The sequence below is a fragment of the Anolis sagrei genome, chromosome 3 (assembly GCF_037176765.1).
Source record: "Anolis sagrei isolate rAnoSag1 chromosome 3, rAnoSag1.mat, whole genome shotgun sequence".
Taxonomy (NCBI): domain Eukaryota; kingdom Metazoa; phylum Chordata; class Lepidosauria; order Squamata; family Dactyloidae; genus Anolis; species Anolis sagrei.
In genome coordinates, this window is record NC_090023.1 from 127,993,425 (window position 1) to 128,065,513 (window position 72,089).

The 72,089-nt window shown below is 42.2% G+C and overlaps 3 protein-coding genes and 2 long non-coding RNA genes across 5 annotated transcripts; 3 read left to right on the top strand and 2 right to left on the bottom strand.

The window, feature by feature from the left end:
* The first annotated feature begins 9,413 nt into the window (after positions 1-9,413).
* LOC137096644 (uncharacterized) lies at positions 9,414-10,457 on the top strand. The gene is made up of 3 exons (XR_010909575.1): positions 9,414-9,551; positions 9,676-9,744; positions 9,857-10,457. It is a non-coding gene; the product is annotated as an uncharacterized lncRNA (long non-coding RNA).
* Positions 10,458-13,096: 2,639 nt separating this feature from the next.
* On the top strand, positions 13,097-14,218 carry LOC137096645 (uncharacterized). The gene is made up of 4 exons (XR_010909576.1): positions 13,097-13,229; positions 13,335-13,430; positions 13,658-13,711; positions 13,803-14,218. It is a non-coding gene; the product is annotated as an uncharacterized lncRNA (long non-coding RNA).
* A 6,379-nt stretch (positions 14,219-20,597) lies between these two features.
* On the bottom strand, positions 20,598-21,908 carry LOC137096576 (uncharacterized protein F54H12.2-like). Its single transcript, XM_067466244.1, has one exon. It carries the CDS (start codon positions 21,906-21,908, stop codon positions 20,598-20,600), a length of 1,311 nt encoding a protein of 436 aa, XP_067322345.1.
* Positions 21,909-24,314: 2,406 nt separating this feature from the next.
* Positions 24,315-25,249, bottom strand: LOC132773703 (uncharacterized). Its single transcript, XM_060773162.2, has 2 exons — positions 24,545-25,249; positions 24,315-24,421 (listed from the first exon to the last, which is right to left on the bottom strand). The coding sequence occupies exons 1-2, from the start codon at positions 25,229-25,231 to the stop codon at positions 24,335-24,337; spliced, it is 774 nt and encodes a 257-aa protein (XP_060629145.2). The 5' UTR covers positions 25,232-25,249; the 3' UTR covers positions 24,315-24,334.
* A 10,617-nt stretch (positions 25,250-35,866) lies between these two features.
* KCTD12 (potassium channel tetramerization domain containing 12) lies at positions 35,867-43,126 on the top strand. The gene has a single exon (XM_067466891.1). It carries the CDS (start codon positions 36,245-36,247, stop codon positions 37,238-37,240), a length of 996 nt encoding a protein of 331 aa, XP_067322992.1. The 5' UTR covers positions 35,867-36,244; the 3' UTR covers positions 37,241-43,126.
* Positions 43,127-72,089: the final 28,963 nt, after the last annotated feature.

A 72,089-nucleotide genomic window follows, 5' to 3' on the forward strand; every position in this document is an offset into this window, starting at 1 on the left:
ACCACATTGGCCCTCCTCCAATCTGCTGGAACTTCTCCTGTTCTCCAAGAACTCTCAAAGATGGTTGCCAATGGTTCCGAAATGACTTCCGCTAGTTCCTTCAGTACTCTTGGGTGTAGTTGATCTGGCCCTGGGGACTTGAACTCATTAAGAGCGGATAGGTATTCCTGGACGACTTCTTTCCCAATTTGGGGTTGGATGTCCTCCAGTCCCTCATCCACTCCATCTTGCTGAGGTTGAAGACTCTCTATTTGTGAGAAGACCGAGGCAAAGAAGGCATTAAGTAGTTCTGCCTTTTCCCTGTCCCCTGTCAGCATTGCCCCATCTTCTCCTCGAAGAGGTCCTATCGCCTCCTTGTTTTTCCTTTTTCTACTGACATAAGAATAGAAGCCCTTTTTATTGTTTTTAATGTCCCTGGCAAGTCTGAGCTCGTTTTTTGCTTTAGCTTTGCGGACCTTTTCCCTACAGGTTTTGGCTATTTGTTTGAATTCTTCTTTGGTGATTTCTCACTTTTTCCACTTCTTGTGCATGTCTCTTTTGTGTCTTAGCACAGTTAGAAGTTCTTTGGACATCCATTCTGGCTTCTTTGCACTTGTCCTATTTTTTCTCTTTGTTGGCACGGTTTGCAATTGCGCCTTGAGTATTTCACTCTTGAGAAATTCCCATCCATCCGTAGCTCCCTTGTCTTTTAGTATCTGTGTCCACGGAATGCTGCTCAGCGTTTCCTTCATTTTTTGGAAATCAGCTCTCCTAAAGTCCAAAATGCGGGTTTGACTTGTCTTAGTTTTGGCCTTCCTTTGTACCTCAAATTGCAGGAGCACATGGTCACTTGCCCCTAAGAATCCTACCACTTCGACCGCATCGATCAGGTCCTCTCCAATATTCTCAGGTCTGGAAAACCTACTCCCCCAAAATTAAAAGAACTTACCCAGCCACCCTTAAAGTACTCGTGGAGTCCTCCTGGTGAGTAAAAATGATGTGCCAGGAAACTTGGTGGGAGTGAGGAGGAAAATCACTCCTCCCCCCCCCCTCCACCCAGTCTCCTGGCACATCATTTCTATGAGCCAAGAGGACTCCAGAAGTACTTTAAGGGCAGTTGAGTAAGTTCTTTTAATTTTTACAGGCTTGTTTTGGGGGGTTGGGTGCCCTCCTGGAAGTTACCGGGAGGGCACCTAGACACCTCTCTGGGAAGCAATGGCTTTTGAGAGGAGTTGTGGGGACTTAAATGCACACCTAAGCATGATTTTTAAATCTGCTTAGATGCATGTTTAAGTGATATCTGGAAGCAGCCCTAGAGTTCTCATTATGTGTGTATATGCAAATACGGTATTTCAAAATCTAAAAGAATAGAAATCCCAAACATTTCTGGTTCCCAAGCATTTTGGAAAATGGATATTCAACCTGTCTGTGTCTGTATATCAGTTTGCTGGGAAATATGAGCACAAGGGAGCTACTGCATTCATGCCCTGATGGGGAGCTCCTCGTGAATGGTCAACCCTATTGAAACAGACAGGTCTTTGGTCTATTTTAGCAGAGATCTTTCCATGTTCCTATTATAAAGTAAAAAGCAATAAAGATAAAACAGTACCTCGTATATTGAATTTCCAACATAATGTATTCAGGCCAGCAATAAATTTCAGCAGTTACTTCAGGAAAACCTTTAAAAATATTTCATAGTAGCAGAAACTGAGGCTAAGGGATTAGGTTTCTATCTGAACGACTGTAGAGAGTTGAATTTTCTTCACAGAATAATAGAGCTGGGTATATATTTGCAAAATCCAGCAATGGTTGCAGATGGCCTGAAATGACAATACACAGAAAATTGATCTTAGCCACAGATAAGAGAACCAAATTGACATTTTTTGAGCAACACTGAGGCACATGGGTATATAAATGTAATAAAGGTACACTTCAGTAGATACAATATTGCCCACATATCTGCAAGGGATATGTTCCCAGACTTTGCATGGATAATGGCAAACCCAACTGAAATGAAGGACTTCTGAGCCAAGAATATGACAAAGACACATTGGTGGACCTAGAAAGAGCTTAATGAGAGTATGTTTTATGGAACATGGATAAATGAAATCATGATCACTGATCCGATGGATATGGGGTAAGAGAGGTAACATTTCAGTTGCTCATTTTTCTTGTTAATAAAATATAGGGAATATGCATCATGTTCTAGAATGAGAACAGAGTTGTACCTGCATACTAATGATCAGGGTCAGTCCTAAACAATCTGAAGCAAAGGACAAGATAGGATTCTATGAACCTGGTAATTGAATCTTAATGGAAATAGAACAGTGTCCTCCATTTCTCCAACCCTGGGGGGTGGAAGGGAAATTGAAGAGGTGTGGAATTGACTGTACAGTGCACAGAATATTGTCATCCAACAGGAGACTCAGAAGTTGTTGTTGTTGTTGTTGTTGTTGTTGTTGTTGTTGTTGTTCTTCTTCTTCTTCTTCTTCTTCTTCTTCTTCTTCTTCTTCTTCTTCTTCTTCTTCCAAAGGCTGGGTGCCCATCTGTTGGGGCTGCTTTGATTGTGCTTTTCCTGCATGGAAGAAGGGGGTTAGACTGGATGGCCCCTGGGGTTTTCCACTGAAATACTGTTAAGTTTATGGTGAAAATGTTTGTGTGAAACATGAAAATTAGTCTGATCTGAGAAGCACGGTGAGTCATCTCTATAAAAATGTTCTGAATCTCAAACTATTATTTTTACTCATGCTTAAAAATTATGAGATTAAATAAAAATGAAAAGCATCACATTTGGAACTGTGCATTTCTTCTGTCATATATTAATATGCTACTGGTATGCTGAACTTTACAACCAATGTCAAGATGAGAGCTTGGAAATATAACGATGCAATTCATCACTTTTTTTTATTAAGGAGGAGCAAAGATGTTACTTTTAAGCATCAGAAATATTAACTTTGCATTACTAGAATAACAACTCAAATTTACTAATTAATTCAAAATGTGATTAAGGGAGTTATTTTGGGTGTGTGTGTGGCATTTTTGACCATTCATCAACATGCTATTAATGACTATCATAACATATTACTTAATACATAACATAACATGTTACCTTCTGTCAGTGTCAAACCAAATTCTGGTTGGACATATCTGAACCAAACAAAGTTTCAAAATTCAAATTTACTTTGGTCTTCCACATTTGCACACTGATCGTAGTCTGCTGGGTTTCATATAAATCTTAATTTGGGGGGGGGGGTCCAATTTCTCAGTAACAGAACCCTCAGAGATGTAGATTGGTGGGGCATCAGCACTCCTTGGTAGAGAAGGCTAAAGTTCCTGTGAAACTACAACTCCCACAGGTTCCACAGCACTGAGCCGTGGCAAATAAAGTGGTGTGTTTATTTATAAAGTGCTGTAAATCCTATACACAATCCCAACAGCCGTATTTGAGTTGCAATCGCTTCCATTCTCCCCACGTTAACTCTAGCAAATTATAGACCTAAACCCCCAAACACATTTCCTCTAGTTCTTTAGAAAGCACACCAGAACACCCTACTTAAAAAACATTTCATGTCCTTTGTCATGCACCAGAGTGAAGTATGGATTGCTTTGCTAGAACACTGATGTGATTTAAAAAAATATTTCCAACCATGGAAACTAAAGTTGACCTGAGAGCTCCCTTTTTAAATTGCAAGTCCTTTTTCATCTTTATATATTTCCTCCTTCCATTTTTGTATCCATTACAGTTGCTTCTGTCTGTTGCTAGCATTTTCTTTTTGTCACTGAGCACCTTCCCTGATTGTGGCAATCAGCCTCAATAACAGCTCAATCCTCCAATGTCTGTATGGAAGCAAATCCCACTGAGGGCGCTCCCAGACAGCATCAAAATTCGGATTACATAAGTGGGTTTCAAAATCACAGGATCTGACAGCAAGCCCAGGCACAGACCTGTCAGTTCCTGGAAATGGTCTCCCACCATCCTGACACCTTCCTTTGTACAAGTCCACAAGATGGACAGGGGACATCCAGTGAAGTTTAAAAAAAAAATCTCTGAGAGACGTATATGCGCTCATGTGAATATCTTAATGTACACACAAACAGATTTCTTATCTCCCCTCGCCCAACTAAAAATTCAATCTCTGTAATATCATTAAGATCAGAACTAAGGAATGGTTGCAGAGAGTTGTGCTTCTGTTTATATTTTTCACAGCCCAGATCAACTGTTTTGGGCTTTTGAAATGTGCACATGTGCTGGAACAGTCCACACTAGGGTATAGGAAGGAAGTCAAGGTTTAAAGCACACCTTTTAAGCATGTGATTTTCAGCTGTTAACCCAATTCAGTCCACACTTTCGCGAAATGTCATTTAGCCACCCCCCCCCTTTTATCCTGACTTCTTCTGGGTTTTAGTACATGTGTAAAAGGGCCCTGATTTCAATGAGGCTCACTTCACATTAGATGAGTATAGGAACATGACCTTGGTTCCTCCTTTTTTATGTACAATGGGCTCTCTGTATTCAGTGAAATTTGTTTTCTGAATGTCAAAAGCATTTGTTTTTCCCTGAAGCATCATTTGAACACACCAGGGGACAACACTGAAGTGTGTGTACTATAGGTATCGTCTAGGTGTGCCCTTAGTGGCTGCTCCCAAACTCTTGGAAGCACCTCTTGTTGCACCTCGGAGTAGATTCGCCTTGCTGAAGATACCAAACTGCACACAGGCAGAAGTCTTTATAGTTTATTAAAAATAAAGGGTAAAAAGTTCTTAAAGTCAAAGGTTAATGTTCCAACAGATCAAGATCATATAGCACTTTAAGCTTAATCCAAAAAGGCACCAGCAAAGCAAAAGCCCAAGAGAATATGACAAAGTCCTGAAACCATGAACACAATAACGGTATGATAAAACCACACAAGCAAAGGCAAGTTTCTTAGTTGAATGCAAAGTTGCTTTGACAAAAGTTTGGTCTCACACACATAGCTTAATACCCTTTGCAAAACATGAAGACGTTTCTTTGGCCCTTGGCCTCCCTCTTGTTAGCTATCCTTTCACTCCTTCAGACTCGGAATTCCAAATGGTCTAAGGTTTCCATTTCGTCAGGGCCAGTCTGTTTGTTAGTGTCAGCCTGTTTCCCTGCTTGCTCATTATCAGGCTGAGAACTATCCTCCTTGTCTGAGTCAATCTGCACCTACACCTGGCTGTTTTCAGTATCAACGCTCTCATTCCTTGCTGTGGAATGAGAGTGCTGCACTTCTTCATTGTCTATAACAGGGACATCTTGAACCAAGCTGTGAACCTGAGTTCCATCATCCTCATCAGAGACAGTCTGTGATTCCAGCTGAGTCACAACACCTCTTTAGAAAAGCATGATACACTTTCAGATTGAAGCAAAAACATTTTAATAAGCTTGGGTTTTGCCCATTAATAGCAGAGGATGGGTGTGTCATGGGGAGGTGGCAGACTGGCAACAGGTTGCACACAGCATCATTCTGATGGGGGCATTATCAAAGATGGCAATCCTCCTTCTGTGCCAGTTTGCCATCTCCACACGACAAAGTCCTCAATGAATAGAGCATTAGACTACTTCAAGAGGCCTCGAATCAAGTTCCATTTCTGACCTTTGAAGGAAATGCTGATGAATAGAATCAAATCTGACAATAACAGGGAGTAAGTTTCATTGAACCTAATTTACATGTGAAGCAACATGCCAAGAGTGCAAAGTAAGGGCTCTACATGAACATGCCACAGGAGGCAGGCAGAAGAAAAGTGATTCGTTATCATCAGACACCAACTTGCAGCATGACTTCTTCTCAAACAAGTGGCCTCCAGATGGTTTGAGTCCCATAACCCCCAAGTAGCATGATCACTGAATGGGAATTATAGAAATGATAGGCTAACACAGCTGGAGGACACCCAAGCTAGCTCAACAGCGCTCTTGGCTCTTTAAAAACATTTTCCCCATGACAAAATTTCACATTAACTTACAAATATAATAGGATATGCCAATCTTCCTCCCCCTACCTCCCACATCCAAAGTGTATTTATGGACCTAAATATATACCACTGTCAATTACAATGGGTATAGCCTATCTCTGAAGTACTGATTGATGGGTTGTGTTCTATCCATTTCCCCCCAAAATGTACATTTCTAAAATGTTTGATCAAGAGATGATTTGAGTCTACATTTTACACAAAAAGCAAAAAGGATGAAAGGCCTCCAGGTTTCTTCACTTATATCTTCTTTAATTTCTGCGCTTGGCGATCTGACTGTATGATCATTTTTTCTCATAATACTAATGCCCATAATGCCCATTAGATACATTTCTATCGAAGAATATTGTCTGGGGGACTCAGCCAGGGAAGTGGAAGAAGTGGTCCCAAGGTCCCTCATCCTTCATCTCATGCCTGGGCTTGGCTTAGGAGTGGGTGGTGACCCCAGTGACCTTTATGATTAATCAAATGATAAATGAGACCCACTAATTCAGTGTTACTTGCTTTCATATATACACACATATCCAAGCAAGTAACACTGAATTTTTTTTTAAATGGCAGTGCTAGCCACCCACCAATTTGTCATGCATTCCTCTCTCCATGCCATGCTGATCTAGAGGGACATTGTTAGCAAAATAATATGTTTTCCCCCTGAAAACTACAGAGCAAGAAGTGAGTTTTTGAAAACTGTATTACAGCCTAAAAGAAGTGCTTTCACTATCAAAATAGTTATACAAAGTTCCTACAACTCTGAAATAGAGGTGGGTATAGATTCTTTTACTGTTTCAGATGACCCCTAGTATATGCTTATCATTTGCAAATAAGTCTTTTACCCCCTCTAATTTTCCATATCTATATCCTAAAAATAGACAGGGTTTAAATATATGCATATTAAATGTGGCATCAGGAATTTTAATATGCATATATTTAAACCATAAATGAAAAATCTCCTCAGTAATTAGGTTAGTTATTTTTTAATTAGATGAAAATATATCTATCTCATGTAGAACTGATTTTCTCTGTGGATGCTTCTACACAGCCCTTAAACCCCCGTCCAGAAGACCTGGATCTAATGAGGAATTTAATTAGTTCAGAACAAACTAAGGAAACCTTGGTTTGGATGCCTCCAGTAAAAACTGAAACAGGTCCTACATTTTGGGCCTGTCTGGATGGGCCCTGTGTGTGTTTGAATTAAAGAAGTGTCAGATTTTACTCATTTAGCTATTCCAATCAATTGTCTGTCTTGTTGAGTACTCAATGATTGGTGAATTTAGTCCATATATTTATTTTTATTTCTGCAAAGGCAATATTAGGGTTGCACTTCGTAAATCCATGTGTTAATTCGTTCGAGGAAGTTGACTCTTCCTCTGGCCTCTATTCTCACCATCACTTTGGTCAAGAACACCATCTTCATTCTTTAAGTTTAAATCAGTTGGTATCTAGCTACTAATTTTTCAGGCTTTGATATTTTTCTGTAATGATTCCTAATTCCTATTCAGGTTTTTTGTCTTTTTATAATTAATTTTTAAGCAAAGAAGGTCAAATGACTCAATCACGCTGCCACCTCCAAGACAGGAAACCATGTCTTCCCAACAACTCCCATATCAGGAGACATTTGTCACTTTTGCTTTCTTCCATATCTGGATATTTCAAAGTTCATATTTTTAGATTAATACATTTATTTTACATGAACACAGGCTTTCATCTTATGTAGAGTTTGAGCCTGAGCAATGGCCACATCAGAAAATATTGGTGCTACATTAAGTGTTTTTTTTAAAAAAAAAACTAATGAAGCACAGAATTAAGATTAAGAAATTCTTTTAAAGTAAGAAAATGAGGAGAGGAAAAAAACCCAAAACATTTGTTCTCATTTACTGGAATGAAACCCTTAAAATTTCTTCCATGATGGGCCTGCAGAGGAATGGGAGGGGGGAGGGGGGAAAGAGTTTACAACTTGATAAAGATCCTGTAATTTGTATGTTCACCAAAGTCAACCACAGGTAGCAATACTGAAAAGTGTGTGTGCCTATCTGTGTCAATTTCCTTCATCATCGTGGGAAGAAGGACATTCAAAGAGACTCGGGGAAAGCCTGTCTTAATTGCACAGATGAATTAAATGGATTAGAGTACTATGATGTTTTGTACCAGGGGATCTCTTTGAAGCCTAGTCAGAAATCTCGATTGATACAGAATGTTTTTGGCACTGGCTGGCAGAAACATATCTTCCCAGCATTGCAATGGTCCTGGAGGCTCTTCAAAGAGCTGATCTTAACCTTTGAAAACCTTAGGGGGTGTGGGAGGGGGATACCTGAACTGCCTTCCATATGTACCCACTCAGGATCTGCATCAAAGCACAGACAGGTTAAACCAGCTATGAAGAGTCCATTTTTCATTTGCCTTTGCTTGGAAAGGTGCGCTCCCCAATGCAGGTGCAATACACATCAATTGATATGGTTTTGGTTTGATTGTTGGCTGATGGAATCAAACTGGGTAGAATTGTTGGAGACCCCAGTTTTGCCATTTGCTACGAGGGATAGTGGGCACCATTAGCAACAGGGCTGGAATACTTTTCTGTTGTATACCATCTGCCACCTCATTTACCATCAGAGAGGCTTATGACAGAGGCATAATGTGCACCAGTATCTGGGGGTGCTTCTAGACCGCACTAAATCATGGGTTTTAAACAGGGGCAAAAAATCCTGGGACTTCAGAAGAGGTCCACATACAAATCTGTTGGTCCTGGGATTTCTGCCTCCATTTTCCAGACTTGATGCTTTGTTGTGAGATTTAGAGGTTCCCAAGATGGCCACCATGAAATTTCTGCCAGAAACTTTGTTGTTTTTTTTTTTAAATCCCTCAAGATGCGGATATGTGGAGAATCACCACAGAAAATCAATGCAAAAGTTCTGTTCTTTGTCCTGGCCAGAAAAATGTGCCAGTAGTAAAAGGTGGCACCTCTCGTCAAACTCAAATTTGACAGGTACCACGCCCACTTTTGGGGAAGGCCCCTCCCACACCCCGCCCACTCAATGCCCGGAAGTCCCGCCTGCCCTAAACAGGAAATGGATGCCTGAGAGTCCCTCCCACGGGCTGAAACCCCACCCCAGTGTCCACCCCCACCCCGCCCAACCCATTTGTGTGGAACATAGCATGGATAGACCTATCCCCAACGAATGGGATGTGGAAATGAACAGCCTGAGCCCCTAGCGGCCCCTTTCTAAGATGCCATCACGTGATGTGTGGTAACCAATAGGGAATGGTTTAGGCCCTCAAGATGCCCATGTGATAGTGGGGCCCAATAGGCGGTGTTTTTAGGGTTTAAATAACTGTACTAGAGTTTTAGGGAGGCGCTCTGACTATTTTGCAGAACAACACATAATATGGATTCGCCCGCTGGCCCGTCAACTATGGACTTGCCTGATTCAACAGTGCATGATGATCTATGTAGGAAAAGGTACATCAGCTCATCTGAGGATGATGAGGAAGAAGGGGAAGAAGCTAAAAGATCTCGGGAGGAAGAACGTGTAGTTCATGAATCTGTGAACAGTCTGTTGGATATGCTTTCAACACCAGCATACGTTGAGCAGGTAATACTTATACGCTATTATTATGATCCATCTTAGGTTGAAAAGGGATGGTGGGGATGTTTCAAAAGGATGAAGTTGTATAACCTGTAAATTACTAACACTCTGATCTTTTAAAACATTTTAGGGGGCTGCTGAAAATCCGCCTATCTCTGCTCTCTGGAAGCTCTGCTGTGTTGCACCAGGCCAGCTACAAGTAAGTTTGAAAAGGGAACGTGGGTGTTTGTGTGTGTGTGTGTGTGTGTGTGTGTGTGTGTTGGGATAATGATCATTGTATGTGTTTTAACATGATTATTTTGTTTTTATAGGAGACCCCTGAAATGGCAGCTATTCAGCGCCCTGGACACGAGGTCGTGTCAAGCATCCTTGGGTTGGAAAGGGATATTCAACCAACAGATGAAATCCAGAAACCAGACATGTACGCATTTGCAAAAGGAGTCATTTATTCTATTTTAGAATATTGTTTGGATTCTGAATTATTTGAATTTTGTGAAGGCTGTGTGACGTCACAGCCAAATCAACTTGCTCATGACTGTGTGTCATGGAATATAACATTCTTTAATAAGAAGCTAAGAGATATATGTGACAATGTTTGCTTTAAAAGTCTGCTCCATATGTATATATTATATAGTTATTCCCAAAAATGTCTTTCTCTGACTAATGAAACAGTGGATTATATCCTGAATTTGGTAATATCGTTAAGGAGTAATGATTCTCCACATGATTTTTTATATTCAGAATTGAAAAGATGTAATGAGAACTTGCTTAAAAAGATGAAACGCATTTTGCAAAAAAGAAAATACACGGATTTTGTGAAATCACCTGGGGGTATTATCGTCAGTTTTAAAAAGCAAAGAATCTAATTCATCTGTAAAAATTGTAATTTAAAAAGGATGTGGAATAAAATGATTTAAAACAGTATGCCATTTATGCCTTTTATCCTCATTTAACATTTATGAAATAATTTGAAAGAAAATCACATTGAAAATCAGGCCTTCTATCTGCTAAAATACATCAGAATGCTACATTCCTTTACTAAGGGGGGGGTGCATGGCAAATACACTGTGCAGGAGCTAACTATCACCCCATCTGCTAAAACAGAGCTCCAGTGGCCTGGTTTCTAAGGCCTGTTTTCTTCAAAGGCCTGCTATCTATCACCCTATCTGCTAAAACAGAGCTCCAGTGGCCTGGTTTCTAAGGCCTGTTTTCTTCAAAGGCCTACTATCTATCACCCCATCTGCTCATGCTCAGCTAAAAACAGTCTCCTCCACAAACAGAATACCATTTAACATTTATGAAATAATTTGAAAGAAAATCACATTGAAAATCAGGCCTTCTATCTGCTAAAATACAACAGAATGCTACATTCCTTTACTAAGGGGGTGCATGGCAAATACACTGTGCAGGAGCTAACTATCACCCCATCTGCTAAAACAGAGCTCCAGTGGGGCTGGTTTCTAAGGTCTGTTTCCTTCAAAGGCCTGCTATCTATCATCCCATCTGCTAAAACAGAGCTCCAGTGGCCTGGTTTCTTCAATGGGCTGTTTTCTTCAAAGGGGCTGCTATCTGCTATACTAGGCCTTCAAAGGATGTCTCAAACTTTTACCATTAATCCACATGCTAGATGTTATCTTGTAAATCACATGTTATCTAATAAAACACATGTAACATCTATCTGTAATATTGCCAATAGCACAGACAGTATGTGTTAAGGGCCCCAACCAATGAACTTTCTCAGATTCAAAAATGGGGTGAGTTAACCCACCCCTCACTGGCTAAAATGTATAAAAAGCTTCTTAAAATTCAATTCTCTCCTTCCATTTTCTGGCACACCTCTACACGTTTGATTGGTGAGTGCTACCAGCCCATCCTTCTCTCTACCTATCTCTCTCTCTCTCTCACACACACACACTCTCTTTCGGGGGGGGGGGGGGGTCTAGAAAAGCCATGAAAATAATAATATGTGTATTTGATCAGTGGATTTAACATTATTAGTATTATATTATTAGCGTTGAACAATATTAACATTATATTTACGTTCTTGTACTAAGGCATGTTGTTACAATATTCAACCATTGCATTATATTAACACTGTTTCACAATATTATGTGTATATACAACATATTGATTAGTTGACATATTATGTTAAATTCTATATTATATTATCACCACATATACTATACTACCAGATATATATATATACATACATATATATATATATATATATATATATATTAGTATTATATTATTAGCGTTGAACAATATTAACATTATATTTACGTTCTTGTACTAAGGCATGTTGTTACAATATTCAACCATTGCATTATATTAACACTGTTTCACAATATTATGTGTATATACAACATATTGATTAGTTGACATATTATGTTAAATTCTATATTATATTATCACCACATATACTATACTACCAGATATATATATATACATATATATATATATATATATATATATATATATATTAGTATTATATTATTAGCGTTGAACAATATTAACATATTTTACGTTCTTGTACTAAGACATGTTGTCACAATATTCAAGCAAAGCATTATATTAACACTGTTGTTCAATATTATATGTATATACAATATATTAGATGGAATCTCCTTTCTTGTAGTTTGAAGCCCTTGCTCCATTGCGTCCTAGTCTCCAGGGAAGCAGAAAACAAGCTTGCTCGCTCCTCCCTATGACTATCTCTCACATATTCATACATGGCGATCATATAGTCTTCTCTTCTTCTTCTGCTTAAACATGCTGTAACTCTCACACACTCTCTTTCTGGGTCTAGAAAAGCCATGAAAATAATACCATGTGTATTTGATCAGTGGATTAGCAATTCACTGTGAAAGTAACTAGCTGCTAACGTGTTGTTATCTCTTAACAATGAGAAAAAGCCTTGAATATGCATTGTGCGGGGAGAGTAATTGAGTATTCTAACTTTTCAACCATGCATAGGGTTAGCAAGGGGAAGGAGGAGAGGGGTGGCTTAGAGCAGCTTTTTATAACTGCACCCCTTTTCATTTCATTTCTGATTTTGTTTTAAATGTTTTATATAAATAATACAAAATATCAGCAATATTATGTGTATATAGAACATATTGATTAGTTGACATATTATGTTAAATTATATATTATATTCAAACAATGTTTCATATTTAATATATGATATATATATATATATATATATATATAACAATGATAAAAAGGAATTGTGTACAACCATATTTGCGCACAATGTTTTTGATATTTTGTCATGATTCAAAACATTTTGTTATGCGATGATTGTTTGCAGTAGATGCATATTATAAATAAATAAACAAAATAAATAAATAACAAGAAAATTATTATTCTTAATAAAACTTGTTATAACAACATGGTCCTCTTTTTTCAATTGTTTATTAATATTATATAATGATAATGAGACCTAGGCCTTCGTTCTATTTTAATGCGGTTTTAACTATGTACAACCTGTTTAACCATCATCTTCTCCCCTTCTTGCCCAACCTAGATACAATACATCAATTCCTCCAGAAATGAGACACGTATACACTGCCGCTATTATCCACCCTCCACCATACGGTGATTCAAATATGGCACTACATGATGTTTTAGCGGATAGTGAAATTATAACGGCTGAAGAGCCAGATCCACAACTGATAGGAGGTTTGTTCTTATACCCTGAAATAATATATAATATTAATAATAATAATAAAATGAATGCACAATGAGTGTGTCTGTGTGTTTTCTGAAATACATGTCTATTTTCAGAAGGTGGAGTATTTTCTGATTTCGTTGATGACGCCTCTGCCGCCGCTGCAGCTGCTGCTGTCCAAAAGGCTGATACCAATGATTCTATAAATACAGGTAATGCTAACCCACGGATTATAAACGGAGCATTGTGTATCAAAAACACAACATAAAATACTATTTAAAATACTAAATAAATTTTAATCAAAGCAATAACAGTCTCAACCCTATGAAATAATGAACTTACAGAAATCAATAGAACACCCCTATAAATAAATAAAATAACCATTCATAAGGAAGTTTTTAGGACAAGCTAACCATGTGGTTGTAATTGTATTTTCTAGATATTCATTCTGACAACCCTGCCACATCCATTCCGTCAACTTCAAAAAATCAAGGTAATGAGGTGTTTGTCTCTCCTACAGAATGTCTTGCTACACATATGAGAAATAGTTATTCATGTATTGATATTTTATTTGTTACTTTTAGGAAAAGGCATGAAACGCGGCAGACCAGAAACTCAGAAAGCATCTAAACCCCGCAAAAAGCAGAAAGGCGACGCTGGCGTCAAAGATGCCCAAGGCCAAACCCCCCAAAAAAGAAAATTTACTACATTGAATGAATGTTATGATGAACTTAATAGATTGACTGCGGAAGTGGTCCACAATCATAAACGGATTATGGCTTGTAAGGAGAGAAATGCTCAAATAATGGACCGTGATTTACAAAAAATTTATTCGGAAATTAAAGCACTAGAAAAATATCGGATGCTTACAAAGTCAGCTTACTATCAGAGGGGTGGGGGTATGAACAGTAGGGGGAAAAGAAAGCAAAAGAAGCCCTGTCCTGGAGATCTGTACTGGAAAAGAAGACGTAAATTGATAAAAAAGGCAAGACAAACTCTTGCCAGGTCCAAAAGTAAGAAAAAACATAAAAGAGCATGCCCCTTAACGAGGTCAGACACGGTTTCTCCTAACAGTACAGACACACAGAGGGGGGCGCATTCTCCAAAGCACCATCAGTTAGAAGTTGCAGCTAATGTTAATGATCAAATCCAACAGGAAGACCACAATGCTGATGAGGTTAATGGTTCACACCCGGTGTTTGCTGAATGTGTGCGCTCATGGCAGCATCCAATTCCTGATTACAGCACATGGCGATTCGTTGAGGTATACCGTTTCAGAAATTTAGAAATGATTAGGTCATACGCCGAGATTGTAACGGTATTATACAGCTCGATCCAGGGCATATTAGACCGGCTGGCGCCTAGAATCGAACCTGATGATTTTGTTCAGGTGAGACTAGAAGCCTCAGGATTACGAAATCCACTCTTCTCTTTTAAAAGAAGCAGGGAACTTTTTAATGCTGAGGAGTTCCTATCAAACCTTAGCCGCCTCTTACAAAGCAGTATGGAAATATGTGCTCACGGTGATTTTGAGTTCGTGGTTACTATAACAAAACCACTACGAGGTGGAGCACATCGAAAACTGGGTTCAATCCCCGCTAGTGAAATAATAGCCCGAAAAAGACAATATTTGATAGATTTGAATTATTCAGGAAGCAATCTATGCTTTGGGGGTGCTTTATTCGGGGTAATGAGTTTACAGAAACCCACAGATTCCGAAATGTTGACAGCTGGTCAAAAACTGCATATGGAGCTTGGTTGGTCTGATAAAAAAAAGGTAACCCTTAAGGACATTTCTACAGTCGAACAGCATTTAAGAGTCAACATCGATGTAGCCTATTACTCAAAAAAGTCAGGATGGTGTGTTTTTAAAACAGAAGGACCCATTTATCCCAAAGCCTATACGTTACTATTACATGAAGAACATTTCTACGGGGTACTGAATGTAAAAGCTCTATTTGGCATGCGTAACTACTGTCAATTTTGTCGCAAACTCTATAATCATGACAGACATTCTTGCCTGTTTTATTGTAGAATGTGTATGAGAAAGGACTGCTCTAATGTAGTTGACGAGCAGGTTCGTTGTCCAAGATGTAAGTTTCATTGTAGGTCTAACGCTTGCTTAAAATTACATCAACAACTGTTCTTAGAGAAGAAAGTCAAATGTCCAGCGAGGAGGTATTGTACAAAGTGTTGTCATTATCAGGATGCGGATCATGATGATGAAAGATGTAAAGGTAGACAGTGTATGGTTTGTTGGGGGTACATTGTTGAAGATGAAGACCATGTGTGTTACATGCAAACACTTAATCGGCCAAAGCTTTCTGTGAAATACATGTTTTATGACTTTGAATCACAACAAGAATCGGGGGTTCATAAGCCAGTGTATTGTTTTATAAAAGCTTTTCCAGGGGAAACAGTGGAGTGTTTTAAACCAGATTACGTGGAAGAGGATAGCGGGTCTGAGGATAGTGATGATGAAATAGTGGGGGGTGTGGCCCCGTGGAAGTTTGCAGGTAAAACATGGGAATTTAGGGGTGAAAACTGTGTTGAACAGTTTATTAAGACGTTTACAAAAGATGGCGCCTTCAAAGATTCAACATTCATAGCCCACAATTCAAAGGGATATGACTGTTACTTTATACTCAATCAGTTAGTGAAGGAGAAACTGGATGTTAAAATTATAGCACAAGGTGGTAAGTTAATCTGTGTTACAATTGTAGCGTTAGGCATAAAATTCATTGACTCACTCAGTCACCTTCCCATGGCACTCTCTAAATTACCAAAAGCTTTAGGGTTTGATGAGGTCAAAGGCTATTTTCCACATTATTTCAACACAGCTGAGAATTGGAATTATGTTGGGCCTTTGCCGCTGCCCAAATACTATGGTGTAGAATACATGATGCCTGCTGAAAAGACAGCCTTTACCAAGTGGTATGAAGAGAACCGCTCAAAAACCTTCGATATGCAAAAAGAGTTATACTACTGTCAGAAGGATGTAGAGATTTTGGTGAAGGCCTGTACCAAGTACAGACACGAAATAGTTCAACTCACAACGGCGATCAGGAAAGTTCTCGTAGGCAAGAAAAAAGAAAAAGTCATAAAATACAGAGCGGCTATAGATCCGTTACAATATCCGACCATTGCAGGTGTAGCTCTAGCAATGTACAGGTTCAAATTTCTTAGGAAGGATACTATAGCTATCCCAAGTTGTAATGATTATCATAATCAGTACAAGCGATTCTCAACGGCGTCTATACAGTGGCTCTCTTTTGTCAGTCATAAGGAAAAGGTTGAAATACGCCATGCTCTGAATGGCGGGGAGGTTAAAGTTGGCAATTATTTTCTAGACGGTTATGCAGTTGTGGGTGAAAGGGAAATTGCCTATGAATTTCTGGGTTGTTACCACCATGGATGTGTCCAATGTTATTCTCCAGAGGAGGTCAATTCCCTGGTGGGAAAAAGTTATGAGTTTCTTTTTAATGCGACACAGAAAAGGAATGCAGACCTCCAACGCTTAGGGTTCGAAGTGCGCACCATTTGGGAGCATGAGTGGAGACATATGGTAAAAACAGATTTGGAAGTCCAGGCTTATCTTGCAAACGCCAAATTTCCAGATCCGCTAAAACCTCGCGATGCGCTTTTTGGCGGTCGCACAAATGCTGTATGTCTCTATTATAAGCCTAAAGATGGGGAAGCTGTGAAATATTATGACTTTACCAGTCTGTATCCCTATGTCAACAAAACAAAAGAGTACCCCTTGGGGCATCCTAAAATCATCTACAAGGATTTTAAGCCCCTTTCAAATTATTTCGGACTGGTAAAAGCCAAAGTTTTTCCCCCTAGAAATCTCTATTTCCCAGTTTTGCCTTCCAGAATCTCTGGAAAACTCATGTTCGTCCTGTGCTCAAGCTGTGCAGAAACCCAACATCAGGAGCCTTGTGACCACACAGATGAGGAGAGAGCGTTATCAGGTACATGGTGTACAGTTGAGTTGAACGTAGCTATAGCAAAGGGTTATAGAGTTGCCGAGATTTTCGAGGTCTGGCATTTTGAGCATCGTTCTGCAGATCTGTTTTCGGAGTATATAAAATTGCATCTTCGTCAAAAGCAGGAGGCTTCAGGTTACCCTCAATGGTGTGTAAGTAAGCAAGATAAATCTAAGTATATAAGGGATTATCGTGCACGGGAGGGCGTGCGTTTACGTAGAAAGGAAATTGCGGTGAATCCTGCAAAGCGTCAAATTGCCAAATTGTTTTTAAACTCCTTGTGGGGAAAGTTTGGGCAGAGAACAAATTTAGCAGTCACAGAAGTGCTGAGAGATCCGGAGGATTTCTTTCAAATTCTATTTTCTGATGCTTATAAGGTGTCCATGTGTGAGTTTCTGGATGAAGAGGCTGTCTGTCTCTCGTGAAAATATTCCGACGACCGTGTGACAACCTCTGGGAGAAAAAATGAATTCATAGCATGTTTTACCACGGCATATGCAAGGCTTGAACTCTACAATTTGTTAGATAGATTAGGCAGACGTGTTTTGTATCATGACACAGACAGTGTCATTTTTGTAAGTAAGGAAGGGGAATGGGAACCACCTCTAGGGGATTATTTAGGGGATCTCACAAGTGAAATTCCGCCAGATCAGACTATTACAGAGTTTGTCAGCATTGGTCCGAAATCCTATGGCTATAAATTGTCTGATGGTACAGCTTGTATGAAGGTAAAGGGAATCACCCTGAATAGCGCGAACTGTGAGAAAATTAATTTTACTAGTCTTAAAGACTTGGCATTTGATTACGTCTCAGACAAGAAAGACTGTCAGCCTCGTGAAATTGTGATACATCAGCCAGGTATTGTTCGAAATAAGCGCCAGTGGACGCTTCACACGAAAACTCTCAAAAAAACTCAGAAGGTTGTATTTGATAAAAGAGTGATTAAGGCAGGGTTTACAACGCTCCCTTATGGATACTGAATTGGAGACACGTTGGCAGCACCCCTTCTCTGCAATTCTCGCTGGTCCTAGCGGGTGTGGCAAAACGTATTTTATAAAAAATATGTTGGATCATGCTGAAAATGTGTTCTCTGTACCACCGCAAAATATTGTGTGGTTTTACAATTGTTGGCAGCCCCTGTACAATGAACTCCAGTGTAAATACACCTTTATTCAGTTTGTGCAGGGATTACCTGAAAAATTTGATGATGATGAATTGTTACCAACCAATAAAGTCAATTTTATTGTTATCGATGATTTGATGCAGTCTGCTTGCGATAGCCTTGGTTTGGAAATGTGTTTTACACAGTACACCATCGGAATATAAGTGTTTTCCTCATCACACAAAATATTTTTTGCAAAGGTAAAAGCAACAGAACCATCAGCCTTAATGCAAAATATATGGTGCTATTTAAAAACCCAAGGAATAAACTACAGATAGCAACCCTGGCCCGTCAGATGTACCCGGGAAACACACGTTTTTTCATGGAATCTTTTTCTGATGCAACAAGCAAACCTCACGGTTATTTAGTGGTAGATTTGCATGGTACTACACCAGAAGCGTACAGATTAAGAACCGGAATCTTTCCGCCAGATTGGCCTGTGGTATATTTGATGAAGAAAAAACCCCAGAATCACAAACGGTCTTTGTTTTAAACAACATAGGACCAACAGCCAGCTGCTCCTCCACCGGCGCATCATGTCCAGCCGTGTAAAGAGAAACCTTGAACTATTAAAACTGCTTATTAAGGTACCCCCACGTCAGAGAAAAGCCATATTGTGCACGGGCTCCAACGATTTAATTGCTACTCTCTCAGAAATAGCCCTCAATACTTTAAAAGGAAACATCCCTTTGGCGCCGCATCAGCTACGAACGTTGAGAAAAAGACGCCGACTTATTAGAATTCTGGGAAACAGCAAAGTGTCTCTTCAGAAAAAGAAGGCTCTTGTGAAACAGTCTGGAGGGTTTTTGGGCCCACTGCTAAGTTTTGCGGTTCCCCTGTTAACCGGGCTTTTAACAAACCAGTGATGGAACACGCTGAAAAAATGTATTTGGTCCCCAGCCGTCAGCTGGATCAATTAAGAACCCCACTTCCAAAGGATGAAAACATACGAACTACAGCTATCTCATCCTTAGATAGAGAAATGCAGGGGATTCTACACAGGACTGATTTATCCGAACATGAAAAAGCACGATTCTACAATACCTTACTTCAAAAATATTTAACCCATGTAAAACAGAGGGATGCTGAGAAACAAAATTTAAACCTGTTTCTACCTGAACCAACTGCTGAAGAAACAACAGACCCCTTTGCTGACAACGTGTTTCGCGAAGTGGTAGACAGCCTGCCTGTTAGATACAAGAGTCACGCAAGATTGATACTCAACAAATTAACCCTAAACAGGAATATTTCTACATGGGATGATAAAGGATCCTTCGTGTATAAAGGAGAAGTCATTCCTGGATCTAACATCTTGGACTTAGTCAAAGCTGCAACTCAAGCTAATGCGGTTTCTGTTACACGTCTCCCTAAAGGGTGGGATGTTTTTATGAAAGCCTTGGCTGAAATAAACACCCCGACATCCGTGATAGGTAATACGTCCAATCGACAACTCTTGGATTATTTAAAAAACCCATCAGCTTCACCCCCAACTCAAAGACGCAAATCTTCTAGGGAGCATCGGCAAGCTAGCTCTCCTACCTGGCTTAGCTTATAATACTATTATTTTCACCAAATAAAATACTTCTTTTCTTAAATTCTGTTTTATTGTCATTGTCTGTTCTTTTAAAAAGAGAAAATAGTGACACAGATCATATTCCAAAAGCACCCTCTAGGAGGGTCTGTTTATTAAAAGACGTTTATGAAATGCACTACAGGACATACAATGTTGCATCGTTTGAAACATATCTGAGGAACGGGTCCTTGTGTTCATTTTCTTCACAAAACGCATAACCATTTTGTCATTTTTATCCAAATCGTCGGAATATAACGCACTAATATTTTTAAAGGATACCCCCATACATCTTTGATGAATGAAAAAAATGCAGTGATGTCCACAAACAACCGAGTCTGAGGCCTGTACAGGTTTGCATTGAAACACAGTTTTGCCAGCATTTCTTCTTAAAAAGTTCACAATGGCTTTGGGAAACAAAGCATAGTCAGGAGGGTGACCATATGAGTCAAAAAATTCGGCTGTCCTTTCATTCGGTAGGTAAACAGCTAACCAGTGTTCTCCTGGAAGGTTATGGGGGTGAGTATTGATAATCAGCGCCACTGGTCTTTGCTGGATGTGCTTTCTTGGAAGTTTGTCACAGGGTAACACCCCATAGAAAGTGTTCTGAGTATAGGGGTTTGAGCTTAGTAGTCGAGTTAACTGCAGGCTATCCATTTCACATATAATCAAACAAGACGTTTCTCCTGTGATTTATTTCTATCACGTTGTCAAAAACGCCGTAAACCACCATATTGACGGTTGTTGGCAGAGGCTTGGCGAAACGCAGCTCTGCCCTCAGGTTTCCAGTTTTAATCAGCGAGTAATGGTCTGCACATTCTTGATCCGGAGTCAGGTCAAATGCAAAGAGTGTGTAGCCTTTTGCATACTCCTCACGGTTAATTAAAAGTGCACTGTCTCTCATGTGTTTGCCAGCGGTCTGGACTAAACTCATATATTCTCTCACACAATTATCCTCTTCAAAATTGGGTTGAAATGGTTTCATAGGATACTGCTCACCATCCAAGTAGAGTGCTGCAAAATTGATGTCATAATGCTTAAAGTTGAAAGGGTTTTTAGTGTATGACCCGCTGAAAGCATCGTTATCAACGAGTGCTAGCACCACCTGTTTAGGAAGTTGTCCCAAAAACAGGTTCTCTTGATTGGAGACACGGCTCCCTACCGGTATGCTGAATACTTTCATGCTTACACGGTCCACTGGGTATTTGGCATTAGATGTCAGGAGGGCTTCAGCGTGTCCTAGGCGAACACCTGGTGTTAATTTCACTTTTTTGACAAAGAGGGAGGCTGATAAAATCTGTAATTTGTAATGCCTGTTTGCATCGTTGCTCATTAAGCAGAAGGCATCTTTATTGCGGGTGAGTTTAATTTTCACATCAACACCGTTCAGCAGCAGTTTTTCTTGGAAAAACAAGTCAGCATGGAGATGTCCCATCAAGTCTATTTTTTTACTACCAGCTCCCAGGAATGCTCTTTTGCTAAAACCTTTATTTGCCCCATCCAGAGCTGTAATCTCGTGTTCCCCTGCATTGTCTTTATAAAAAGCCCCAGCCGTAAATTGCGTGGCTAGTGTGTCTTCGCAATAGTTCAGCACGGATTCAATGTATGCTCTGTAAGGATAGCAGTTGTTACTTTGGCTGATGAGACGGTCCCCTAAAGTCACATCTAACTGGCTGAAAATGGAGGCTATCGGGTAATTCACGAGACCTACCGCAGCCCCGTTAGCCAGGTTTGATCCGTCTTCATTCACCACTTTGCACGTCAAATATAAAAGCGTGTTGTTGAGATCCATATAGTCTTCGCCATTTCCGGCTATAAAAAAGTCCAAGGGTGAGGATTCTGTGAGAGCGGTTAATGGTGGAACTTCAATATAAAGGCTTCTCTCAATACTAGTTTGTGTAGGCCCAATGTGAAACAAATCAAGTTCGGATTTGGTGCACTCTTCAGAACAACCGTGAATAAAAGCCATGCTGCCGTTTTAGAATATATCGTTCGTAGACTGTATCCTCCTCCTCTTTCTACCTCCTCGACGCTTCTGGGGTTTCTTTCTACGTTGCACTTTCCTTTTAATGGGTTGAGGAGGGCCTTTCAATCTCAGTTGCGATGCTTTTCTTTTTAACCCTCTTCTCCTTCTAATATACATAAGCCCCGATCCCTCTTGAGGGTTTGCAGGTCTTGTTCTGTTTAGAACAGCCTGGGTGATATGACCGACCATGTCGTTGGCTATATTACGCGCGGCTGTTTTAGCGTGGGGTTTAATGATGTCAAAGCCTCTTCTCAAAAGCGGTACAGCTTTTCGGAAAAGGCTTCTGAAAATCCCGCCTAGGCCCGAGCCATACATTTGTGGAATACCATGATACCCCGGTAGACCGTTTCCAGCTTGTGCCCTGTAATAGTTTTTATAAAGACCAGGGTCCCCATAGGATTTCAAGATGACCATTTTAAAAATCCTAGGTCCTCCTGGGGCGGAAGTGAAGCTTCACGATCACCTTTCCAAAACGAAATGGTACATTTTTGTTCTGGTCTGACTTTATCTCGACAGTGAGAGTGTCTATGTGGTGTTTGCTCACGGGGATGTAGTGGGGTTTATCGTAACAGATGTTGATACGATCGTTATTCTTCCCTTGCACCGGCACACATCGCAGCAGAGGAACGTAGAAATCCCCAACGAGCTGGTGCTCCACTATATCGGTGTAAACATATAAGGTGTTGAAACCTCCTGTGATGTCTGCTGAGAAAGCTGACTCATTGGCCGGAATGTTGGGGGGCAGCCCTAATATATACTGTAATTCCTTATCAGCTACTATCTTATACTTATTCTCGGGTTTAAGTAGGACCCTTCTGCTCACTGGTTCATATTTAAGAACCGCATTCAGTGGGTTCCATCGTGCTGTAATGCGTTCGTTCATATATCTCAACAGCTCTGGGATGTTAGAATAATACCCGTTCTCCAGAAAGAAGACCCACTTCTTTTCTTCTTGTACAATAGTAAAAGTTGGGTGGGTCGTCAGATTATCCCAGGTGTGAGGATACTGTATTTCAACTAGTCCTACTTCCCAGGCCCCCGAGAGCTCTAGAGGTTTTGCTAATGATATAGTGAAGCTTGAAATGGAGTTCCCGGGAAAGGCTATAGCACTCGCATTGCTAGGTAATGTGACGTAAAAACCACCATCCCCCATTTCTTTCCTTAGGAATAAAAAGCTCTCAGCTAGGCAAGTTCTGTTACTTCGGAAGCCTGAACCCAACTGTTGAACTTGCTAGGCCATCCTAACCATTTCACTAAGTATTGCTTTCTCGCCCCCTGGCCTTTTGTGGATAGAATTTTTTCAATCCTGTAGATGCAGTCTTTGTCTGTATTAATCTTTTGCAGTTCTTCAGCATAAAAGCTGCCTATGACATCTTCACCCCCATAATCTTTCAAAAGAAACACCGGCTTGTCTGTTTTTTGAAGAACCTGGTCCACAATGAATATCTCTGTGGTAAAGTTCTGTTCATACCCCTTAGCAAATTTACCCTTGCTTTTGGAAATCCTCACGTGGTCTCCTTTTCTGATTTGGTTTGCTTTTACCTCTATTCTTTTCACAGGGGGCCCGTAAACTCTCCTCCACACTGTTAAGGCGTTGGAGTCGTTAACATCTACGGGTCTTGCTTTGATAGTGCGGTGAAAACTGTGGTTATAACTTTTGAGTAACAAAGGCAGAACATCGATGTAGGTAAAAGTGTTATGAGCTGTGAAATATCTCCACATTTTTGTTTTTAAAGTTCTGTTAAATCGCTCCACAACTCCAGCTTTAACCTCGTTGTTGGTGACAAAGTGATGGACCCCATGATGTTTCATAAGCGTGGATACTGCCTTGTTTAGAAACTCTCGCCCCCGGTCTGTCTGTAATTTTTCAGGTTTTCGACCATCTTGTGTAAAGATTGCATTAAGCCCCCCTGCCACCTCTCTAGCTGACTTATCCTTCAGAGGTACTCCCCATGCGTATTTAGACAGGATGTCTATCACTGTTAAAATGTATTTGTAACCACGGTTATACTTTGAAAGTCGCTGCATATCCACTAAATCTGCCTGCCATTGAGAATCCACATGAGAAACAATAGTCTTGTTTCTTCTAAAATGGATCCTCGCTGGCCTGTGTAACGTGTAACTGTCTTGTTTGGATAACCATTGAGTAACATCCCGCTTCCTCACACTTTTGCATTGTTTTCTGGCTTCTTGAAAAAGCGGACAAACGCCTCCGAGGCTTCCTACCTTCCCCGGCGAATAATATATTTTCTTTAGGATTTCTGCGTATTCTGACATGGTTCTTAATGCATGAAATGAACACAAGGATACAGATCAAACTCATTTTATTGAGAAAACACACATAGCATCTCTATTCTGCTGGATTTGTTTTAAAGACAGGACATGATGGAAACTTCCATGGTCTGCGAGTCCCCGATCTGTAGATTCCGCACATCACCCGAAAAGTGGATACTTCCCTACGGAAATCAAACAAATAGCAATGAGTCTACAACACACAATTTCATCACTCTCTTTCACAACACCATACCCCACCCTACCCCACCCCCACACATACACAGTATGGACATTCTAACGCTTACCTTAGAACTCTCAAAACCGTCAGAAGTGTTTTCATCAACAGCCGTGTTTTCCTTTTCCTCTGCCGCATACTTCAACAGATCAGATAGGAGTGACCTCCGAATGCTTCTGTCTGGGTTTGGTTCTTCACACATACTCTCGCTATCCTTATAGTCTGCTTTACAGTCCATTCCTTCATCCATCTTTTCAGCCTCAGCCTCCGCCCGGCGTTTTTCCTCCATTTTGGCATGCCATCTTCTCAAATCCTCAGGGTCTGTATCAGGCACTATCTCTTCGTCCTGGTAGCCGAGGTTATTAGTCAGACTTCCATACCCTTCATCATCAACATCCACATCAGCGTCGCCACATCGCATTCTCGGCATTTCAGGGTAAAGCTTTTTCAAATCGACACGGTCTGTACCCCGACCATAAAAATCAGGCTCAACATCTGTGAATTTATTTTCCACAGCATAAAGACCCGGTAATAAGTTGAGCCTTGTCGGTGGTTTTGCACTCGAGGATTCTCTCCGCTTTTTAGGACTGTTCACAGGTGTTCCCGGTATGGAAAATCCTGTTGCCCCTTCTGTGATCGGATAAGACCAGTACCTGTACTCGCTTTCAGCTGTTCTCTTCATAGTTGCTTGTTTCTTTCTAGGCGCATCTGGTACTGAAAGGCTCACGGAGGTTGATGGGCCAGCGGGCGAATCCATATTATGTGTTGTTCTGCAAAATAGTCAGAGCAGGCTCCCTAAAACTCTACTACGGTTATTTAACCCCTAAAAACAATGCCTATTGGGCCCCACTATCACATGGGCATCTTGAGGGCCTAAACCATTCCCTATTGGTTACCACACATCACGTGATGGCATCTTAGAAAGGGGCCGCTAGGGGCTCAGGCTGTTCATTTCCACATCCCATTCGTTGGGGATAGGTCTATCCATGCTATGTTCCACACAAATGGGTTGGGCGGGGTGGGGGTGGACACTGGGGTGGGGTTTCAGCCCGTGGGAGGGACTCTCAGGCATCCATTTCCTGTTTAGGGCAGGCGGGACTTCCGGGCATTGAGTGGGCGGGGCGTGGGAGGGGCCTTCCCCAAAAGTGGGCGTGGTACCTGTCAAATTTGAGTTTGACGAGAGGTGCCACCTTTTACTACTTGTGCCTTCCATATGTTTCATAAAGTTTCTGACACACAAACAAAGTTTTTGCCTTCTACTCAAGTGACACTTTCATTTTAGGAACTGGCCAATCAGAAACAAACATCTAAAACCTGGAAACAAACCCAAATAAAAAAAATAATAATGTGATTTCCAATTGAAGGGACATACAGACATGTGAAGATCTGCATATTCAGCTCAAAACCGCAATATTCCCAAAACCTGTAACTCTCACATTTTTTGGCTTTTGTAGCGATTACTTCCACATTTACAGGGATGGGCGTCTGTCCACCCTCCTGTTTGCTGCGGAAGGTCCTGGGATAAAGGTACTGTCTGGATGGTCCCTGGCACTGACAGAATCCTTAGGGCACTTCCACACAGCCATCTATCCCAGAATATCAAGGCATAAAATCCCACCATATCTGCTTTGAAGTGGGTTATCTGAGTCCACACTCTGATAATGTGGGATTTTCTGCTTTGATATTCTGGGATAGAGGGCTGTGTGGAAGGACTCTTTGAGGCCTGGAACTACACCTAGAACAAGGCAAGGGATCATAATCTGAAGGCCCCCCCCCCCCCACTACATGTTGTTATTTCCACCACACTGGCATTTTCACTGCCCTCTCACAGTGCCAGGTGTATCTGAATTTCAGAGGACTGGGGCCCACCGGGTTTCTTGGATGGGTGTGTGTTTGTTTCAGAGACCTGCAGCAAAAGGGAATGGTAAGAAACTACCAGCTCTGCAGAAATTGGATACAGAAGTATAAGACAGGATCCTGGATTGTAACACCACATCTGAAGGTGTCTTGCATCTCCATGCTGCTGTGGACTCATACAGGCTTCTTTCTTGTAGTCCAAAATTTCAGGGTGAAGCATCTCCACTGTAAACACCTGAGACCACATGGTTCTGTTTAAATACCCTTTGTTCTTTACACCTTCACACATATTGAGACTATTATTTGCATAGATATGGGTGCACAGCAGTGCCTCAAATCCAAATTAAACAATGGGCCAAACAGAACCAAAATCTTCTTGTGGACATTTCTCTAAATCTATGGTTTGGGGATTTTCAAAAGCTATTATGTGTTCTGTGTTTAATGGGATCTCCTTCTAAGTAATTGCACAAGATGGCAGCCTTAGTAGTTGTGCTCTGATTTTGTTTTTGATTAATCTTTGTTCATTAACATGTTTTTCCCCTCTAATCTGTTTTGACAGTTCATTTCAAATTCACAAGCAATCTAAAAATACCAGAATAAATACACTGTGTGAAATAAAGAAGCAGGAAAGAGAGCACAGAAAAGCAGCTCCAACACTCTTAATAAATCCTACAAAGTGTTAATTAACAAAGAGTCTCTTCTTTCCCTTTCCCAACTTGTGATGCTAAGTGCATGAATATAGCTTTAATATCCATACTATTTTCTCTTTGATTGCCAGCCAAGGTCAAACAACCACTCTAGTCTTTCACTTCCTAATTGACTGAATGGAGTCTTTTTGTTGACACTTTTTTTTATTTCTCTGCAAAATTTCTTTGATGGATTGTACAATCCTAAAAGTAAAATTACAGTATAATGTTTTATAGATATAGTAAATCTATTCACTCACAGATATTTACTCTCAGCTCTGTATCCAAGTAATTGCATCTCCATCTGAGGCATGTAAACTTCGCTGCCTTCCACAAGAATTATTCCTAAGTACCGGTAAGTAAAGAGAGGTGAATTTTTGCTCACTCAACTCATATTACAACCAAGAAAATTGTGACTTCCTTTTTTGAGTACCTGCTGTTGGAAAACACAGGAGCAAGACAGAACTTGAGCAAAAAAATATATACTGCTTTGGATGTCAGTTCTCAACCAACATGGTTTCTGACATGGACATGCTTTGGCAGCAGTACCTGGAATTCTCCTAAGACAGTGGCTGATTTAGTATATATCAGGTGTGTCAAACTAATTTTCACTGAGGACCACATCAGCCTTATTCAAAGGCTGTTGAATTCATCTATTTATTTATTTATTGCGGTTGCTTATACCCCGCCCTTCTCACCCGGGGGGACTCAGGGCGGCTTGCACAAACAAGGCACAATTCGATGCCTGTATTACAAAAACATAACTTCAAAAACATAACATCAATAACAACAATAATTATAACACTGATAACAATTAACGTAAACAATCAATATTATCGGCAGGAATAGCCATAAACCCGTAAAAACAATTAAAACAATAAAAGCAATACAAACCTCATTGCTGGTCAGCGTTTAACCGACTCATAGTTAGGTTCTACTTTCCACACATTGTTGGTCCTATCATTCTGGTTCCATGTCTAATTGTCAGGGTGCCCAAAGGCCTGGTCCCAGAGCCACATCTTTACCTTCCTCCTGAAGGCAAGGAGGGAAGTTGAAGCCCTGATTTCCCCCGGGAGTGAGTTCCACAGATGAGGGGCCACCACTGAGAAGGCCCTGCTCCTCGTCCCCACCAGCCTCACTTGTGATAGCGGTGGGGTCGTGAGCAGGGCCTCCCCAGATGATCTCAGATTCCGAGATGGGACGTAGAGGGAGATACGTTCGGACAGATACGCTGGACCGGAACCGTAAAGGGTTTTGTGGTCAAAACCAGCACCTTGAATTGTGCTCGGAACTGAATCGGCAGCCAGTGGAGCTGACATAACAGGGGGGTGGTGTGTTCCCTGTATGTCGCTCCAGTAAGCAGTCTAGCTGCCGCTCGTTGGACTAGTTGGAGTTTCCGAACAGTCTTCAAGGGCAACCCCACGTAGAGTGCGTTGCAGTAGTCTATACGAGATGTGACAAGAGCGTGGACCACTGTGGCCAGATCAGACTTCCCGAGGTACGGGCGCAACTGGTGCACAAGTTTTAATTGCGCAAAAGCTCTCCCGGCCACCGCTGAGACCTGGGGTTCCAGGCTCAGCGATGAGTCCAGGATCACTCCCAAGCTGCGAACCTGCGACTTCAGGGGGAGTGTAACCCCATCCAGTACAGGCTGTAACCCTATACCCTGTTCGGCCTTACGACTGACCAGTAGGACCTCTGTCTTGTCTGGATTCAATTTCAATTTGTTAGCTCTCATCCAGTCCGACACAGCAGCTAAACACCGATTCAAGGTCTGGACAGCCTCCTTGGTGACAGGTGGAAAGGAGTGACAGATCTGAACATCATCCGCGTAGAGATAACATTTCAGTCCGAAACTCCGAATGATCTCCCCCAGCAGCTTCATGTAGATGTTAAACAACATTGGGGACAGAATTGATCCCTGAGGGACTCCACATGACAACGGCTGTGGAGCCGAACAGGTGTCACCCAGCAACACCTTCTGGGACCGTCCCTCAAGAAAGGACTGGAGCCACTGCAAAGCAGTACCCCCAAGTCCCATCTCTGTGAGGCGTCCCAGAAGAATACCGTGATCGACGGTATCGAAGGCCGCTGAGAGGTCCAGCAGAACTAACAGGGACACACTCCCCCTGTCTAGCTCCCTGCGCAGATCATCTACCAAGGCGACCAAGGCTGTTTCCGTTCCATGTCCCGGTCTAAAGCTAGACTGTGCCGGATCTAGATAATCAGTGTCTACCAGAAATCCCTGGAGTTGTGTTGCCACCACACGTTCCATGACTTTGCCCAAATAGGGGAGATTGGAAACTGGCCGATAGTTGTCTAATTGAGTGGGGTCCAGTGATGGTTTTTTCAACAGCGGTTTTATAACAGCCTGTTTTAGGCTCGCTGGAATTATGCCCTCCCGAAGGGAGGCATTAACCACCACTTTCACCCACTCTGCCAAACCCCCTCTGGCTTCCTTAATCAGCCAGGATGGACAGGGGTCTAGGATGCATGTGGTGGGTCGCACCTCCCCAAGGATCCTGTCCACATCCTCAAGCTGAACCAATTGAAATGAATCCAATAAAACCGGACAAGCAGATGCTCTCGTCACATTCTCAGAGACTGCATTTAAAGTGGCGTCGAATCCCGACCGAATCAGCGCAATTTTATCTGTGAAGAATCGAGCAAATGCTTCACAGCGAGCTCCCGAGCTGTCAGGGATCTCGCTTTCCGGCGGATTTAATAGACTCCTGACAACTCAAAAGAGCTCAGCTGGACGATTCTTCGCCGATGCAATACTGGCCGCATAGGATGTTTTTTGTGCTGCCACTATTGCCACACCATAGGACCTTGTGAAGGCATTCAGATGTGTTTGGGCTGATTTAGTGGGATTCTGGCGCCACACGCGCTCTAACCACCTCTTCTTTCGCTTCATTGCTGCCAGCTCCTCAGTGAACCAAGGGGCATGGTTAGCCCGGCTACTCAAGAGGGGGCGTTCCAGAGCGATTACATCGATTGCCCTGGTCATCTCAGAATTCCAGTGAGAGACCAAGGCGTCGATAGAATCACCAGTCAGGAAGGTGGGAAAATCCCCAAGAGCCGTCAGGAATCCATTTGGATCCATAAGTCTCCTGGGGCAGACCATTTTAATGGGTCCACCACCCCTGCGGAGGTTGGGAGGTACAGTAAGTCTAAACCTGATCAGGTAGTGGTCGGTCCATGGCAACGGAGCGATGGTTAGCTCCTCCACCCCAGCACTATCACCCCATCCCTGAGTAAAAACCAAATCCAATGTGTGACCGGCCGTATGGGTGGGACCAGATATTAATTGGGACAGGCCCATGGTTGCCATGGCGGCCATAAAGTCCTGAGCTGCACCTGAAAGGGTGGTCTCGGCATGGACGTTGAAATCCCCCAGGACTAAAAGTCGCTGGGAGTCCAACGCCATATCCGAGACCACATTTGCTAGCTCAGGTAGGGAGACTGTCGTGCAGCGGGGTGGTCGGTACACTAACAGAATCCCTATCCTGTCCCGGTCACCTAACCTAAAGCCGGCACATTCAAATGATGATGATTGTGGGATGGGGCGCCTGATCAAGGGGATAAAATCCTTATAGACCACTGCAACTCCTCCTCCCCGCCCTCCGGGTCTTGGCTGGTGCTGCACAGAATAGCCAGGTGGGCATAGTTGGGTGAGATTCACCCCTCCCCCCTCATCTAGCCAGGTCTCTGTTATACATGCTAGATCCGCTTGTTCTTCCTGAATTAGATCTCGAATAGTGGAGGTCTTTCCATTGACCGACCTGGCATTGAACAGCACCATCCTTACCCTGCACCAATAACTTTTTTACGTAGTCACCAATGCTCTTTAGTTTTTATTCAGTTTGGGTCCCCAGATAGTGTTGATTGACAACTCCCATCACTTTTGATTACCCACCATGCGGACTGGGAATAATGAGGATTGCAACCCAACAGCACTTAGGGCTCTGAGGTTGGGAAAGGTTAACTGGCATGTTAATGTCAGATATACTAACAAGCCTTGGATCTAAATTCAAGCCTCATTATCCTGACTAAACAGAACACACTGCAGCCTTGCAGATGTCATTGTATCCCAACTCCCATCAGCTCTAGTCATGATGCCTAATGATGAGCAATGCAGAAGTTGTAGTCCAGCATCTAGAGGGACACATTAACTGACAAAAAGGTCTGGATTTGGCCTGAAAGCCTTGAGTTTGACAATGTGGCATACAGATTAAACACACACTCACAAACACAATTAACCATTAAACCATACAAAATTGGCGCTTTCAAGACAACTGTCCTTCTCTTCCTAGAGCAGAATGAATAGACATATAGACATGGCTCATTCTGGTGAACTTTTACCTTTCTCACTTGTGGCTCACAGCTCCCTTATGGGCACAGTTGGTCCTTGCTCCTGTCCCAAAATTTGCAACCACCTTGCCATACATAGATCAGAGGGGAGTACAAACATAGGAAGGAAGAACATAGTTAGGAAGAACTTCCTAATTGTGAGAGCTGTTCAGCAGTGGAACTCTCTGCCCCAGACTGTGGCAGAGATTCCTTCTTTGGAGGCTTATAAATGGAGGCTGGATGGCCATCTGTTGGGGATGCTTTGAATGCGATTTTCCTGCTTTTTGACGGGGGGTTGAACTGGATGGCTCACAAGTTCTCTTCCAACTGTATGATGCTATAAGCCAGTTCTGTTCCAGGGAAGAGGCTTGAACAAATAAATCTCTTTTAACTGCTTATATAAAAACTGCTTTTGTATGCTGCAAGTGAGACTATACCACCACTTACTGCATAGTGCAATTGAACTTTTCATGCCTATTAAGGCAGCAGTTCAAAGCATGTTTATTAGGCTTGCTAAAACCCACTGGACTTCATGGGATTTACTTCTGTGTAAACATATTTAGGACTGGCCCCACAGGACTCTTGTTTGCAAGACTCCATAATACCTAAGGAATTGCTGTTGGTGGAAATCAGTTCACGCGTTAGTGAAACTTTTGAAGTCTGAAACCTGCCAGAAAGGGTCAGGTTTTAAAAAATGCATTTTGCAACGGCACAAATAGGAGTGGAGCTACACTGTAGAATTAATGCAGTTTGACACCACTTTAACTGCCAAAGCTTAATGCTATGGAATCCTAGGAGTTATAGTTTGGTGAGGCAGCAGTGCTATCTGCCATTGAAGGCTAAAGGTCTAGTAAAACTAAAACTTCCAGGATACTACAACATTGAACCATGGCAATTCAAGTAGCATGAAACTGCATTAATTCTACAGTGTAGATGCACCCTTGGAGCTTAAAATATTTTTGTCATGGACCACAAAGGAAACCGAAGCCTGGATTTTAGAAATCTGTGATGGGGTATGTATGCATGGGGTTTCCTTTCCCCCAGTGAAGCTCTTTTATTTATATTGTCCTTTTTGTCAGGAAGAGAGAAGACTGGTACAAAAAAAAAAAGGCATGGGAGATGTTTGCAAGATTAATTTCTGCAAGGCCAGCATTCTTAAAACTAAACTACAAAAAAAGAGGAAACTTACCCAGAGGTCAGGAAAATACCCAAGTCTGTATCCTTTGCTTTCACAAACCGACAATGGTTGCAAAACACTTTTTTTTGCAGAAGAATACCAGTCCTGTCAGGGGAAATTCTCCACTGTGAACCTGAAGGTGAGGTAGAGTTTTCTAAATCCAGGGTTACAACCCTGCCTTGTATCGACTTGCATAGACATCTTGTGTGACCTGGTCCACTTATTCATGAGAGGCAGATAACCATGTTTGTGCCTTCAGGTTGCCTTTCAAATTCTGGTGACCCCATGTTGGGTGAATTTATGCAAGAAATCAGCAGTGTGCATGTATAGTGTGGGATTAATGCAGCTTGACACCATGTTGACTGATGTGACTCATTGCTATGGAAATCTGGGAGTTGTAGTTTTACAAAGTCTGGCAAAGAGTGGTGGCATCTCTCCAAACTGATTCCCAGGATTCTGTATCCTTGAGCCACGGCAGTTAAAAGTGGTGTCAAGTACTTCAATTTGACAGTATGTGCTACTTCTTATGGTGATCACATGAATTCCATAAAGCTTTCTTGGCTTGGAATACTCAGAGGGGGTTTTCTATTTCCTTCCTTGGAAATGCAGCCTACAACAGCTAGTATTCATTGGTGGTCTCCCATCCAATTACTAACCAGGGCTGACCCTGCTTAGCTTCACAAGATCAGACATGCGCCGTTGCCTTTCAGGTGTTTGCAATAGCGGTCTCAAAAGGTAAAGCCTTCATACTTGGGGAGGGAGAGCTGATAAACCAGGGCTGGTTTTTGGAAGACTTCTCTAACTTTATCTCCTCCCCTCCTCCTTCTAACCCGGGAAGGGATGTAACTGAGGCTGCCAACCTGCCTCTTCGCCACACCTGGGAAAGGGAAGTCTTTCTTGGGGTGCATTTACATTGTACAAGTCATGCAGTTTGATATCACTTGAACTATCGTGGCTCAAAGCTATAGAATCATGGAGGTTGTATTTTTACAAAGTCTTCTGCCCTTTCTATCTAAGTGTTGGTGCCTCCCCAAACTACCAACTCCAGGATCCCATACCCTTGTGCCATGGCAGTGCAAGTGGTATCAGACTGCTATAATGGTTACAGTGCAGATTTGCAGGAGGAGAGACAATCTGCTCTGCTTTGCCTTTCTCCAACAAACATTTCCTTCCAGCCAACAACAAGCCCACCCTTAAAGAGCTGGGTCTCTTTATCCCGCAGCAGAGAAGGTTGAAGAGAGACACGAGAGCCATGTTTAGATACTGGAAAGGACATCATAAGGAAGAGGGAGCAGGTTTGTTTTCTGCTGCCCTGGAGACCAAGGGTCATTCCACACAGCCATATAAGGCAGAATATCAAGGCAGATAATCCACAGTATCTGCTTTGAACTGGATTATCTGATTCCACACTGCCATATAATCCAGTTCAATATGGATTTTATACAGCTGTGTGGAAGGGGCCTCAAACTTGGAGCCATGGGTTCAAATTACAGGAAAGGAGATTCCACCTGAACATGAGGAAGAACTTCCTGACCATGAGAGTTCAACAGTGGAACTCTCTGCCTTGAAGTGTGGTGGAGGCTCCTTCCTTGGAAGCAGGGGTAGGACAGCCTTCTGCAAGCAGGTCAAGATTTGTGGATTTCAATGGTTTCTCTGTGTAGTCTGACATGGTGCTTGTCAAGGTGGTCCAGCATTTCTGTGTTCTCAAATAAGAAAATGTGTCAGTGCTGTCTCAGTGCTGATTTGATATATATATATACACACACAGACACACACAGACACACACAGACATAAAGATATAGGCAATCATTGAGTTACAAATATCTGATGTACAAATGGCTCATCATTAAGAACAGGCTGAGACAACAGAAAGTGAGAGAAATTTCCTAGGAAGGGAAATTCACTCCTGAAAGAGTTATTATCAGTTATTATCATGGGGGAAAGGGGTCTCCACTGAAGCTTTCTCACTAATCCTTCTTTCCACCACAAGCCACAATTTCCAAAATCCAATTCTCACAGGGACAGAAAGTAAGGTGCAATCTTCTGAACAGGGGCACAGATAGCAAAGCAAACTCTGCAGGAGTGTTAAGCCTTCCCTATGCTGTTCAAAGCTAAGCAATATATATATGTTTGGCTATTGTTAATTTTAAAAAAATGTACCTGTTCCGACTTACATACACATTCAACTTAATCACAATCTTCCAGAACCTATCTTGTTCTTAACTTTTTGACTGCCTGTATTTATATTTCCATTCCAACTCCCTGTCATGCAGGAATGAAAATATAGTATTGAATAGGTTTATGAAAATATAATGGGTAGGTTTATGAAAATATAGTGTAATATATATAGAGAGAGAGAGGGAGGGAGGGAGGAAGAAACTCTCTGCCATGCAGGAATATTTTTATTCCTGCATGGTAGGGTGTCTGTATGTATGTGCGTATAATGAGTGTATTTATAAAAGTATAGTTTCTACACACACACACACACAGACTATACTTTCAGAAACTTACCCTTTATATTTTCATTCCTGCATGGCAAGGGGGTTCTATATATATGTAAAATATATATATACAGAAACATGGAAACAGGCAGTAGGTGGGTAGGTTTATGATAATATAGTGTGCATGTGGAGATTACATACACACACACACACACACACACACTATATTTTCATAAACCTACTGACCTATTGTCTGTTTCCAGGTTTCTGTATATACATTGTCATACACACACACACACACACACTATATTTTTAAAAACCTACTGACCTACTGCCTGCTTCCAGGTTTTTATATATACATTGTCATGTATTATAATACACACACATACACACACTGTATTTTCATAAACCTACTAACCTACTGCCTGTTTCAAGGTTTCTGTATATACATTATCATATTATTTATTTTTATACACACACACTATATTTTCATAAACCGACTGACCTACTTCCTGTTTCCAGGTTTCTATATATACATTGTCATATTACATATATGTATATACACACATACACACATTATAATTTCATAAACCCACTGACCTACTGCCTGCTTCCAGGTTTCTGAATATACATTGTCAATGTCATATATTATAATACACACACACTCTACATTGCCATAAACCTATATCCACCTACAGCCTGTTTCCAGGCCCTCCTTTCCTGCCTGGCCGAGGGCTGGCCTGCCCTGCCCCTGTCCCTCTTCCCGGCTCTGAACCCCAGAAGAAGACACCCGTTCCCACGCTCCGCTTGGAAGGCAGGCAGGGAGAGGCGCGGAAGGCTTGGGAGGGCGCGTGGCAAACTTCTCTCTGGCGGCGGGGCTGACCGGCAGGGGGCGGCGGCGAGGCCGGCGAGACTTCTGGCCAATCAGGAGGCCGCGAAGGCTGGCAGCGAGGCGCCTGAACGTTCTGCCTGAACGCAGCCTCGGCGGGAGACGGGCAGTGGAAGGCGGAGAGGGGAGCCGTGCGTCGGAGCGCCTCTCTCTCAGGGTCCGCGCGCGCGACTCCCAAGAGGAGAAGGCAGAACGTTGAGGCGCGCGCGCTGCCATTGGCAAAGGAGGGCGCGCGGGCGGGGGAAGGCGCCTCCTCCTCCTTTGCTCCCTCCCTCCCTGCATCGCGGCGGCTCTACATAAGCGCCCGTCGGCGGCGGCAGCGGGAGGCGTGCGGCGAGGAGGAGCGGCGCGGCTCGGCTCGGGGGCCATGGCCTTGGCGGACAGCGCCCGCGGGCTGCCCAACGGCGGCGGAGGCGGCGGGCGGTCGCAGCCGGAGCCGTCGGTGGTTCCGGCATCCACGGTGGCGTCGTCGGCAGGGAGCGAGGCGCCCGGGGAGATCGTGGAGCTGAACGTGGGCGGGCAGGTGTACGTGACCCGTCGGGGAACGGTGCTGTCGGTGCGGGGCTCGCTGCTCTGGCGCCTCTTCTCGCAGGAGCCCGGCGCGGCGCTGGCCCGCGACTCCAAGGGCCGCGTCTTCCTCGACCGCGACGGCTTCCTCTTCCGCTACGTGCTGGACTACCTCCGCGACCAGGAGCTGGTGCTGCCCGAGCGCTTCCCCGAGCGCAGCCGACTCCAGCGGGAGGCCGAGTACTTCCAGCTGCCGGACCTGGTCCGCCGCCTCCAGCGAGGAGGAAGCGGAGGAGGAGGAGGCGGAGGCGGAGGAGGAGGCCTTCCGCGCGACGCCTCCCTCTGCGCCGACGAGGGGGGCTCCTGGGAGGCTGAGGGCGAAGGCGGCCCCTCGCCCCCGGCCCGCCGCAGCCCGCTCCTGGCGCCCTCGCTCTCGCTGGACGCCGCCGCCGCCTCCTCCTCCTCGTCGTCGGCCTCGCCCTCCTCGCGCCGCGCGGGCTACATCACGGTGGGCTACCGGGGCTCGTACACGCTGGGCCGCGAGGCGCAGGCCGACGCCAAGTTCCGCCGCGTGGCGCGCATCACGGTCTGCGGCAAGACGGCCCTGGCCAAGGAGGTCTTCGGGGAGACGCTCAACGAGAGCCGCGACCCGGACCGGCCCCCCGAGCGCTACACCGCCCGCTACTACCTCAAGTTCAACTTCCTCGAGCAGGCCTTCGACCGGCTCAGCGAGGCCGGCTTCCGCATGGCCGCCTGCTCCTCCACCGGCACCTGCGCCTTCGGGCCCGAGCAGGGCGGACCCGCCGACGACCGCGTCTGGACCAGCTACACCGAGTACGTCTTCTGCCGAGAGTGAGCCCCCAGGAGACCCAGGAGAAGGAGAAGGAGTCACCCCAGCCATCCCCTCAATGCCTTCGGGGGAGGCAGCCCCACACCCCCAGCCAGGCTTCTCCAGCTCTACACATCCATTCACACACATACGCGGCTTAGTTCTGTCCCCTCATTGCTGTCACTCCGGGACATGGAAGGAGCAGAGGCTGGAACAGGGAGAGAGAGACTCTCCTTTTCTGTCCAGAAAGGGCATAGGAGGGTTTCACTGCCCTGTAACCCCTGTATCTCTTTCCTCTCCCTCATCACAGTCCAGCATCTACTTCAAAGTCTCTGACTGCCTCCTGCAGAATTGTGGGATTTGTAATTTAGGGAAGGGCTCATCCAGAGAAGCCCTGGCCCTCCCAAGAATTCTGCAGGAGGCGGTCACAACATTTCAAGTGGATCAAAGAGGAAAATGCTCAAGTATGATTTTTTTTTTCATGCCAGGAGCAACTTGAGAAACTGAAATTTGTGACTGGTGTGAAAGAATTGCAGGGGACACCTAGATGATTGGTGTTTTACCATCCTGTAGGAGGCTTCTCTCATGTCCCCGTATGGGAAGCTGGAGCTGAGACAGGAGCTCACCCAGCTCCTGTTAGCAGTTCAGCCAGCACAAGGGTTTGACCCTTTGCACCACTAGGGACTCCCTCAAGTGTGATGAGGCCCACTCATTGGGACCCTGAGTTTGGTGCGGCCCCATGACTCGATCCTTAAACACCTCCCCAAACTCTTCATCCTCGGATTCAAATTCTCTAGCACCTCACCAAACTCTTACCTTCCAGGGCTCCATCAGAACTGCTTTTGCAGTGCCAGCACTCCAGAAACCTATAGTACAAAAGGGACATCCTAAGGAATGGAGCCCGCCCTTACCTCTACGCTGTAGTGTTAATGCAGTTTGGCACCACCTTAGTTGCCATGGATTGGAGCCCCGTGTTTGTAGTTTAGTGAGGAAGCAGCACTTTTTTGCAGAGAAGGCTGGAGGCCTCATAAAGCCACAGCTGTTACAATTCCATTGCATTGGGCCATGTAGCATCAAGCTGTGCTAACTCAACAGTGGAGGTGCCGTGACTCTTCCATGCTTGACGGTTTTACCAGTTTTGGTACTTTAGGCTGGATCTACACTGCCATATTCCAGAATGCAGATTGATTGTCATAAGATGGATGATATGAGTCTACACTGCCAACTCCAGTTCAGTGCAGCTCATCTCCAGTGTAGATCCAGCCCTAGTTGCTCTGGCTGTATGTTTTTGAACTTTGGGGTGCAGAATTTGAGGAGACAATTCTAAATACCTCACAAAACTATGGATCCAGTCCCTAGGATCCCCAGGACAATCCTTGTACCCTGAGCTGTATAGTTTTGTGAAGTATTTATTATTCTTTACTACTTTACCAAACTCTTTGTTCCAGGATCCCTTAAGGATGTAGCTCCTGCAATTTAAGTGGGTTGAAAACCCCACCCTCACCACCCACAAGACTGGCCAGTCGTATACTCTCGTCCCCTTTTGCCTATGCAAGAGTGTCTCTCCTTCTACCATTTCCACACTCTTGGCCTTTCCTAGCTGTGTGTGGTGGCCCATCTGCCTTCCCCTGGTATCCAGAGAATGCCTTCTGTACCTGGGCTCCTTACTGAAAGGGACACTCTGTTCTCTTTCACCACCACCAGGGGGAATGAGTCTCCCTGTTCAAAGAGGGTGGATTTCTATCCAGGAAGATATATACTTCCTTTGACGGTCCAAGCAATCGTTCTCAGCCTTTGGTCCTTTGGATATTTAGAACTTCAGCTCCCAGAATCTGCCATCTTTGGCCAAGCTGGCAGAAGCTTCTGGAAGTATGAAACAGGATGAGAGATCGAGACCCCTTGCCTACAGCTGCTTCTTTGGTCATTTGTATTCTGGGCAGCCTTGCCCAATATCCTCTCAGATCCCCCCCCCCCCTGAATCCCCCTTCTCCCTGATACAGTGCCTCCAATGTCTACCGAGCTGAGACTTCCAGAGATGAAAGTGTTTTCCCTTCCATATTTGCAGTGGTCTCACATTAGCTTCATAAAATGCCCCCTTAAACATCTTGAGGACTGTTTGCGCTGTCCTGAGGATTTTAGTGGTGGTATCCAGCAAGGATGACAAATGTGCGGCCTTCCAGATGTTTCTGAATGACAACTCCAATTGTCCATCACCATTCACTATATCGTCTTAGGCAAATAGGAGTTGTAGGCACAATCAAAACAATCTGAAAGATGACAGATTTCTACCAATTGTGTGAAAATTTGGGTGGACTTGACTTAAAAATGTTTTACTTTGCCATAAAGCCCTGGTCAGGGATGATGGGAGTTGTCACCTAGTACCATCTGCAGAGCCATTTGTTATTCTCTCTTGCTGTAAATGGGCTCTCCATTGACCCTGCTTCCACCATTCTCATTTTTCTGCACACCACTGGGAAATCTTTGTGAGTTGTCCTCCCCTTATTCCCCCCAAAACCATATTTCTTCAGAGGAGACTTAAGCATCTTGGCATTCACAGCCATATTGGTTTGGGGAGAGATACTTCTTTCTGGTATTGCCTAAGCTTGATCCTAAATTTGAATGGGATTGGCAAAATGGGGCATTTGTTTTATAATAAGGCCATTTTGTCACTATGTTATCCATTCCATCACACACATGGTTTGGAAAATATTATAGGCCATGTTTTAAGGGGAACCATGTTTATCATTTTTCCCTCCCTTTCCACTACCCATTTCCGAAAGCTTCCCTCTCTTTCAACTCTTGTAAACTTCATAAACGCAGATGGGGTGGCTCAAGAAGGCTGGTGTCAAAAGACAGCCATCAGAGCAATGCTTTTGGTACTTTTAAAGCCACTTGGAACACTTGGACCCTTCTTACTGGAGCAGAACTCTTTCAAATTGCCAAGTAGCAATATTTGGAAACGAAGAGTGCTTGTGAACTGAGTTCTCATGGAATATGACAAAAAAGAAGAGTCCTCGATGAAAATACCCATATTACTGATACTTATGTGTGTTTATAATATATATATATCTATATTTTTTAAAAAATCAATTGCACATTGTTTATTCTGAAACTAGATTTGCCAGGTTTCCGCAACGTGGAGGTAAGGTGTTTGCTTCCTTGAACAGTATTCCTGTGTTATTTGTGTAAACAGCTTGTCTGTCTTTAAAGGGGACTGGGGTGTGTGTATATTTTTGACCCCTTTTCAAACTTATGTTGCCCTGTTGTTGCTATCAATAACACTTCTGCAGTGGAGTGCCCCTTGCATCTGTGAAGAATTTGGAGAAGTTGCAGCTCCCAGAATCCCAGAGAGCCTGGCTGGGGGATTCTGGGAGTAGTAGGTACTATGTGGTGGTTCCTTGTTTAGAACTTGGCTCATGGAAGTATAGAAAGTGCTCCTACTTCACAAGCTATAGAAAATCTTATGCCCCCTTTGGTAGGGCAACTTGTGGGTCTGACTCTCCTTCTACTGAAGACATCCTCTTTACACAAATAAGGCATGAATTGGCCAGTGGAGATCTCGGATTATGAGTACAATCACAGATGGAGAGGTGCCATTAATGTTGCCTGCAACTGTTTTAATGTTTTCTGGTTTGATGTCCTCAAGGCTAATGCTTGTTTGAAGACTCCGTTGCTGCCAGTTCCCCTCTCCCTCTTGGGCTTTAAAAAAAGCGATGGTCATCAGTTTTCTTAGCTATGCTACGCTGCTAAATAAGAAGTCCAGACTTTCTGAGTGGAGGTTTGGTTTTCTCTCTAAAAGTGCAAAAGCGGATTTAGATCTGTTATAGCAGGAGTTCCTGTTTACTATGGGGAGGGTTTCTTTTAAAATAGCGAAGAGCCTTGAACTCTCATGTACTTTGGAATTTTGGCCAATGCCTTCTCTCTGGGAAGATACCACAGCACAGAAGCACAACGCATTATCTCTCCCCCTCTGGGTAAAGGGACTGACATTTAATTTTCCCCATTGAGCAGTTTGAGAGCTCAACACAACACATTGTTCCTCCTGACTAAAAAAGGATTGTCTGTTGCAAGCTCCGTAGGGTTCATTTTCACACAATCCAGTCATTCAATTATTTTTCAAATGATGTATATTAAAACATGACATTTTATGTACTCAAACATAATTTCTTAGAAGCCATGTCTGGATGTTGAGCTTCAGAGTTATAGGTGTTTGTATTCTAACCAAAGATTTTTTTAAATTGCGTTATTAATTTTAATCACACACATACTGCCAAGCTATTTCTTCAAAAGATGGGAGTTTTGTTTTTTGAGCAGAAGAAGTCAGCATTTGCCTGTTTGGATTAGTGACAACACATGAGGGTTTATATATAATGGTAAACTCTGACTTAGCACAATAGTTTGGCACAATAGTTATGTGGGCAAAAAATGAAAGTGAATACAGCCTCAGGTTTATGAGCTTCCCTCTTCTCCTCCATGGTGACATAAAGGAGGTATAAACCAGGATTTGTTTTCATTTTGTTTGATTCCTGGCTTGTTGTTAGGTGTTTTAAAACAACCAGGTTAATTGCTAAACAAGCCAAGTGCAGATTTGGATTGTTTAGATGGATTTTTAAAAATAAACCAGTGCATGTTAAATCATGCACTTTATTGGTTCACATATAAATGACAAGTTAGGAATTGGGCAAAATGAAACTGAATTGTGGTTTATTTCTTCTCCAGGCCTTGCAGAAGAAAGTGGGGGAGTGTCAAGACCCGTGGTTTGTGTTGGCCCCATTCTCTTCATTCATTTAACCCTGATTTACAGGTTTAGCACATACCACTGAACTGCAGCTCTCATCAGCATTAGCCACCAGCATGGTCAGTGTTGAGAAATACCTTTTCCTATGCTGGTTTAGCATCACATGTGAATATAACAACAATGAGACAGTTCCCCTTCTTAACCGAATGTGTGTCTGCTGCTTAGATTGTTAATCTGACATTCTCCTAAAGCTTTATAGCAATCAATTTCATGGAAGTCTTGAAATGCCACGCTTCTCAAGAAGAGCATCAAATATTTTTGCTCTAAGGGAGATAATTTTGAAGAGACACATTATTTCCCCCCCAAAAAGCAGGAGATGCAGAGTGTGAGAAAAAGAAGAGAGTGTGAGCAAGAATGCATTCAAATAAGGACAAGCAATAAGGTAGCATTGGAAAGCTGGAATTCCAGGAGAAAAATTGTACCCAGGTTGTCCTATGCCTTACTCTATAATAATTCCATTTGTGCATATTTTAGCTATACTGCAAGTCTCTTGAGTGCAATTCAATATTTAAGATGTCTTTCCTTACAGTCATATAGTCTTTTTCTAGTTTTTGTTGAGTGACTCTCTCTGAAGTATGTTTTCTAAAATTTTGTATACAAACCAGTTTCCAGTAACTGCTTAAATTAACTTTCAGTTGATTTTCTTCCCTTTTTCTTTTTCTAAATGAAACTTGTATTGTAGCTTACTTAAGTCTGTCATCAGAGTTATGAATGGAGGTGAATTACAATTTGAATTTGTGACTTAGTGTGTACATAAAGTGTATAAACATTTTACACGGATCATTTAGTTTTTTATTCATTTCCTAGTGCTATACAGATTTTCATATGCTGTACCTGGACACGCAGAGTTCTTTCATAATAATCTGTGTTCCTGTACCTCTTTGTACAGAGGTGGACCTGAGTACAAACATTGGCAAAATTGTAGAAATATGTTTGTCTACACTTCTTTGCTGGAATGTGACTTAACAGCTAAACTTCTGATGGTTAAAATGCAACCCTCAAATGAAGGCTCATGTATTTTGATTAGTGAATGTTTATTTGCTAGCAGGCTTACCCTCAAGCTCCCATTATTTTTTAAATACAAATAGGTACAATAAAATGAACTAACTACCAAATTTGTCATGGCTGTGTTCTATGTTAACTCAAGTTGCATTATGGGAAGTTAGAGTAGCTGAATTAATTATGAGTGGCTGAATTAATAATAATAGTCAAGTATATTAGCCAGATTTCCACAACAGTTCCTTAATAAATCGACCGGCTTAACGTATGAAAAAGCAGGTTCTTGCAGGCTTTTGTATTTGTATACTTATTGATTGGTTTATTTATTTTTATCATGGTTTTCAGAAACAATGTCTTGCAGAGCAGCTTACAAAAATTAGTAATTGGACTTTACCCCCAGGCTTCTAGTTTAAAAGACACAAAGTATGAAAGGAGAGGAATTGAGAGGGATAAGGGGAAGCAATGGTGGTAGCTGATTCAGAGCTTTTCAACATAAACTAAAAAAAAATCATACTCCCCTCATAGATGCTGCAATCCTGATATGCGGTGTTCATGACAACTTGCTGGTAGTACTTTGGGCTTTCAGCCAATTCAAAAACCATTTTTTACTCCACAGTTTTAAAGAAAAGATTTTTTATGTGCATTACCATCATTCCAGAGGGATTGCTTTGCTGTGAAGTTGGGGGGAGGGGAAGAAGGTATCAGTGGTAGGTGAAATAGATGAGCACAGTTGTTCTCGACTTGTGAGTCCCCAGGTGTTTTGGCCTACCACTCCCAGAAATCCCAACCAGTTTACCAGCTGTTTGGATTTCTGGGAGTTGAAGGCCAAACATCTGGGGACCCACAGGTTGAGAATTACTGGGTTAGTAGGTGGTTGTTCCCACAAGAATGTACATTTTAATTTTTAAAAAGAAGGTGAGTGTATGCAGGTACTGGCATATCAATACATGAGTGCATCTCAGAAAATAAGTATACTTGCATGCCTGGCAGAAAAAAAAATGACATACAAAAATGGTCATGTGTTGCTAAAATGTGCAAATGTGGAATGCCCTTTTAACAGTGAGGTCAGTTAGTGGGAGAAATGTGTGGCCAGTTGTGATGATATCACAATGTCATTGCAGGGACAATGTGTGTCATGAAAATGCAGTGAATACAGAATTCTTTCTGCAAGTGTAAAGGAGCCCATCTGGACAAATTAGTCGAGATCTGACTGTCTAGATTTCACATGTCACAAGGTCTCTGTCACTGCATTCAGCTGTAGGAAAATAATGGGATGCTTGCCTGAAAATAGTGGGATGCTTGACAAAGAACTTGAAAGTGCCTATTCTTGGCTAGATGTGCCGGGTTTGGTATGCCACAGGTTGAAGTGGAGAGACAACATTCATATATGGTACACCTCCTTCTGCCCTCCCCCAATGCAGTCTGAAATAAGGTAGTCCATGTATAATTTCATCATGCAATCTTACAATGTTTTAAAACTAAACTCCACATCTTTAGCATCTAAAGACCACCAAATATATTGTGGTATAAGTCTTGGTCTATGAAGATTTTGTCTTACAAAAAACGACACGTGATTCTGTATATGAAATGTTAGTGTTTGTGCATAATACTAATTAATTTCATGATGACATAGAATTAAGAGAAAGAGAAAGATACACTGAAATTGCATCTACATAGACCTCTCAATCTTCGATCAGTACAAAACATTGTGCACCATATTGATCCCAGATAGATCAAGATGATGACTAGATTCCAAACGTATCTCCTATGATCCACCTCGGAGATTAAGACTGACAGGGAGTCCCTGCTCTCAATCATACCACCCTCGCAAGCACGATCGGTGGGGATGAGAGATAGGGCCTTCTCAATGGTGGCCCCCCGGCTGTGGAACGCTCTCCCTAATTAAATCAGATTGGCCCCCTCCCTTCTATCCTTTAGGAAAAAACTTTAAACATGGTTGTGGGACCAAGCATTTGAGTAGCAGATGCAGCGATAACAATGCAAATGATCTATGTGACTGACAATGGACAGACCTTGGGCTATGGTTTTGGATTTGTGTGATTTTAAATGAATGTTTATAACTGATGTTTTTAACTAATTGTCTAAATTGTAATTGTTTGTTTGGCCTCCAATGACTGCCAGTTGTGAGCCACCATGAGTCCCCCCCCCCCTCGCCGGGGGTGAGAAGGATGGGATATAAGTGAAATAAATTTGAAATAGATGTACAAGGGCGGAATGCTCTGCAGCGCTGCACTGGTGTCCAGCTGGGCTGAGACTGCCTCAGTTACATTGGGCTGTCATTTTTTCTTCCATGTCACCACCACCAATCCTTAATGACTATGGGGCTCATCTTAGTAGTCACATTTGCTGATGTCAGAAGGGGTTACATATATGTTCTGGAAGAAGAGAATTGAGTGACTCCCCTCATTCCTGCTGATCACACAGGTATCCATTCTGACACCAGCAGATGTCACCACAGTGGCCAGAAACCCACTGGAAGCTCCATGGGTGGTGGGAGGCAGCAGTGGTGACATGTCCCCTTCCCCTGATCAGTTCATGGGAATGGCAATGGTGGCAGTATGTATCTGGGCAATGCATCTGGCTGAAACAAGCTGGATCCAGATGGCTGCAAAGCCTGCAAATACTCTGGAGTTCCTGCAAAGTCTGGAGTATCCCCCGACTTAGTTTCTAGCAGAGTAAAGTTGAGTTAAAACCAAAAGCCTTGGGGATACCTACCAGGTGTCCCGGGCATTATGAAGATTGCAAATGCTGGATTCAAGATATGTCTTGATTTTTTATTAGTGTAGTTAAGCCCTTAATTCCTGTTATGCTGCCATTCTGTTGTCTTACATCAGTGGTTCTCAACCTGTGGGTCCCCAGATGTTTTGTCCTTCAACTCCTAGAAATCCTAACAGTTGGTAAGCTGGCTGGGATTTCTGGGAGTTGTAGGCCAAAACTCCTGGGGACCCACAGGTTGAGAACCACTGCCTTACATAACAGATGCAAAAGTTGTGGTTGAGTTATGGCTTCTAAGGACTTTATTGCATGAAACTGTATTCCACAGCAGTTGCATCCTCACCAACAGCAGCTACATATTTGCCATCACACATCTGTCCAACTGTGCCATGATTCTACACTCATGCTTCTGCATAGCCTTGTATCCCTACTCTTCCACACAGCCACTGCTCTATATTTTTTAAAATAATTTTTAGAAGCAATTTTGCCATTACAGGTATGGTGAATAAACAAAGCATTTCAAATCTGAAAGTCAAAAAATACAGGCTTGGGAATAATGTGCAGAAGGGGAGGAGAGTGGCAGAGAAGGAGAATCCTTCTCCCGACATCACTTCAGTACTAGCATGCCAGCATAGAAGCTGAACGGCCTCATTGCATAGGTTGGTGATGGGAACATGATGTGATTAGCATCTAGTGATGAGGAAAACCCATCAATACCACAGAATAGCTTAATCACGGATAGGGCACAGACTGGCAATGGGATGCATATCAAAGGTGAAGGTCCTGCTTCAATGCTGGTTTGTCTTGCTTCATGTGACAAAGCCCTGATAAGGCAGCGTCTCTCAACCTGGGGGTCGGGACCCCTGAGGAGGTCGCAAGGAGGTTTCAGAGGGGTCACCAAAGACCCTCATGGGGGTTCGGTCTAGAAAGTTTGGCCCAAATCTATCAGTGGGGTTCAGAATGCTATTTGATTGTAGGTGAACTATAAATCCCACCAACTACAACTCCCAAATGTCAAGGTCTATTTTTCCCAAACTCCACCAGTGTTCACATTTGGGCACATTGAGTATTCATGCCATGTTTAGTCCAGATCCATCATTGTTTGAGCCCACAGTGCTCTCTGGATGTAGGTGAACTACAATTCCAAAACTCAAGGTCACTGCCCACCAAATCCTTCCAGGATTTTCTGTTGGCCATGGGAATTCTGCATGCCAAATTTGGTTCAGTCCTATCGTTGGTGGAGTTCAAAATGCTCTTTTATTGTAAGTGACCTATAAATCCCAGCAACTACAACTCCCAAATGACAAACACACACAAACACACTCCGCCAACCCCACCAATATTCAAATTTAGCCATATCAGGTATTTTTGGTTCAGTGAATGAGAATCCATCCTGCATATCAGATATTTACATTATGACTCATAACAGTAGCAAAATTACAGTTATGAAGTAGCAACGAAAATAACTTTATGGTTGGAGGTCACCACAACATGAGGAACTGTATTAAGGGGTTGCGACATTAGGAAGTTTGAGAAACACTGTGTTAAGATAACACCACAGGATTGGTGCAACCTCAATTAAGCTATTTTTTTTAATTCAATATGAATTTATTAAAGTTACTGTTAAATGTTGAAAGCTTCATGGAGGTACTCAAGTAAATAAACCCATTTTCCTTCCCACAATCATTTTAATGAAGTAGTCTACTTACTTCCCAATAAGATTGTAATTCTCTTTATGAATTCCAAACAAAGTAAAAGCAGGAAGAGCAGAAAAAGAGAAGACAGTTGCCATTATGTAGATGTTTTATACCAGTGGAAGGTTGAGCTAGTAATAAACTACGGCTGAGATCTCTTTCTAAGCTTTATAATGGAGTACAGATACTGTTCCGATTTATGGAAAATTACTCATTAATTGCAAGTCAATTTGTGGGTTTCTTTTTTCCAACAGAGCAAAGCATTTGCCTATTTAATAGATTTTCTTCCTAGTCTCTTAGATAATAAAGGGGCTTTTTCCTGGAAAGACATTTTATTAATTTAATATCATAGTAAGCTTTGCGTTTTGTTGCTTGACAGCATTTGGAAATCTACTATAATACAGATGAGAAAAATCAATTGTATTCAATCTATAGCATTTTTTTCCTGACGGGTAAGAAAGGCAATTTATGAGAGCAAAAATACTCTTGGTAATTTTTTTGTATTTATGCAAAATGCTGCAAAAATAGACATATCATGCTTTGCTTTATAGGATTGACAAGTCCAGAAGCAAGGAACGATCTTTTATAGGTTATCACAATTATTCATGCTGCAGTTTTTTCTGCCAAAGACTAGCTATAATGGAAGAAGCACCTGGCAAAAATTTCCCTTCTGCCGGTGAAATTAATAAAAGAACATTGGTCCATTCAGTGCCTTTTGGCAACCTTGGCAGTGCTGTACACAGACTGATCCAAAACGTTGAATGCTTTATGGCAAATACCTCTCACCCTCCAGCTGTTCTGATTTTGCAGGGACAGTTTTGATTAATTCACAGTTCTTTCTTCTACCACTTCCCCCCCCCCTTTGTTCTCAGATTACTAAAACCAGGATCAAAGTGAAAAACTACATGGTTCTTTATCCCACGATCTGATTCCAGATTATCTGCTTTGAACTGGATTATGTGAGTCTACACTGTCATAATTTGGGATAAGCAGATAATCTGGTATCAGATCCTGGGATATAGGGCAGTGTAGAAGGGTCCTAAGAAAGCAAACCAATTGTTAAGCTGTAGATCTAATATTTTTAATGTCAGGATGTTCCTGAGACCTGGAAATTATTTGAAGGGTTCCTCTGGATAAAAAAGGTAAGAAAAAATGTGTTGAGTCCTCTTTCGGGGGGAAAAGGGCGGGGTATAAATATAGGAAATAAATAAATAAATAATCAGTAATGAGCAAAGTAAAAGTCAATATATTAAAACTAGTCAAAATAGTGGAAAACAATTTCAAAGAATGCATACAAGTGGATCTGTATAAAACCATTTGCATGCCAACCAATGGCCCTCTTTCTTTCTACCACATAATAAAAGTGTTGGCTCTTTTAGCATCGTTTTTAAGAAGTGGGTATCAGTAATGGAGGCAAAACTACCTTCCATTGAAAGCAATGCTTCCTGTCCTCACTGTGAATTGGTTTTTCTGTAACAATCTCTTAGCCAATTCTGGTTGGCTCCTTATGAGATTTTATTTATTTTTATTTTATTTACTTTGTTTTATATCCCGCCCTCTCTCCTTCATTGAGGGACTCAGATTGGCTAACAGTTAGCAACAATTTGATGCCATTCAAACCTAGGACAATACAAACTCAAATACATGTAAAACAAGCAACACAAAGCATTTCTAGCAACTCATAAAAACAACAATACAGGATAAAACAATATTAAAACCTGCTATATTAAAAACCTGCTCTATCTAGTTGCTATATATCAGTGGTTCCCAACCGTTTTTTGATCAGGGCCCACTTGAACAAGGACCACTTCAACCAGGGCCCACTTTGACCAAGGACCACTCTCCAATATTAGTACCAAAAGTGGTGGGGCTTGTTAGCTCTGCAGAAAGGAGCAGAAATAAAATAAATAAAATAAAATAAAGAGGAAGGAGGTTTGCGGACCAAATTTTCATTCTCACGACCCACTGCTGGGCCATGGCCCACAAGTTGAGAACAACTGCCATAGATCAATACATAGGCAGAGTAGGAAGATCAATACATAAGCGGAGTAGGAAGGATCTTAAAAACAAATATGTAAATAAACTTTATTTATAACCTGCCCTATCTCCCCAAAGGGACTCAGTGCTGTTTCCAACAAAAACTGGCAAACATTAAATGCCATAATATAACAAACGAATACACAAACAAATCAAAACAATGAGTAAAACAACATTAGTATAAATTTATAATGGCTAACTAAAAAGTAAATAGCTAAATAAACATAATATATCTTATGATTTGTGAAAAGGCTTGGGGAGCATGTTATGTCATAGATATGCAGCTTTGGAGCCATCGGCTTAGAGTAGTGACTAGGATCATGCTGTGAATAAATATGATTACTAAAATGAGAGGGTAACATGAATAAACCTTGTGGGATGGTGGTGGCTTTGGAGAGTCATTTTGGCTTTGCCCATGAAAAGAAATATGAACATTTTTGCCAGGTCCAATAAATTCTACGATTGAGATGATATTCAATATATCCAACAGTGTAGTTATGGTAAACTGCAGCAATCACTGTTGTGCAATACTGTCTGCTGTTCCAGTCCAAATCTCCTCTGCTAATTTGGCTCATTAACTGAGAAAGGAGAAGCTATATATGGTAGCAAATCAATGAGGCATTTCCTTTACACAAGCAAGCTGTCCCTGGCTGGGGAAACACAGCAGTATGCTAAGGCCACTGTCTTTGTGATTCTGGTGCATAGAATATGCATGTCCCTACCCATTCAGGCCCGCTGTTGGAGCACAACAGGGTGGCCCAGCTGCTGCATGGCATGAGGAGGTACTTCATTTTACCGGTCGCTTGGCAGAAGAAAGTAAGCTCCCATGAAAGGGTGGGAAGGAATGTGACAAGGGCAGGAATGGACTACCCATCCTCTACTCTTCTTGAAGGCCAACATGATCTGCTCTCTTGCTCTCTGACCATGTTAATTCACAAACCATGACTTTCCTGAAAGATTTATATAAACTAATGTATATGGGTTAAGGGGGAACAGGAGGCAGAAGAGTGGGGCCCTGACAGACAGATAAGGTGGATTTTAGATCACAACATGGAGTACATAATGAAAGCCACTGGGGAAAATGGCAAATAGATCAAGAGAACATTGAATGGAAAAGTGCAGAGGATTATGATGTGGCATCCTCCCAGGTTACCCGAGAAGTTTGGTTATGCTAGAAACTCAGATACTCTACCCAACCTCCTACCCACAAGGATTGAAGGTGGCTGCAAATAGGAAAACTGCTGATCCATTACAGAAACAGATTTTGGAACATCTGCTGGAGAATGGGGAAAGACTCAATATGTTTGCTGCTGTGGGTGGCAGGCATTGGAAGACCCCTTGTCCTGCTCTGTTGCTTCAGTGGGTGGACCATTATTTCCCAGTTGAGAGGCAGCTAAGATAACAGCAAGATGGCCATGGTACACATGATCTCGACTACTGACTGAAGGGGGAGCTAACTGTCGCAAAAAATGTCAACTTGGATGTTGTTCTGTGAAGGCTCACATAATTTCTACTTCATGTCCTGGGGTCTGTGTGATACCTTTCCCCTTTCTGCTCTCATTAACAAGAACCTGCCACCATGACAGAAACATTTCCCTGCCATCTATGTCCAACTGGACAAGGGAAAGGATTATGCTTTTTGAAGTACTTGCTGCCTACACTCTAGAGAAATGCTACCAATGTGTGCATCTACAAAGGGTATGGCCATGGCATGTATCAGCAGTAAAGGTCATGGCTGGCCCATGTAACTCCATGCAAGATCCTCACTGTGGGTGGGTGATCCTTTTTTCTGCCTGCTGGGGAACAAGGGAGCACTTGAAATATTATGGTTGTGCTTCAGCTCATGTGTGTGTAAGAGACGGAAAGAGACTGAGGGACTGCCTGATCTTTCTCTCTTCCCATCCTCACCTTCAGGATTAGCTCTTGGGCATGTAGGTCTATTCAGACAATTGCACTTCTAGAAGCACACTTCTTCACTGAAGCACAAAAAACACTATTGAAAAGGATCTTTATATACATACTCATGTAGGCCTATATTTCTCCTACATATTCCCTTTACACTTTTACTTGCAGAAGTAGTGCCTTTTCTGGACTATTTATGTTCTCAACCAGACTGTAATATTATTTCAGAGAGGCTGTTGCTGCTCTACCTGGATCTGATGGTAAAGATAAATTGCACTGAGCATCAGGTGACTCCAGACTTCTGGGCTACTACTTGTAGAGGTCCCAGTGCATCTGGAATGGCAGTATGTGAAGAATGGGCCACACGAGTTTTATTTGGTTCCTTTTAATGCTGCTCAGGAGTCTCTACAACTACTTGCTGTCAAGGTGGTGCCAGGAAAAACAAAAACAAAACACAGCATATGTGCTTCTAGAAATCCATGTTCAGAAGGATGTTCAGAAGAATTACACCCCAGATGTTTGATTCTGTCTGTAAAAAAAAAAGAAATATGAAATAGAGGTCTCTCTTAAAGGGAAAATGATGGTGGAGATGGATTCAGTGTTGGTGGCAAAAATGATGTGCATATGTGTGCTTATGCACACACGTGCAATCCAAGTTCATGCTGGGCCTCTGTGGTCTCCTGACCCCTGGAAATTGTTCATCTCTAATGTAGGTACAGAATGCCCATACCCAGGGATCAGTGTCATCTATCCACATTCAAAATATATTTCTAGGAATTTTCAAATTTCTCCAGGTTGAATGTATAGTAAATTCTGGTAGAAGTCATTCATTTCAATAGATTTCGCTATTATCCATGATACCCTGTTTCCATAGTGAGTTCAGGAATTTATGCCCCATGGATACAAAGTTTGTACCGTATTTAAAAGTATCCAGTATATATATCAAAACAAGGTTTGTAAACAGATTGAAAAGGGACTAGATAATGGGTTTGCTGCTCATACACTTGGAAGTTGTACCTCTGAAGCAGCTTGTCTTATGGATCTCTTGAGGTTACTGTGCCTGTCACTGTGCCTGTCTGAAGGCTTCTGTAAAACACAAGTCACAAAGGGTTCTACAATAGCCTGCAGAGTTAGCTAGGACATTGTTCCTTTGCTCAGCACAGAGCCAAGCAGTGCAAATTAATTTGTGCAATTATGCCCAGGGAATCACTAATGGGAACATTCCAAATTACTATAATCGTGAGTTTGCTTTTTTAGTAATGGGCAAGTTGCATTATCCATAAGGAATCAAAATGCATTGTCTTTTGGAGCATAATGAAGCCGAGAGCATCTGCTGCTACTGACTTGTTATGTGATTTTTTTTTTATTTAGCTGCTATGGAATCACACTGTTATTCTTGATTTTTTTCTGGTTACCAGAATTGATGACTTGTATGTTGTGTCAGATGTTTGCTGTGCATCAGTTGATAGAAGTGTTGGGTCTTGCTCACATACAAATAAACAACACTATCTGTGATCTGGTACTGAAACGGAATACAAAGTGACACCTGTGTCAACCAAGTTCTTTCAAATTCCTCCAAAGTAAAATATTTATTTAAAACCCATTTTTCTGTTGAGAAAGCCCATGGTATTAATTGTAATTACTCCTGTATGAGTGGATTGTGGCTTAATATATAGCGGTTGAATTAATGCTTTGATATGACGTTAGCTAAGAAGAGAGAGCCCCCGGTGGCGCAGTGGGTTAAAGCACTGAGCTGCTGAGCTTGTTGATCGAAAGGTCGCAGGTTCGATTCCGGGGAGCGGCGTGAGCTTCCGCTGTCAGCCCTAGCTTCTGCCAACCTAGCAGTTCGAAAACATGCAAATGTGAGTAGATCAATAGGTACCGCTCCGGCGGGAAGGTAACGGCGCTCCATGCAGTCATGCCGGCCACATGACCTTGGAGGTGTCTACGGACAACGCTGGCTCTTCGGCTTAGAAATGGAGATGAGCACCACACCCCAGAGTCAGACATGACTGGACTTAATGTCAGGGGACTACCTTTACCTTAAGAAGAGAGAAAGAGAGAGAATAGTAAGGAAGAAAAGGAGATTGAGGGGGTGAATGCAGAAGAAAAAGTAGTAGTAAGGGATGATGTGTGTATGTATATCTTCAAGTCACCTTGTGGTAACTCTATGAATTCTACAGGACTTTCTTAGGCAAGGCATACTCAAAGATGGTTCTTTCCCCATTTCCTGCCTCTGAAATATAGCCTACAGCACCAGGTATGCATTGATGGCCTATCCTAGTACTAACCAAGGCTCTGCTTCCAAGGTGAGCCAGGAACTGGAACCTTTAATGCATTCAGGCCCTGAACAAAACAACAAATCCCAGGATTCCATAGAATGTAGTTATGGAAGATGAGCTACGGGGCTGGTCATGAGCCAACTCTATGGCAGTATGCTGTAGAAAAGCATGAAATAGTACAGCATATGAGATCAGGATTGTGTTCCTTGTACCTGTAAATAAGGAGGTGCGAGAACACAAAAGGACGTTGCAGATGTAGCTTACAGAAAAATCCTCTCTAGACAGTAAAGGTACCATTGTTTGTTTCTGCATTTGAAATGACCAGTGAATATAAATGAATGCTGTCACTATTTCATTTCATCCCCACACTTCAACAGCTATTAATCAAAGTCAGTCATGTTTTAAATTATTCTTTGGAATTTGCTTGCTGGAATCCTGGTTTTCTTTCAGCCCCAAAGTTTGTGGGTTAATAACAGCTGGTTCTCCCTTAATTGTCATTTACAGAGGGTAACAGCTGAAGGTTAGACCACGGCTGCTCTGGGAACGATATAAATTTAGCATCGTTGACAAAATTTCTGCTCTGAAGAACTGTGATGACAAGCTGTCTTTCCTTTTAAGCCATTTGCATACACCTAGTGCTTGTTATCTTGCCACAGAGTTTATTGCTGAAGCATTTGCCTACGTGTTGCAGAAGGTATTTTGTCCAACTCATTTTGCAATTCAAACATTCTTCTGCATGCAGCCCCTGTGGCAAGAAGACCCCATTGTCAGGACTGACCCAGGGTATTTTGGTGCCTGAGGCATAGGAGAAGATGGCGTCTTTGCCCACCAGTTTCTCAGACACCAGACGCCTGGAGTATCCGTTGAGTCTCTCTTTATTATTAAGGTTGACAGGACAGCATCTTCCACCACACTCGAGGGCAACAGCATGGTTTATGGGTTGTAGTAAATTTGTTTATGCAACACACCATTCTCCCCTCTGGCATTTTGCCATTAGCCTACATGCATTTGCCATCTGCCCAGCATTTGCCATCTGAAGCTTCTGTCTGGATCTGCCTAATGATGCTGTGCTGAACCTAATTGTTATATCATGACAACTTTAAAATGAAATAACTTCCTCCTCACACTGATGGGGCAAAAGCATTATTTAATCCAGATACAGTGTAACATTTAAGGCATGGGTCCTCAAACTAAGGCCCGATGGCCAGATACGGCCCTCAAAAGGTCATTTAGCCGGCCCTTGCTCAGGGTTAACCTAACTCTGAAACGACTTGAAAGCACACAACAACAACAACAACAACAACAACAATCCTATCTCATCACCAAAAGAAGGCCCACACTTCCCACTGAAATACTAATAAGTTTATATTTGTTAACATTATTCTTCATTTTAATAATTGTATTGTTTTAAGTATTTTTTGCACTACAAATAAGATATGCGTAGCGTGCATAGGAATTTATTCATGTTTTTTTCAAATTATAATCTGGCCCTCCAACAGTTTGAGAGAGTGTGACCTGGCCCTCTGTTTAAAAAAATTGAGGACCCCTGGTTTAAGGGATTTAGAGGAATTGATTCTATCATACAGCTCTAATAATTAGGCAGAGTGAGGGAATAATCATATGTAGCAGATGGAAACGTTTTGAAACTTTGTCCTAAGTACACTAGCCATCTTTGGATAGAGTTGTGTACTGCACACAATTTGTTCTAGGGTCCTTAAACTAACTTGCTGCCCCCTAGGATATGGTGAAAATATATAGTAAAGTCAAATGTGCAAATGTGGAGAGGCAACTGCAATTCCATCACCAATGTTCAAATAAGATCCACATTCAGTTTATTTCTGTATTTAGTCTTTGAATGTCCCTGGCCTGGACAATGCTATCTAGTATTAGCCATGCCTTAGCGATTAGGTCATCAAGAAAAAAAAAACCAATTTTACTTTGACTGCCCTAGTAAGCCGTTTCTTCTGGCCAATAGCCTTGCAGGGCCAGAGTTGAAATGTGCAATCCACTGACTTGATGCCCCCCATATTGGCTTAGACCTCTGTGAGCTGAAGTCCAAGACATCTGAGGAACCAGGGTTTTCCTGCATTTGCTTAAAGGAACATGGTTTCCTATAATTTCTGGTTTACTATTTGACCAATACAGGTTGAGTATCCCTTTTCAGAAATGTTGGAGTATAGAAGTGTTTTGGATTTGAGATTTTTTCAGATTTTGGATTACAAGATGTCTTAGACATGGGACCCAAGTTTAAACTGCAAGGAGAGGTGGGTAAGAAATAAAATTATTATTTTACTGACACAAAAACAAAGTATGACACAGCAAATGAGATATATATGCTGGATTTCGTATCACAAAATCACAAGTTGAACACTTCCCAAGCATTTAGCACTGGAGGGCGGGGAGGGGGTGTTGCAATTGTCTATAAGGATTCCATCCCCCTGACCAGGTGCCCCATCCCGCAATCTACCATGTTTGAGTGTGTCATCCTGAGACCACTCTGTCAGGTGCGGCTCAGGACTTCATGGCCGCCATGGCAACCATAGGCCTGTCCCAATTAGTATCAGGTCCCACCCACAGTGCTGGACACATGTTGGATCTGGTTTTCTGTCAGGGATGGGAAGAAGGTGGCGGGGTGAAGGAGCTGATCATCGCTCTGTTACCATGCACCGACCACCACCTAATCAGGTTTAAACTTATTGCGCCTTCCTACCTCCACAGGGGTGGTGGACCCATTAAAATGGTCCGCCTCAGGAGACTTATGGATCCAAATGGATTTCTGACGGCTCTTGGAGATTTTCCTGCCTCTTCGGTAAGTTACCCTGTTGAGGCACTGGTCTCTCTCTGAGATAGGGAGATGACCAGGACAATAGACACGATCGCTCCAGAATGCCCCCTCTTGAGTAACCGAGCTAAACCATTTCTTGCGGTCTATATTGTGTCTGCTAAGAACCGTCTAGCTGAGCTGTTCTGAGTTGTCAGAGGACTATTAAATCCACCTCAGAGTGAGATCCCTGGCAATTTGGCAGATTGCTGTGAAGCATTTGCTAGGTTCTTTGCGGACAAAGTCGCTCTGATCTGCTCTGACTTTGATGCCACATTAATAGCAGTCTCTGAGGATGTAACATGAGCATCTGCTTGTCCGGTTTTAATGGATTCATTTCAATTGGTTCAGCTCAAGGACATGGACAAGATCCTTGGAGAAGTGAGGTCTACCACATGCATCCTAGACCCCTGCCCATCCTGGCTGATTAAAGGAGCCAGAGGGGGTTTAGCAGAGTGGATTAAGGTGGTGGTTAATGCCTCCTTACAGGAGGGCAAGATTCCAGCCAGCCTAAAACAGGCTGTTATAAAACCTCTGTTGAAAAAAACGATCACTGGACTCCACCCAATTAGTAAACTATCAACCAGTTTCCAATCTTCAGGGGGAGTGTGAACCAATAGGGAGAACCCTATTGGGAGAACCAATAGGGAGAACCCTATTGGGAGAACCAATAGGGAAAACCCTATTGGTTCTGCTGGACCTCTCAGCGGCCTTTGATACGGTTGACCACGGTATCCTTCTGAGACGCCTCGCAGGAATGGGACTTGGAAGTACTGCTCTGCAGTGGCTCCAGTCCTTCCTGGAGGGTCGGTCCCAGAGGGTGTTACTGGGTGACACCTGTTCGACTCCATAACCGTTGTCTTGTGGAGTCCCTCAAGGTTCTATACTGTCCCTGATGTTATTTAACATCTACATAAAGCCACTGGGGGAGATCATACAGAGTTTCAGAGTAAGGTGTTATCTGTACGCAGATGACATCCAAATCTGTCACTCCTTCCCACCTGTTACTAAGGAGGCTATTCAGACTTTGAACTGGTGCTTGGCTGCTGTGTCGGACTGGATGAGGGCTAACAAATTGAAACTGAATCCAGACATGACAGAGGTCCTCCTGGTCAATCAAAAGGCTGAACAGGGCATAGGGTTATAACCTGTGTTGGATGGGGTTATACTCCCCCTGAAGACGCAGGTTTGCAGCTTGGGAGTGATCCTGGATTCATCGCTGAGCCTGGAACCCCAGGTTTCGGCAGTGGCTAGGTTTACCTTTCTGGTATGATCACAACACTTCAAATCATTGTGCTGGATAGGACTGTGATGTGTTTAAACTCTATTTTCCAGACCACCTGAAAGCACCCTGGTGACCCCTGCATCATACATGAAGAGCCATGGCTATAAGGGATAAAAATCCTGCATGGCAGAAAGAGGGAAGCAAACATTTTACTTTTGCAAACCACACAAGCAATCCTTCGAGCCCTTACCTTTTGTCTGGTGAGTAAGCAGAGATTTGAGGAAAGTTTTGCATTTCTTCCTTCCTTTTTTTCCTCTAAAGGTGCAGTGGCATGTGGCTGTGTGACAAGCAAAAACATCTTCTGTTGGTATCATCCACCTTCTTAAACACCTACTCATAAAATGTCAAGAAAATGTTTGATGAGCTACTCCTCTCCTTCATCCATAATTATCGCTGATTAAAATTTTCCAAATCCGTGTTCCTGCCTTTTGCTTCTCAGCACATTTTGGGGGCTGCTTTTGTGTTATTACAGATTGCAGGCTACAGCTGTCATGCTGTGATGAGTGTTGGCATTCTGTGCCACGCGGGCTTCTTGTCTTAGGAACAATTATAAAACAAAAACACAGAAACCCTGAAAATTGAAAGGGTCAGGACAGTGGCATTGCTCATTGCCCATGGATACTCTCATCTTTCTTTTATCCTACTGCTCTCTTTGGTCAAACAATTTTGGTTGGATTATAAAACTCTGAAAAAAGGCATGTTCAATCAGAGGTAACAGTGAGGGAAAACAAAAGAATTTGCACACAATGGATTATGGAAACTCTAATGCCACAGTAGCTGGGTGGTTCTCCATGAACTTCTGAAAGTCTTGAAGATTATGTTGGATCTTATAAGGGCCCATCCAGACAGCCCCTTTAACATGGGGGATCCCGCAATTAAAAGGGGGCTGTCCAGATGACATCCAGAATAAACCCGAATTAATTGGCCACAAACCAGTTTTGTGATGAATTAATTTGTTAGTGGGTTTATTCCATGCCTTCTTGAAAGGCGGGGGATAAACCCACTACTTCTGGTGTTTGGACTGCAGTAGTCCCCTCCCCAAAAGCCCCCAAAAGCCCTTTAAAAAACAAAAGAACTTATCCGATCTCCATTAGAGAGCTGCCAGAGTTCTCCTGACACGTAGAAATGACGTGGCAGGAGGGGGTGGGGGAGGAAAACAGTCTGGGTGTTTTCCTGAAAAGTTCTTGGAGAACATCTGGACACCCACCCCAGAAAGCACACACTTTCTGGGTTTGTGTCGATAGGGGCCTAGAAACATTCACATTTTTTAAAATGCGAATGCTCCAGAGATAATGGGCTGTGTGGGAATTTCCTAAGGCACACAGTCTTGACTTGTATTATCTGAAGTTGCTAGCTAAACTGGAGCTTTCCCCAAACTCCAGGGGCAGTTCCACACAGGCCATTATCCTATGCACTTTCTGGGGTGGGTGTCCAGACGTTCTCTTGGGACTAGCCCTAGCCCCTTTCCTGAGCAATTTTCCTCCCCTTCCTCCCTGCTTTTCTGGTGCATCATTTCTACATGCTGGGAGAGCTGCTTGAAGCCTGTAATGGAGGCCGGGTAAGGTTTCATTACTTTTCAAAGGGGTTTGGGGGCTTCAGCGGAGGGGGTGGGTATTCCCACAGTTTACTGGACTTATTTAGCCCAGTAAACTGTGGGAATGGTGTCTGGACTGTAATCCAGACACCGGAAGTAGTGGGTTTATCCCGCACCTTCCAAGAAGATGAGGAATAAATCCATTATCGAATTAATTCACCACAAACCAGGGTTTTCCTGGTTTGCAGCAAATTAATTTGGGACTGCCCAGAACATTTTCTGGACAGCCCCTCCTTTATTGCGGTAGATACTGCTTGGACTTGTCCCAGATTATCCAGGAACTTCAGACCTGTTTGATCAGTAATGATTATATGCCATCCTGCTTTCCCTGGGCTCAGGCAGCCTGAGGAAAGGGGATGACACTTGCCTCGCTCCTCTCTAATTTACCTTAGTGATAATGAGCTGTGGTAAACTAGTTTTGAGTTGCTCACCTGTGCAGCTGCCATGCAGTCACCAGGTCAACTCAGAAGCTGATAGTGTAGCTTCCATGCAGTTCTTGATTTTACTCTGGATCAGCATCAGGATAACTGCACAGTGAACATGTGCCCTGAGTTTCATGATTCTTCCATCAAACTGACCTCCAAGTTGAATAGAGCTACCCACTCCTGTCTATTCTCCATCACCCCATCCACCAAAGGTCATCACTCTAACCTAGTCTTTACTGAGCGTTTTTTTGTCCCAGTTTGTATCTTTTAATTCCTACTTTTCCACAAACCTGCATCCAATTAGAAAGCTGGTAGAAAGTGAGGAGTGATAAAATTATCCTTGACTTGGCAGGAGGGAATGGCAAGAAGGGCTTACCAGGTGGTCAATTGTGATCTGTATTTTATGCATCACATGCCTCTGTGTAGAAAATTGGCAGGATGGAGGCAGCCACCTCACAGAGAATGAAACACCCCATTGCTTGTCACAGTTACCCATCCTCACGCTGACACTTTGCTTATCCGGTATTGAATAAAATGTCAATTAGCATCACTAAATTATGCCTCATCATTTCCAACAGGTGATTGCTTACTCCCTGTTCTTTCCAAGAAGCCAGCAATATCAAGAGACGGCAGAACGGAAAACCCTTCCTGATAGCCTATTTGCACCTGACACCATGGCACAAACAGCCCCAATAGTGAATGCACAGCCAGAGCTTGAAAATGTCCTTTTTTGAAATTACAGCTTTCAGAATCCCACAACCAGTATGGCTACTGGCCATGCTGGCTAGAAGGTTTAGAGAATAGGAATCTAAAAAATTAGTTTGCCCTGGCTCTGTAAATGATTGCATTCCAAATTGTTTCAGCTCTAACACAGACTGCAGTACGTAAGATGGTCTCCTTACCAGTATGCTCCTATTAAACCCCCAGCATAAAATTTGCTACAGTATTTGGCCCAGAACTTCTAGAATCAAGCAGTGAGTATGGCAATTGGCCAGACCATTTGTGACATTTTGTGAATTATAGTAGAAAAAATGCATTCAGGTTCTGCTTATGTCCTTTGGTGAGCTTCAATTTCATGTCCTCCTTCTGTCCTGACCTGGCAGGGATAATCCAAACAATCCACTTTTTCAGGTGTTTTTAAAGACAAGCACTGTTCCATTTCAACAGAGAATGGCAATCAAGATAACACAGTAACGTTACATGTGATGTGTTGTTGAACATTTTGTTCTAGTGCTCGTCTACATTGAAATAAGAAAATATACTCACCTTGTAACTTCCTTGATACTGACAAACAACATCTGGCTCCTTTAGCAGTGAACATAAATACACTTCTTTTAGACTTTAATGCGATACGATATAACAAAACACACTTCTTGCTCCACAGTTTCCAGGAAAATCCATTGAACAAACCACCATCTTGAAATGTTCCACACCACAATTTGGGGTGGCGGAGCCCTGTTTTCTTCTTTCGCTGGCCACCCTATTGCTGAGGATTGCTGAGGATTATTTGAAAAGCCATCTTGGGGGGGGGGGGGGTGGATTTCAACAGAGAATGGCAGACATGATAGCACACCTTTACTCACAGTAATGTTACATTTTGTTGCCAGCTCATTCTGCTTCAAATTCAACAGGAAGCTTTCCCCATGTGATGAAGGAGAGGGGAAGTCAGCATGGTGTGAAGCGTGAGGCAACAGGTCCCCAGACCCCCTGGGTGGGCGCTGCTGGGATCGCCACAACCTGCGGATCACTGCAGTGATTTCAGCAGTACTTCTGATAAAGTCCTAGGTGTTGTTGAATGATAACTTCCAACAGTTTAAATCCTTGGCAATGCTAGCTAGGGATGGTGGGAACCGTAGTTCAACATAGGGTTGCCATGTAAAAAAAATGTAGAGAGGGGTACTTGCTTTAATAGAGGAAATCTTGGTAGGTAGAGTGTTTGTGACAAGCAATTTCTGCTGAAATTCCCTCTTCTACATAACTATTAAAAGTCCAGGAGGATGGTTCTGTTTTTTTACTTGGAAACCCTAGACAACTTCTAAAGGATTTCGTGATTATCACCCCTGCTGTTAATGCCAAAATCCTATATATCTGCCTAGGAGTAGGTTCTAAACCCAGCGAGACTTACTTCTGAGTAGACATGTCTAGGCTTACATTTAGAAGCTCAAGGCTAAACACAGAGTTGACTGTTTAAATCTAGGAATGAAGCATTAATCTCAGGGTATTTTCTACTTGTGTGTCAAACTGTAGGTCTGGTTGTCTGAGTCTCAGGTGCAATTTGAACTGGTCACTATCTACTTTCCAGATCATTTATTTCTCCACAGTGCTCTGCCAGCTTCCACATATATGTCCCTGGTTAATCTTCTGTTCTTCACTCTAATTAAACCTGAAGATATTTTTATTGCATGCTACCATTGCAATTAGAGAATTATCTTGTAAGAAAGGAAGCTGGTTTTGAATAGACAAAGGTCTCTGTACAATAGTGTGAGTTCAATTCTGCAATAGGTTAAATAGAGACTTAATTCAAATTACACAGGCTGTGGCTGATTAAAGAAAACTATTTCCATGTCTGAGATAAAATTCACAAAGATAATACTATGAGAAATCAATTCTAAGGCCTTTTTGTAACTGCTGATGTGGAAGAGAGAAGGGCTTAATAAATTAACCTTTTTTAAAGGTTTCTCTGAAGATGAGCCTCCAGATGAGCATTTGGTGACTCTAGGAAATGTTCCCCACAAAAACCAGTGTGTATGATATCCTTTCATTCATTCATTCATTCATTCATTCATTCATTCATTCATTCAAGAGAGCAACGAGTAGTTAACCATCTTGTTTATTTCTATTAAATGAAACATCTTTCCAAACTGCTTCAGAATGCTACACTTTATACTTAATTGGCATTGTTTCATGTGTTGAACTTTAGTGTTTCCAATCAGGGTGATATTGAGAAGTCAGATCCTGTACTGCCGCCGCTGGGCCTGTATCTGGTTGGCTTTAAAATAGGATGTGTAACCTTTGCCCAGCGGGAAGCCAGGGGGCCCAAGGAAAAGTTTGCAGGGGCTTCCTCTACAAGAGAATCTTCAGATGGCTTGAGAAATACAACAAAGTCTTTTATTAATGAAATCAAACAGGAACTACAAGGCTTTCTTGATAAAGTATTGTTTCTTTCAATCTTGTCCACAGGGGACAGGCACTATCTTCAATAACGTTTTCTTTAAAGGAAAATTCCCCTTTTAAATTTCTCCCAGGATGACTAAAATCCAACCCTCGCTGATGCGTGCTCCGCTACCAGGCCGAACTGCTTCACGGATGCCGAGTGGACCTACCAGAGTGGATGTTCTCCAGCTGGAGTTCTTTAGTCTTTAAGGCTGTTTTCCTGGAGTTCTTAAAGCTGTTCTCCCCTGGATTTCTTAAGGCTGTGGGAATGCTTCTCTGGCGTTCTTTCCCTGGAGATTCTTAAAGGTTGAAGCCTTTGTACAGGGGAAGTTACACACATCCTATACATTGGCTAACCTGGCTGAGACTAACTAACAAAATGGCTCACCTCCCTCCAAAGCCCAAAAAGGGTGCGAGACTAGGGAACCTAATAATAATTGACAAGCAATTGACCCAATAACTGCAAAGTAAGGAAAGCCATCTAACTGCAAAGGCATAGAACTTAAAAATGCATGCAGCAATCAACAAATAGCAAGATAAGCTGGAGCTCCTGGTGTGGCTGTCCCAGAACAGATCCCAAATTATAAAATGTATAAAAATATGAATTATGAGATGCAATTCCATTGGGACTCATAGGAAGCACACATGCCCTTGGCTTACAGTAGCCTTCTGTTACAAATTGTCTCTGGAATACTGTCTGAATGATCCAGACCCCTTCCTTCAATTTCCATAATCTGCTCACAGTGAACTGGGAGACGTGAGGAACACACAATGCATTGAAATCAGATTTCCTTGGCCCGTTTCCTGCTTTCCTTGATAAAATTAGGGCTATTGTGGGAACGGTCCGTCTCATGCCTCAAGCTTGCCTCATCCATTGGATTTATCATCTTCTTCAAGCACCCATTATGTACTTTTGACTATCTCTATTGTTTCCACCAGAGCCCTACCATTAAGCCCATCATGCGTTCACTACTCAATGCTTTCATCACATTTCTTTCTGGTTGTGCCCTTCTCAGAGGCAGATCAATAAACAGACTCACACTTCTAATGCTCCAATGGCAGTTTATTAAATTTCTTGGCACCAAGGAAGAACAAACCAGTGATGATGTTGTACATAGTCCTGAGTCAATCAAGGTGTGGATTTTAGCTGAACAACTTCTGGACCAATCCGGAGCAAAGTTTCTTGAATAGCTATCAAATAAAATTAAAAATGGTCTGTATTTACAATTGCAGTATGTCAGTACTTTGGAGTGCATTCTCTGCTGACATCCCCTTTGTCCATTGAGTATAAACCTCTGCTTTTGCCTTCAACCCATCTATGTCCCATTAGGCCTTCTGGAAAGTTTGATACACCAGGGCACAGAACTCGTGGTTTTAGCAGAGTTGAACTCACTTGACAAGAGGACTATATAAGAGTCATGAGTAATTAACAGTGGGTGACAGGCAGAGATTTTATTTATTATTTATTTATTTCTGGTATTTCGACCCCGTTCTTTCTCAACCCCCAAAGGGGGACACAGGACAGCTTACATCTGGCAGCAATTTGATGTCACTACATATAACAAAGCAATATAATAACAATTAAACAATAAATAGAACATCAATTACAAGTAATAAACCAGTAAAAACAGTAAAAACACAGTATTAACAGCTATATCATCATTCCAGTCGAATTCCATATCCAAAGTGCTATTTATGCCTGCTGTCCAAAGGCCTAGTCCCAGAACCATGACTTCAATTTCTTGCAAAAAGACAGGAGGGATGAAGCCGATCTTACCTCTGTGGGAAGCAACTTCCATAGGTGGGGGGCCACAGCCAAGAAGGCCCTGTCTCTCGTTCCCACCAGCCAAATTTGCGATGCTGGCGGAAGCGAGAGCAGGGCCTCCCCAGATTATATTAAACTGTGAGGCAGGACATAGAGGGAGGTGCGTTCAAAGAAGTGAGCTGGGCCGAACTTACTTGTTCCCCTTTGCACACAGACCCTTTTCTGCACATGATTTCAAGCTCTGCATACATCACCTGGAACCTTTTTCAAAAAAATGATCTTAAGGTCAGGTTTTTCCCCACTCAGAAGGGTTTCCATCACTCCAGATGACAGCCCCTAAGTTAGGAACAGAGTTAGGAATAGGTTAGATACAGGCAAAGGAGCAAAGTAAAATGAGAGATTTTCCACAGACTCCAGATAGATCTTCCACAAGATTCCAGAAGATTCTCCAGCATGTATTTCCACAGGATCAGGGCAGGGAATCTGCTCTGAAAGAAGAGGCAGATTGCTCAAGCAAGAGCAGCAAAAAAATTCAGTTAGAGAAGAAGGCTCCACAAAAGATCTTCACATGGTCTTCTCCATCTAGAACCTGCTTCCCTACTGTATTTGTCTAATGGTATGAAGCTCCTTTAAGCTTAGCTGCACTACCCATAGTTTCTTAGTCTGGAAAAGGGTTTTTAGCACCAGTTTTTCCTTTGAGAAAGAGTTTGTATTGAGCATTCTTCTGTTAGGTCTTTACTGGTATCTTTTTCTGTCTTCTTAATTGCTAGGGCTTTAAAATCAGCTTGTTATTGACCTGAAGTTTTTTTTAAAAAAAATAGAGTCATTTGGGTTAATTGTTCATTTTTAAAACTTTAGCCTGCAAATCCTGCAGAGAGTTAGTCCATGGGAGAACTATCCTCCCAAACAAGTAAAACCAGACATTACTCTTATCACTGTCTGTCAGAAAGTACAAGCTTGTCAACCTGCCATTTTGTGTTATTTTTATACCAAAGGGGGGCATTAAAGTCTGTAAGGCAGTTACACAATTGCTGTTGATGCTACTTAGACTGGGGAAAACAACAGCAGTTAGAGAATTTTTACATTAAATTTTAACAACTTCTCCCCCAAATTCCCTGATGCATTCCTAATATTGTTCTATTGATATTTCCTCTATTGATGTGAGTGTAAACGTTATAAAAGTGGGATCTTCAACTTTTCCTTCCTAACCTCAACCTTACCTCCATCCAAATGTCTGAATGTCTGTGGCACTTCTGAAATGGATGTGGCATTAAAATATCCTGGACTAAAAAAAATGGTAATACCACATTTGCCTGCTATGGGTGCCAAGTTAAACCCCTTTGAAGACCCCTCCTCCATGAACATTGCCCATCTCCCACCCACCAAGTTCAATTTGTGAATGTGTGTTGTAGAAAAGGACTGAAGATTATGATGCATGCAGGTTAAGAAGCTTGTGGATATGAGCTCAGATTGGAGTCTGATCTGTTGCACTCCATGGAGAGGAAGAGAATTGAAAGGGGACCAGAAGTGCCTCCCCCCCCCCCAGCTTCTGATTTCCCCCATTTCCCCCATTCCTTCCTAAACAACACCACACTAATCTTGTTGTTTTTTTCTTGTCCCTCGCTCACCACTCCATTCTCTGACCTCTTTCTACTCCTTTTTGCTTTTGCTCTTCGTGGAACTTCCTGGAGCGGCAGCTGCACATCAGCAGCAAAAATGGTGATGCCATGCTTGCTGGACCTAGGGAACCACCCATCAACAAAGCCCATCTTCCAGTCACCCATCTGATCATGATTCAGGGAACAGAGCACATTTATATAAAAAAGCCATTTTCCCTTAAAACTGTTGGGTAACAAGAAGTTATTTTAAAAATCAAATTAAAGCTCCACAGCATCTAAAGGAATTACTTTCACTCCAAAACACAGGAATATTGTGTGTTACAGGATTCAGATCAAAGTAAAGACAAATTATTTTACAGGTGTGAATTCAGCCTGTAATATTTGGGAATTTCAGACTCATTTGTACTCATCCTATTTACTGAGCTCATTTAGGATAGAATATTTTGGTCTTTTTCACCTAATTGAGTGTTTACATAACTTGATTGTACTCATTTTTTTTAACCCAAAGGACTATTTAATGTTTTTTCTTTCTGAAATACTGATATTCCTTCATTGCAAGGTTATGTCCCTGCAAAAACCAAGAAGTAGGATTCTTTTGCCCTGTCCAGGTTCAACAACCCATGATTAATCCATTATTGATGAATCTACCAGGACAATCAGCCCAATTTTATGTCAAATTCCTATTACAAGATAAGAACCCTAATGTGAACTTGGTTGTTACCAGGAAAAATGTCTGGAATGCATTCTGCCTGTATGTTTTGACCCAATTGCTCCTTGTGCTCTTATCTTGTAGGTTGTCAATTGGAACCTGTTGGGTTTATGGACTATAATAGATAATTGTTGTCGAAATTACTGCGATTTTTGTACTAGATATGAAGTAGTTGCCCACTGTGTCAACCTCCAATCTGCCCTGCTGTATGCAGCAAAACACAGTGCCTGATATGCTGTTACTGTGCTGGGAGATTTTTTTCTGTGCCCTCACAAGGTAAGCCAATATAAAGGTTTCGAGACAAAAGAAATTCAGAGTGATTGACAGGCATCACAAGCTGCATCTTACTTATTCATAACACTGGGCCACTGTGACTCACATATATCTCCAGTAACATATAGCCCTGTAACATTCAGAACTAATGCAATTTTCTAAATTGATTGAAGCACGCTGTGATGATGAACCTACATAAGCTAAAGGACTGCCCACCCATCAAATTTCCCTTTGTGTTTTCTTAGCATGGTGGGCTGAAATGAAGCACAGCAAAGGATCGATAGATTCTGTATTCATGGATTCATCCTCTACCTTAATTCTGACATTTTATGTAAGAGAAACCATTTTACGGTGCCACTGTGTATCCATGGATTTTGGTATCCACTAGAAGTGTCCTAGAACCAAACCCTTGTGGAAAATAAGAGACCACTGTGTTTCCTTGGAGTGATTTTTGAGAGAAGATATTACAGAGGTGAAGTCAGGCTGAGAGAAGTCTCACACTGTATATGTGTGTGTGTGTCTATAATTGCCTTTTACTTATGACTCATAGGGTTTTCTGAGGGCCCTTCCACACAGCGCTATATTCCAGAATATCAAGGCACAAAATCCCACATTATCCGAAAGTGGACTCAGATAACTCAGTTCAAAACAGATATTTTGGGATTTTCTGCCTTGATATTCTGGGATATAGATAAGGCTGTGTGGAAGGGCCCTTAGAGAAATATATTTTGGATGACTTTGTCAGATCCTTCCTGTGAAATATAAACTACAACACCTGCTATACATTGGTGATCCTCTATTCACTGCTTTGCTTTCAATGATCTGATGTCTTTACAGTACTTAGGTCCCCAGAGTCTCATTTTATTCAAATCCAAATTATTTTTAATTCTTGTGTCTGGGCTCTGGGGGGAAAAACACACACACATACACCCTTATACATTTACAGTAGAAGTCAGTTGTGCACCAAACAGACTAGGCTGTACCAAGAGAAAATAAAAAAAAATGTGGACAACTCATCTAATCAATGGGAAGGGAGGGAGGAACGAGAATTGTGGGCTGTGTTATCAACTACATTTAAAGCCAGGCTGTTGAATAAAACTGCTAGATTCCCTTAGATCTATTTTGCAACCTCAGTTTCTGTGATCTTACTTTATTCTCTGCCCCACCATTTTTGAAGTCTTTTTTCTTACTTATTTGAACTTGATATGAAATAGCTCCTACAATATTAACTTTCAGCTTGCAGTAATTTTCTGTAAAGGTCAATGGATGTTTTGGTACACGAATAACATCTAAATCAGATGTAGCAACATAACTTCTTACAGTCCAATTTAATGCATATTCATTCAGAGTTAAGTCCAAGTTTAATGGGATCCACTAGGCATAAAACCTTTATCTTTTTTGGTGCAAAAACTTACATTTTAAAAAAGCACCCCAAAAAAGTAAACAACTTAGGACGTTGTCTCACAGAGTCTTTGTGTCATGCCGTCCCATCCTGTTTCCCCTCCCCTGTTTCTAAACCCTTGAAGTACAGAAAGGAAACTATGTATAATGGGGCCCATCAGACAACACAGGAGGACTTCTTCCCTGCGTCTCTCATGTCTCGTTAGGGAAGTGTTTCTGAAATGTCTGGAACTGGGGGAAAGAAATGGGTACATATTATCATCTGGGTTCAGGAATCACTATACAACCAGGAAAAACATATTGGATGTCTGTCAAAATTGCCCATTATTGAATCGCTTCAGTGACATGGAGTAAGGGGCATCCCTATGGCCAGTCTTCTACCAAGCATTGACATTTCTCTCCCAAAATCCTGCTTCATGAGCCTGGCATGGTAATTATTTTAATTAATTTAATCATTTAAATACCAAATTAAAAATATCACTATTGTTTTTCTTGTAATTTCTCCTTCATAGTAATCTTGTATTTCGAAATTGCGTCTTTCAACTTTTCTTTCAGGCTTCCGTGATTGAGAGCAATGAAACCAGGAGGAAGGAGAGGAGCCAGAGAAAAGAAGTGGGAGATTCAGATCAATGCCTCCTGTCTCCTTGGGAGTAGCAGGACTGGAAGGAAAAGCCTTAATTCCCAAAGTGAGGTCTCCTCAGAAGAGTGCCTCAGGTCTACTCAGGAGTAGCAGGATTGGAAGGGAAAGTCTATATCCCAAAAGTGGTGTCTCTCTTTCTAGATCAATCCTTCCTATCTCTTCGGGAGTAATGGAATTGGAAGGGAAGTATCCCCAAAGTTTTTTCCCCAAGTGGGTTGTTGTATGCATGTTCCAAAAGTATTCTCTCCTGATGTTTCACCTGCCTATGGCAGGCATCCTCAGAGGTTGAGGGGTGTGTTGAAAACTAGGCAAGTGAGATTTTTGTATCTGTGGTTGGGAGAAAGAAATCTTGTCTGTTTGAGGTAGGTGTGAATGCTTCAATTGGCCACCTTGATTAGCATTTAATGGCCTAGCAGTTTCAAGTTCTGGCTTCTTATTGCCTGGGGGAATCCTTTGTTGGGAGGTGAATGGCTGGCCATGATTGTTTCTTGTCTGGAATTCCCCTGTTTTTGAATGTTGTTCTTTCTTTACTGTTATTATTTTAGAGGTTTTTTAAAATTCTGGTAACAAGATATTGTCATTTTCATGGTTTCTTCTTTTCTGTTGAAATTGTCTACATGCTTGTAGACAACTACCATGTAGGCCGACATGGTAGTTGTTGGAATGGTCCAGCATTTATGTGTTCTCAAATAATATGCTGTGTCCAGGTTGGTCCATCAAGTGCTCTGCTATGGCTGATTTCTCTGGTTGACTTAGTCTGCAGTACCTTTCATGTCCCCCCCCCCCCCCAAGGTTTTTTTAAAAAAATGAGTGGGTGGGAACTGCACTTGCTCATGTGATAAATCTGAAAATTGAGGATTTTGAAAGAGAAGGCAAGAAAAAGCAATGTGTGATTGAATCTGAGAAACAATACAATTTGCTTTCTAATGCAAAAGGACATAATGTCACAGATATATGACAGTACCCCCTCCCGTGGGATAATGTCCTTACTTACGCTTGAATAAGAAGGAAAGCTTTCCTTTAAAAACTATGAAATTTCAACCAATCATTTTTTCAGCCCTTAGAATGGCAATGGCAATTAATGTCTTTTGAAAAGCACCTTCCTGGCATTTTATGATTGTGCTTGTTTATGACTGAAATGGAAAAAATGACTTGCAGAACTTAAAACTCTTAAATTGTATTGGGCACTGTTCCATGAAAAATGGATATAAAAAATACTTTCTTGAAAAATGTCAAAAGTTCACTCTTCAGTCCAGAGCTCACACAAAAATTTCAGGATGTCAACCTAAGTTGATAGGTCAAATTTGGTTAGTTCCTAACTTTGTATTTTAGAGCAAAACAGGCAACCAACATAAACATCCAAGGAGATGTCACAGTAAAATACCAGAATTCTACTGATGCCCTACGAAAGTGTGTGTCAATGTAAATATATTGACATACTATTGGAAAAAAGGCATTGGAGCAAAATGTTGCCCTCTCTTGCTATGGATCCTGGATCCTGTAAAAAGTACAGCTCTTAGGGTAGTGCATAAACAGGGCTATGGCCCAATCTGGTGACTCTGGGCCCTTCCAGACAAGCCCTATATCCCAGAATCTGATTCTAAACTGAATTATATGAGTCTGCATATGTACCTGTTTCCATTTGTGAAATTTTGAAGAGTATGGTTTTCCTCTGAGCTCACCTAAGTGGCAACCTGATCTTACACAGGTTACTTGGAAACAAGTATGATTGACTGCAGTGGAATCCACTCCCACGTCATATGTTTAGGACAAGGGAACAAATCCAGGAATACTAATCTGGCTGCCAAATCTCAAACCTAGTTTTCATTTGAAAATTTGAGTAGAAATCTTTCCCTGACACTGTTTGTTTAACCAAGATGAATTGACAGGAATTTCTGCCAAGCTGGATTTCCTTTCTGCATTAAACCGGCAAATTTAGAAAGGAATATGTGCTAAATAACCAAACACAGATTGATTAGATACTTGAAATTCATTTTGTTTAATTTTTTAAAACTATCAAGGAACATTTAAAAGAACTTTTTGTCCTTAAATGAACCAACATAGACAAAAAGGACATTTTTAATTTTTTCCTGTTTCTTTTTATGGGATAGGACTACACACTGTGGATGACATAGGGACTCTGTGATATTCCCAAATGGAGATATCACCAACCATTATTTGCAGATTAAGTTTAGGATCTCTTAAAACTATCATGACATCATCATATGATCCAATGCCTTGCTCGCCTTTGTTTAGAGGAATGGCAACAGTCATTTCTTGAAAGTTGGCATATATAATATACTTTGCCTACTAGGACTAAATGGCATACCGTTTTGCTGGCAGTTGCATGGAGTGCCATATTGCACCCCGCATGCTCTCCCTCTTTCCCCATCATATGGTGGAGATAAGACAAGCGGTGTTGGTGCTCTGTCCCTGTTCCCATCAGATGGGTGAAAGGGCAGCAATGTGCATTGCTCTGCTGTAAAGTAGAGGAAAGTGCAGGCAGCTCTGGTGGAGAAGGAAGCATCTTGCAACGCTTCCCCTCTACTTTGGGAGGAATGTGGATGGAGCCAAGCCAATGCCATTTTGTGATGGTTGTCAGGCCCCTGTCGACAAATGAAAAAAGGGGCCACCCCACCCCCCATCCCTGTGAAGAGGTCCCTAGTGTACTACCATAGTATAGAGGTTTGAGTATTGCATCACAACTCTGGAGACTTGAGATCAAATCCCTGCTTAGCCGTGG

Bases quoted from the DNA above. Each gene is read 5' to 3' on its own strand.
- LOC137096576 (XM_067466244.1), bottom strand. From the start codon at position 21,908: ATGGCTTTTATTCACGGTTGTTCTGAAGAGTGCACCAAATCCGAACTT.
- LOC132773703 (XM_060773162.2), bottom strand. From the start codon at position 25,231: ATGGATTCGCCCGCTGGCCCATCAACCTCCGTGAGCCTTTCAGTACCA. The intron at 24,422-24,544 runs GTAAGCGTTAGA...TGATTTCCGTAG, and splicing joins ACGGTTTTGAGAGTTCTAAG to GGAAGTATCCACTTTTCGGG.
- KCTD12 (XM_067466891.1), top strand. From the start codon at position 36,245: ATGGCCTTGGCGGACAGCGCCCGCGGGCTGCCCAACGGCGGCGGAGGC.